This window comes from Azolla caroliniana, unplaced genomic scaffold, assembly GCF_043228905.1.
Source record: "Azolla caroliniana isolate FFs.n. ecotype wild unplaced genomic scaffold, voAzoCaro1.0.p SCAF_14, whole genome shotgun sequence".
Taxonomy (NCBI): Eukaryota; Viridiplantae; Streptophyta; class Polypodiopsida; order Salviniales; family Salviniaceae; genus Azolla; species Azolla caroliniana.
In genome coordinates this window covers 8554706-8626794 of record NW_028230449.1, presented here as the reverse complement: position 1 = coordinate 8626794, position 72089 = coordinate 8554706, and the positions used below count along the sequence as shown (strand labels likewise).

Sequence of the window (72089 nt, the reverse complement as noted above, 5' to 3'; positions counted from 1 at the left end):
CCGGGACGAGAGGAAACGACTGGCGGTGCAGAGCCGCAATTTCTGTCTATTACGGGACACTCTCTACCACAAGGGAGCAGATGGAATATGGAGACGGGCAGTCCGAAGTGACGAGAAAGAAGTAATCTTACGGGAAGCACACTGTGGGGTTGCCGGAGGACACTATGCCGGGGAAGCGACGGCGAGGAAAGTATGGCAGAGCGGCTTGTGGTGGCCCACGACGTTAAAAGACGCCGTCAAGTATGCTAAGGAATGTGACCTATGCCAACGAATGGGCCAGCCTACGGAGCAAGCACGGATGCCACACCAACCGGTACTTCCACTAGAGCCATTCCAGAAGTGGGGATTGGATTTTGTCGGACCGTTCAAGCCACCGGCAATGAGAACGGGTAATCGTTATGTCATCGTGGCAACGGATTATTGCACGAAATGGGTGGAAGCTAAGGCCCTGAGAGACAACACCGCGTCATCCACATCAAAATTCCTGTACGAAAACATTTGGTGCCGGTATGGATGTCCGATTGAATTAATCAGCGACCAAGGAGGCCACTTCCTTGGCCAGGTAGTGGAAAGCTTAACAACGTTCTATGCCGTGGTCCATAAACGAAGCACACCGTACTACCCACAGGCGAACGGGTTAGCAGAGTCCACCAACAAAACGCTGCAGAACATTCTCCGCAAAATTGTCAATGAAAACCGGACGGACTGGGACACAAAGCTCCATAGTGCGCTATGGGCGTACCGAACGGCATACAAAACAAGTATCCGGACAACGCCGTTCCGGCTAGCATTCGGCTTAGAAGCGGTCATGCCGGTCGAGTTTCAGGTACCAAGCTTACGGATCCAACTACGGGAACGGCTGAATGAAAAGAAGTCGGAGGAAATGCGGCTAGCAGCACTATGCGAACTGGAGGAGCAACGGCTGGCCAGCATCCTCCACATGGAACTGGAGCGACGACGACGGAAAGCGTTCGTTGACCGTCACCGGAAAGGTAACGAAAAGATGTTCGAAATCGGAAAGCCGGTTCTAGTATTCCAAACGAGGATGGGCAAAATGCCGGTTAAACTCCGGTTCAGATGGACAGGCCCGTATTGGCTGACAAGGGAATACAACGGGTCCTATCAGATAGGGACACTTGCCGGTGAAGTACTAGGCAAGTGGGTAAATGGATTTCGTCTAAAACCCTATAAAGGACCGATGCCAAAGAACCCGTTTATGCAGCTCACCGGCACTACACCGGGATCGGTACGTATCGGTCCGGAAGAAAAAGACGACGGGGAACCAGTAGCAGAGGCGAAGGAAGACACGGCAACCCGTAAGGAAAACGGTAAGGGTCCGAGGGGACCTACGGATGGGTAAGGTCACACACCGTCATCAAAAAAAAAATAAAAAAATCATTAAAAATCATTAAAAATCGAGGTATGAACGGGTGTGAAAGCAAGGAGCGAAAAGGTACGTAGTGGGCATTTAAGAGACGCCACGCTACTTAATACTAAATTGGTACACGACGTGTGCATGCTCGAAAAAGGCGCCAAAACGCACAAAGAAGAAGCAGAACGCATGGAGACCTTTTCATTTCGCGAGCCAAGAAGCACAGAAGCACCAAGACAGTGGAAGCTGAGCAAACGCGAACCTGCACGCAGAGAACCCCCGCGCTCAGAACGCTCTCTCTCTCGCTCTCACTCTCATCACCACTCTACCTCGCCATCTTCCCTCGACCTTGAAGCAGACATGGAACCACAAACACTGTCGGAAGCGGCCAGGAAATGGTTCAGGCAAAACGGACTGGAGGGGTTCTTGGCCATCATGGAGGCACCGCCGCACAGAGAAGCCGACCGGGTCATCAAGGAGCTCGCCACAGAGGTCATCACCGAGGAAGCGATCCGCGCGCTAACAGGCCTTCCGGAGGGAGGAATCTTTCAGATCGATAACCCAACCTCGGAGCAACTCATCCGATATTTCGGTGAGTACTCTGTTGCCGGCAAAGGCTATCGGACGCAGGGCGGCGAAGATCCGCTATTCAGGGAGATAGCTCGAGTGCTCCATGAGTACGGTCACGTGTACCCCCGACCCCCTGTCATGCCAAAAAATCGGGCAGGGATGATCATAGCCACCTATGAAGGGATCAAGGTGGACTGGCCGGTGTTGATTGCAGACGGGTTGTGCATGGCAATCGACATGATACGAGGGAAGGACGGCAAGGAGGGCCGGAAGCTGTGGCACGCCGTAGCTCAATGGATAACATTGCTCGTGCCGCCGGTCGAGACCGTCCAGCCAAAGAAGCGGCCAAGAGTATCGGAAGGAAGCACCTCGAAGCCGGCGTCCAAACGACAGCAGCTGCTGGCGTCGAAGGCGACGAAAGGGAAGAAACGGGTCCCAGAACCGGAGGAGGTGTCACCGGTCCGACCCGTCAAGATAACCTTACGGAGACCGGGACAGAAGGAACCGGAACCCTTGACGGCACAGAAACATGCCGTGACACAGGAAGAGGAAACGGAGGAGCCAGAAGAGCACCTCCAACGACGGTCAAGAAGTAGGACCGTCGAGACAGGAGGGGAGCGGTCGTACCCGCGAGAGGCAGAAACGCCCCCAACTCAACCTGAGCAAACCACAAGGGAAGAACCGGAACCGGTGCGTAGGGAACCGGTCTTGTCGACTTCTATAGAAGAAGTCAGTCCAACGGCTCCGGAGACGGCGAGAACCGGAACACAACAGCCGGTGAGCCCAGCCAGAGCACACGGCGGCCAAGGAGTAGAACCAGAACGGCATATGCAGGCACTCAGGCCAGACAATTCCACAGGGAATGAGCCGACCCGACCAGTACAGCAACAAGGCACCAGTAGCATGTGGCTACGGTGGGTAGGCGAGCAAATCGCCGGAGCGGTCGAGTATATAGAGGCGGAAGAGAGAGCGCACCAGGAACGGTTGCTCGTCACAACCGTAGATCTAGAGACGGCCCGGTCCAGAATCCGGAGCCTTGAACAAGACTTGGACAGGGTCACAAGGGAAATGGCTCAATTCGCTTTGACAACACAAGTCCAAGCACCGGTGACTCCGGGCAATGTACAGAATAAAGTGTCAAATCAACCTGTACATAGCAATCAGACCCCGGCAACGGAAACCGTTCCGGAGAGAAATGCGGCACAAGCCCAAGAGCTTGCGGATTTAAAGGATGAGCTAGCTGCCCAAGAAGCGCTGAGGAGCCGCGAAAGAGAATTGAAGACGGCAGCGGAGGCAGAACTCAAAAAGACTGCTGAGAATCTACGGCGGGCCGAGGAGAGCTTACGAAAAGGCCACCAAGCGTACGACCGGCTCAAGGAGGAGAAGGAGAAAATGCTGCAAGAGAAGGAGAGACTCCGGAGGAACGCCGAAACAGAAGTAGAGCGCCTGAAAGAGGAACTCCGGCAGGTAAAGGACCGGGAGGACCGGAACCATCGCCAGATCAACGGCAAGCTCAAACAAAAAACGGAGGAATTTGAGCAATTGCACCGGGAGTATAAACGGTTGCAAACGGAGCACAAGGAACGGACGGATGAGCTCCGGCAAGCAGTTGATCGGACCGCAACCGCATTCGCCAAGGAACAAGCGGAAAACAGAAGACGGTTGGAAGAGGCGGAGAAGGTTCGGACAGAGCTCCTCAAGCAACAGCAGGCGGAAAAAGAAAGAGCGGCGGAGGTACTGCAGAGGCTGCAAACGACATATCAAGGGCAGCTGACGCGCTACAGAGAGCAGGCGGAGGATACGGCAAACCTCATCAAGCAGTTGAAGGAGGAGCGACAAGTGGTGGAAAGCAGAGCGCAAATGGGAGCAAGTCGCATCCAGGATATAATGCGGGCCTGGTTGAACCAGACCAAAAGCTTGATTGACAACGGTTCCGTCAAATGGTGGACCAAGTGGGCCACGAACGCGGCGGAACTCCAATTGCTCCGGGCCGACGTAGAGAACCGGCGGAAGGAGGGAGATGATTGCTATATGCTGAATTCTGAAGATTTCACCGGCATAAGAGATGAGCTGGCCGAAGACTTTCAAGCCTTGGCAGAGGACCAACTAGAGCAAGTCCGGCAACTTGTAGCTCAGCTGGACGACGACAGGCTGGAGGCGCAGATCCAGTTTGAAAGCTACGAGAGGTCCCGGATCCGGGGAGAGAAAGAACGAGAACCAGTTACGGTCAACCTCAGTAATGAGGAACCCTTACTGGAAGGAGACCGGACCGGAAGCAGTCAAACGGAGATGCCGGAGCCAGAGAGACAAACGGAGCAGCCGGAGTCAGCAAAACAAACGGAGCAGCAGCAGCAAGTAGAGCAGCCGGAGCAACCTCAGTCCCAACCGCAACCACAGCAGCAGCAGCAAGCACAGCCGCAACAACCACAACCGGAAGAACAAGTGGAAATTCTTGAACAAAGTAATTTGGACAATTTGGGTGAACAATGAAGGGGCCGAGAAGGGTTCGACGTACAAGGTACTGTCCCACGGGCGTGCCATGTGTTACCGGCCGGCAAGGAGTCCAAAATACGGAGTGAAGGAATTAATTAGATATGGTTGTAAATGAGCATAGTGTGGACGGACGGACTGGAAACGGTATGCCGTTCCAGATCCGGACGGATCCCGAATAGGTGCGAGAGGCACCGTTTTGTACTACGGGCCGGAAACCTATTTAAAGGCCCGGACCCCATTGTAATGACAGCGGATAATTAATAGAGCTTATGATGTTTATACTTCTGTCTTGATTTCCGTTCTGTAATCACTGTTATATCTTACGCGTGTAATTAACCAAAGCAATCTAATCGTGTAACCTACGTAAGTCGGTGTAATCGTTGAATCTTAATCCTATGCCGTAATCACCCTTTGGTGAAGTGTCTCCGTGACACCTTGTGTTAGGCCTTGTCCGGCTAAGCGAATAACAAGGCCTGGATCCTCAGTTGTATCAGCACCAGATACATCTGAGCAAAGACGCCAAGCCGGTAGCACAGCGTCGATACCGGATGAACCCAAACTACGCCGCCAAAGTCAAGGAGGAGATCGACAAATTGTTGAGGGTTGGCTTCATCCATCCCGTAAAGAAATCTACATGGTTGAGCCCGATCGTAGTCGTACCGAAAAAGAACGGCAAAATTAGAGTTTGTGTCGACTACCAGAAGCTCAATCTGGCAACGATAACGGATGCATTTCCACTTCCGTTTACGGATGGAGTTTTGGATGTCGTCGTCGGCCATCAAGTCTACAGTTTCTTAGACGGATTCAGCGGGTATAATCAGATCCGGATGCACCCTGAGGATCAAGAGAAAACGGCTTTCGTCACCGAATGGGGAGTGTTTGTTGTAGTGGTGATGATGTTCGAACTGAAAACGGCACCAACAACATTCCAACGGATCATCATGGAGATCTTTGGCGAATACATACCGGCTTTTATGCAGGTGTTCCTTGACGATTTCGCCGTCTATAGCAGAGAAGAAGATCATTTGCAAAATCTCAGACTATGTCTAGAGAAGTGTAGGGCTACCGGCTAAGCCTGAATCCGGCGAAGTGTGTATTTAGAGTGTCCAACGGAACGCTACTAGGGCATATAGTGAGCAAGGAAGGCATTGCCGTAGATCCAGACAAAGTGAAAGCAATCCTGGAAGCACTGGCACCGGTAACGACAAAGGCATTGAGTCGTTTCCTAGGACAAATCCGCTGGCATAGCCGTATGCTCCGATATTTGGCAGACCTGGCTACACCTCTGCATGCGGCAATACATCGAACATTGTTCCAATGGACCGACATCGAAGACAAGGCGTATCGGGCACTAAAGGTGTTATTGTCACAAGCACCGGTAGTGCAACCTCCGGATTGGAGTAAAGAGTTTCATGTGTTCGTGGACGCTTCCGATATCGCAATCGACAGCGCGCTTATGCAGCTTACCGAGCCAAGGTGGTACCGGCCAGTGTACTATGCCAGCCGGAAGCTATCTCAAGCGGAACGAAATTATTCTACCATGGAAAGGGAAGCTTTAGGAATGATCTACAGTGTAACAAAATTCAGGCATTATTTATTGGGAAGAAAGTTCTCCTTCCATGTAGATCATTCGGCACTCCTCTACCTAGTATCCAAAGCGTCACTTACCGGTAAGTTGGCCCGGTGGACTTTGTTGCAAGAGTTCGAATTCGAGATATTCCACCGACCCGGCATACAGCATGCGGTAGCAGATTATCTAAGCCGGTTAGATTCCGAGGAGACAGGTGACGGAGTACCGGACGAGTTTCCGGATGCAAAGCTTTTTCGAGTCACCACGGAAACGGCAATAGATGAAATGGTGGCACAAGAAGATAAGTGGCTAACTAATATGCACCAGTTTCTGAGTATCGGATTGCCTCCGGAGGAGATGAACCGGGACGAGAGAAAATGCCTGGCGGTACAGAGCCGACACTTCTGTTTATTACAGGACACGCTATACCACAAAGGTGCGGAAGGTATCTGGTGACGAGCGGTGCGCAACGACGAGAAGGAGGTAATACTACGGGAGGCACACTGTGGAGTCGCCGGAGGCAATTATGCTGGAGATGCGACGGCAAGGAAAGTATGGCAAAGTGGCCTATGGTGGCCGACCACATTGAAAGATGCAGTCCGGTATGCGAAGGAGTGTGATCTATGCCAACGAATGGGTCAGCCAATGGAACAAGCTTGGATGTGCCAGTCCTACCACTAGAACCATTCCAGAAATGGGGGCTGGATTTCGTCGGGCCATTTAAATCACCGGCAATGAGAACTGGCAACCGGTATGTGATCATCGCGACGGATTACTGCACTAAGTGGGTGGAAGCGAAAGCCCTACGAGACAACACCGCGGCGTCAACGGCGAAATTCTTATACGAATGCATTTAGTGCCGGTATGGATGCCCCATAGAGCTGATAAGCGACCAAGGAGGGTACTTTCTTGGACAGGTGGTAGAAAGTTTGACGACATTCTATGCGGTAGTACATAAACGAAGCACACCGTACTATCCGCAAGCAAATGGGTTAGCTGAGACGACGAACAAAACGCTCCAGAATATCCTCCGGAAGATCGTCAATGAAAATCAGACATATTGGGATACGAAGCTGCACAGTGCGCTCTGGGCTTACCGAACAACGTACAAAACAAGCATCTGAACAACACCGTTCTGGTTAGCATTCAGATTGGAGGCAGTCATGCAGGTCGAGTTCCATGTACCAAGCTTACGGATTCAGATTCGGGAACGATTGAACGAAAAGGAATCGGAGGCAATTCGGTTAAAGGCTCTGTGCGAACTAGAAGAACTCCGAAGGGCGAGCATTATGCACCTGGAATTGGAACAACGAAGACGGAAAGCATTTGTAGATCGGCACTGGAAGGGAAACGAAAAGATGTTCGGAACCGACAAGCCAGTACTCGTGTTCCAGACCCGGATGGGCAAAATGCCAGGTAAACTATGGTTTAGATGAACCGAACCGTATTGGATCACACGCGAGTTCAATGGGTCCTACCAGTTGGGGACACTTGCCGGAGAAGTGTTGGGCAAATAGGTCAACAGATTTAGACTAAAACCATACAAAGGACCTATGCCTAAGAACCCATTTGAACGAAAGGCCGCCACCGAATTAGACGCCGACAGGCCAACCATAACAGCAACCGGTGAAGACGACAGCTACCACCAAGCCAGTAAGGAGGAGCATGAGCCGGCAACCGAGGAGAGCAGAACGACGGCAAACCGTCAAGAGGCCGGCAAGTTGCACGCTTCGGGCAAGGGTCCGACAGGACCGGAGAAAAACTAACCACACAAGTAAGTTATATAAAAAAAAAAAGAAAAAAAGAAAAAGAAAAAGAGAATAAAGGAGCGAATCAAAGAAATCATGGAAAGGAGTGGTGGAAACGGCCATGCACATGAGGAGTAAAGAGGCACGTCGAAAAGGTACGAGGAGCTATGAATAGGACATTAAACCACCGCCACATGGCACGCAATGCTATTATAGTACACGACCTGCACATGCGGAGGCTCGAAGAAGGCGCCAAGATGCAAAGAGAAAAACCCCCACGCATCGAGACCTTCTCCTATCGCGAACCAAGGAGAACAGACACAGAGCGACGCGTGAAGATAAATCGTAGAGAGCTCGCACACAGAGAACCCCCTCCCTCAGAACTTTCTCTCTCACACTCTCCCCACCATCAAACCTCGCCAACGCTCTCCGACCTCGACGCAGAGATGGACTGCCAAACGTTCTCTGAAGCCGCCAAGAAATGGTTACGACAACACGGTCAGGAGGGTTTCTTAACGATCATGGAGGCAGCGCCACACAAGGAGGCCGAAAAGATTATAAAAGAAATCAACACAGAGGTGATCACAGAGGAGGCGATCCGTGCGTTAATAGGCCTTCCGGAGGGAGGTATCTACACGATCGACAATCCTACCTCCGAGCAACTCATCAAATATTTCGGTGAGTACTCTCTAGCCAGCAAGGGCTACAGGACACAGGGCAGCGAAGATATGCTATTCCGCGAAATTGCCTGTGTGCTCAACGAGTTCGGCCACGTGTACCCTCGAGCCCCCGTCATGCCTCAGAACCGAGCAGGCTTGATCATCGCAACGTACGAAGGGGTCAAGGTAGACTGGCCGGTGTTGATCGCCGACGGGCTATGTATGGCCATTGATATAGTAAGAGGAAAGGACGGCAAGGAAGGCCGAAAAATATGGCATGCGGTGACACAATGGCCCACCCTGTTGGCACCACCGGTCGAGCCCGTCCAAACCAAGAAGCGGGGAAGAGCAACGGACGGCACCCCGAAACCTGCTTCGAAACGGCAACAATTGTTGGCCTCCAAGGCCACTAAGGGGAAGACTGCCGATGCAGAGAAGGCGGCGAAGGAGCGCGCCAACCGGAAGCGGCCGACGGATGCAAGTGAGGAGACACTGGCACGGCCCCTGAAGAGCCCACTCCACCGACCGGTGCAACAAGAAACGGACACCCTAGCGGCAAGAATGAATGTCAGGACTCAGGCGGAAGAAATGGAGGAAGAACCCACGGAGCACCTCTAGCGGCGGCCGGTGAAGAGCACCGCTGAATCAGCCGGGAAGCATTCGGACCCACAAAAGGATGGAACGCCCACAACTCACGCTGAGCAACCCACGCCAAGGGAGGCACCGGAACCGGTTCGGATGGAACCGGTCACAAAAGTCCCGGCACAACTGGCAACACCGGCAAGCCCCGTCACCCAAGAGCCGGATATACAAAGGTCAACCGCCCCAGCCGGCCAAGAACAAGCAGACAAGGGTTAGTTGGCAGAACCAGAAGCACAGCTTGACGCAAAAAGGCGGGACTAGCCACCGGCGAGTGAACCCATCAGCCAACTCCCCGTGCAAGCGCAACAACAGTGCACCGGCAGCCAATGGCTCCGGTGGATAGGAGACCAAATTGCCGGAGTAGTCGGATGCATAGAGGCGGAGGAAAGAGCGCAAACGGAACGGTTGCTCGTCACAACCGATGAACTGGAGACGGCCCGGTCAAGGATCTGGTGCCTTGAACAAGCCTTGGATCGGATCACAAGAGATATGGCCAAAATGGCCTTAACCGCAACGCAGATCCAAGCACCGGTGACTCCGGTTGATGTACAAAAGAATAAGACCCCGGAGACACAAATTATCCCGGAGAAAGATGCGGCACAAGCCCAAGAGCTTGCGGAATTACGAGATGAGCTTGCCGCACAAAAAGCATTACGGAGCCGTGAACGTGACTTGAAGAAGGCGGCCGAAGAAGAATTAAGGAAGACTGCTGAGAACCTTCGCTGGGCAAAGGAAAACCTACGTAAAGGACATCATGCTTACGACCGGCTGAAGGAGGAAAAAGAGAAATTGTTGCAGGAAAAAGACAAGCTGCGACGGATGGCGGAAACGGAAATCGAGAGGCTGAAGGAAGAGCTCCGGCAACAGAAGGACCGGGAGGACCACGCGCGTCGTCAGATCAACCAAAGGCTGAAGCAGAAGACCGATGATTTCGATCATCTGCATCGGACTACAAGCAGCTGGAGACGAAGCATAAGCAACAACAAGAACGGATGGCCGAGCTCCGGCAAGAAGTTGATAGGGCCACAACGGCACTCGCCGAAGAACGAGCGGAAAGTTCCAGGCTATTGGATGAAGCGGCGAATGACCGGATGGAGCTCCACAAACAGAACCATGAAGACAAGGAAAGGGCGACAATGGTATTACAAAGGTTGCAAACAACCTATCAAAATCAATTGTCGCATTATAGGGAGCAGGAGGCGGACACGGTTCGGATCATCAAGCAATTGAAGGAAGAGCGACAAGCTACATAAAATAAATCACAGATGGGAGCCGAACGGATCCAGTGCATCCTCCGGTCATGGCTCACTAAGACCAAAAGCTTGATTGACGACAGCTCGGTGCATTGGTGGGCAAAATGGGCGCAGAATATGGCGGAACTCCATTTGCTTAGGGCGGACGTGGAAAACCGGTGAAAGGAGGGCGACGACTATTATACGATGACCTCGGAGGACTTCACCGCCATAAGGGATGAGATGGCAGAAGATTTCACAGCCCTGGCGGATGAACAATTGGTCCAGGTCCGGCAGCTCGTAGCTCAACTGGACGACGATCGGCTGGAGGCTCAAATCCAGTTCGAAAGCTATGAGCGATCCCAACTACGGGAAGAAAAAGCGCAAAAGGCGGCAACGGTCAACCTTAGTGATGAGGAACCGTCGCCGGTGCAAAGACCGAAGGGGGAACAGGCCGGGGTCAGTTGGCCACAAACAACTTCGACGGAGGAACCAACGACGGAAACGCCGGTGCCAGAGCAACAAACGGAGCCACAGCCACAAACAGAGCAGCGGCCATAGCCACAACAGCAACAACAGATTCCCGACGAGCCATTGGAAATTTTGGAGCAAAGCATTCTGGACATTTTTTACGAAGCGTAAAAGGGCCGGATAGTGGGTTCGACGTACAAGGTACTGTCCCACGGGCGTGCCATGTGTTACCGGCCGGCAAGAAGGCTTAAGGAGGTCCAAGCCAGAGTGTGAAAGGAATAGTTATTCGGGAACTGTTGTAATTAGTAGTCTTAATATATATATATAGATTATTATATAAGAAGATGTGGACGGATGGACCGGAATCGGTATGCCGATCCGGATCCGGAACGATCCTGTAAAGGTGCCGGTTGGCACCGTTTTGTATTTCGCACCGGAGACCTATATAAAGGCCCGGTTACAATGTAATCAGGAGCGGATAATTAAAAAAGCTTATTGTCTTAATCTTCCAGTGTTGATTACCGTTTTGTATTCATTGTTATATCTTACGCGTGTTAATTACGGATGGCTAAGTAATCGATTAAGGTCTAATTAAGCGTTGTGTCGTAAGTCATTCTGATGTACCACCCTTTGGTGACGTGTCTTAAGTGGACACCTTGTGTTAGGCTGTTGTCCGGCCCTAGCAATAACACACAACGGCGTATGTACGCGTATGCATCTTTGAAGAGTGTTGGCCACCATAGGACGGACTGGAGGATCTTGCGCGCAGTGGTCTCGTGATTGAAAGGACCACTTCTGCTCCCACAATGAGCTTGTTCGAGGGTGGCGACGATGTCATGGTCTGTTACACACCTCCGAAGTAGATCGTCGTTACCCCGACGGTACAAATTGCCACGGAGCATCATGAAGGGGCCACATTTCTTTAGCAAGACACGTGCATGTGTCCTTGGTAGTTGTTTTAGGAAGGACGCTCCTTCAGTTAGGACGCAAACGATGTCTGATACCCATGTTGGTACGGTGTCGATCACGAATAATGTTGCATCTGGTGTTTCATCGTCGACCCCAGTGGCTTCTTCTCCGTTGGGAATCCGGGAGAAATGATTGGCGAGTACATGGTCTTTCCCTTTTCTCACTACTACATTGAAGTCAAACTCAAGTAACGTTACGATCCATCGTGAGATGCGTCCGGTGGCATGAGTTTTGTTTACTAAGTAGAGTAGGGCTTGATGATCTCCAAAAAATGAGAACCGGGACGCCAAAAGGTAGTGGATGAATTTCTTTATGCTGTAAACCATGGTCAAAGCCTCCCGTTCCATCATGGAGTAATTTCGTTCCGCGGCATTTAGTTGGCGACTAGCGAAGGTGACCGGTAGGTCGAGTGCCCCTTCACCAGGTTGAGCTAGCACTGCACTGATCGCGAAGGCGGAAGCGTCGGTGTGAACATGGAATTCTTTGGTCCAATTGGGAGGCCGGAGGATGGGGGCCTTAGTTAGGCACTCTTTCAAGAGCTTGAAGGAGTGTGTGCATTCTTCTGTCCACACGAACTGCTTTAATAGGGTGTAGAGTGGTCTAGCCTTGTCCACGAACATCTTAATGAAGCGTCTATAGTAACCCGCGTATCCCATGAACCCTTGTAGTTGTTTCTCATTCGTGGGGGCTGGCATGTCAAGGATGAGTTTTACTTTTGCCTCATCGGTCGAGATCCTGTGGCGGGACACAACATGTCCTAATATTATTCCGTGCTTGACCCAGAACTGACACTTGAGCGGGTTGAGAGAGAGTTGATAGGTCCTGCATTTTTCGAACGTCAAACGGAGTAGCCCCAAGTGGTCATGCCATTTCGAATTGCAACATAAGTCGTCAACATAAGACTCCACCCCTTGTCGTAACCTTGCTGCAAAGATATGGTCCGTCACTCTTTGGTAGATGCTCAAGGCACTCGTGAGTCCAAAAGGCATTTGTTTATACGCGAACGTACCAAATTCCGTGGCAAAGGCTGTCTTGTGTTGATCCTCAGGGACCACCGAGATTTGGTTGTACCCGGAGAACCCGTCGATGAAGCTATAAGCTTCTGCTCCCGCGGTTCTTTCGAGTAGATGCTCGATGTAGGGTACTAGGTAATTGTCCTTGATAGTGGCTTTGTTAACTTGGCATTAGTTGACACATATGCGGATCTAGCAGTTTTTCTTTGGGACGACTACAATCGGGGAGACCCAAGTAGTTCGTTCGATTGGGTAGAGAATGCCTGCAGCCAACATTTTGTTGATTTCGGCTTTTACTTGTTGGGCGTAGTTAGGGTTCATTGGACATGGCCTTTGCCGGATTGGGCGGGTGTTGGCTCGCATGGGGATACTATGGGTGACGACCTCATCTAGGACTCCCTTCATGTCGACGTATAACCATGCAAACACGTCGCTAAATTTCGTGAGGAGGGTGATCAAGGACGTCTCCTCGTCAGGCTGGAGATCTGCGGCTATGAACACCAGTTTGCAGTCTGTCCCTTTCCCGAGGTTGATTTCTTTCACCCTTGTTGGTCCATCATAGACTTCTCCTAGGCCTTGGGGGTGCGTTGTGGTCTCTTACAAGCCACTGCCCTATTCCCTTGTTCATAGAGTTTGAAATACTCTAGGAAGTCCGCGTCCATCATAGTCTTCTGAGTGGTCATGACGTCACCTGGACGTGTGACTCGTTGTACCAGTTCTTCGTCCTTTACGTCTACTTCTTTTCGCCGGGGTCCGAGGGTGGTGACGTTGAATCACGAGATTGTTTCTCCGTCCTCTTCACAACACTTTGTACCTATAGGGTACATTGCGTCGGTCTTCAACGCATCTGCGTCGGCTACTGCTAGTCATTGCGATGCGTGGTTGGGCAGCCATGTAGTAAGAAAAGCGCAAACATCCGCTTCAACATCGGCCTCATCGTTATATTTGGAGTATGGGTACGACATTGTGTCTTCCTCTTGAATTACCGTTGTCGCGGAATTCAGCGGGCATGTGTAGGATCTTAGGCGAGACTGCGGGGGTCTTGGACTAGGGAGTAGAGGGGGAATGGGAGCTTAACCTTCGATCTTTGAGCTCAAGAGGAAAGGAGATAGAATGAGATGTTAGCATGGTAGAGAAAATAGAGACAAGATACATCAACAAACTATATTAAGAATCCACTCTATGATTACAACCATGGTCGCATAAGCCAAATCAAAACCCAAGAAGAAACCCTAACCAGATAGGTAAAGAAGAAGAAGAATGAATGAATGAAACCCTAAAACAAGATCCTAAAACCCCAAACCCTAAAACGAAATAGGGATCGTTAAAACCCTAATGGTCTACCCCGAAACAACAAAATGGCGACTCCCCAAAGAAAACCCCAAAAGTGGAAGCCCTTCCTCACTCAAAATAGGCAACCAACCACAAGAGACCCCTCATTCCCTTTTATAGTAGTAAGGGGTGAGGCACATTACAAAAGGAGAGGTCAAATACCCTTCTTTCAATGGGTAATATTTTCCTTTATCTTAAATTGGTGGGCCTTTAACTCTCTCTCCTCTCACATTCACACTCAATGCCCACTACTCCCTACACCTATTCTTCATGTACTTTTCTCTAGTCTACAAAGTGCACATCACCTTTATGCCTCTACGAACCCCATGGTGCACCTTTAGCGCCTTAGATTATTACCCTTCCCCTAACATTTTGTTATCTTATTCTCATTATACAAATTTACAAGTGCATGTGCAATGTTGCACATCCCCATTTTATTTGTCCCACCCGAGTTTCTCACCGTAGCCGGAAATCTTCACGACACCATTAACCGGTGATGTGGGCTACTGTCTCGCAGTCTATGATTTTCGGACCATTCGACCTCTAAACTATGGTTGTTGGTAGTTTCCAAACCATGAAGCACTACTAAATCGTTGTCTTGCTCCTGTTGAGGTTTTTCCGGAAGTGCCATTTCCGAAGAAATATCTTGTTCTACCCATCGGGAGTCTGACTGTGTGTGTGGTCTCCTATGACTAGGCGACATCCACCCTCCCTTTGTTTGTTGTCTCTCACAGATCAACCACGTGTGCCAAATTGTGTTACTATTCCCTAAAAACAGGCGTCAGATACTTAATCCCTAAGTACCTTGATCAAGGTTTTGTGGTTGGAGGGATGGGTAACGGGGACTAGGTTGCACTGCTCACGGTGCATTTCACATAGATGTAGGCAAAGGTAAACTCACACAGAAGATACCTTATTGCATGTTTAACACACACACACTCTATTCCCAGTCCAAGTCAGCTACAACCAATCGGCTTACACCATAGTACGTAATATACTCGAATGCATTGGCAAACATTATTTTTCACATGAATGCAAACGAATGAGTATGTTATCAAAACATTCTTATGTTTTTTTTACACTTTTTATCTTAACTTTCTTACCTTAATTTCTTTTTTGCCTTACAATAAATAATGAATACAAAAGTATGGTATTTACCATACTTCGAGGGTGTTTACCATGCTCGATTGATTTAAAACATTCTCGAATGTGAATGCACAATACACAATATGGTACGTATGGTTCATACTATGGCTTACACAATACATAGTATATGGGAAAATGAACCCAGAATATAGACACGGATATCCTTAAATTAAGATTCGTATTATCACGACTAGTCTTACGGACCGACCCATTTACAATGTTGCATGCTTGTTTTTATAGGAAGCATAAGAAAGTTACAAAAGAGCCTAAAAATGTTACTACTCTCTATCTAATAATTTACACGTGTTATTTTTCCTACTTTAACTACTGGCTGGCTTCACATTTGTCCGACTCTATTTATGTGGGTTACAACTTGTGCTTGTCATTTCAACCCTTTCACACTTCGACCGTCCTATTGGGCCAACATTCTAAAGGATCAGCCTTGGACTAGAGTCTGATTTATTTCGATATCATCTTTGCTTGTGTCGGGAAGATTCAAGCACAATACATGACCAACACTTGTTTTCTTGTGAAACTTGCCCACACCTGTACAACGAGTTTGGGAGCTGACAATACGTTGTTGTGATTATGCATTAGAATTGTTGGGACATATTTACATAATTATAGGTGGAATACAGTGAACTACATCCACACACCATTTGGAGGAGCATCTTCATCGGATGATGTCTTGCCTTGTATGGGGTCCAACCGAGGATGAGGATCCACCATTGGCTGGTCCAACCTCTCTCCACCATTAGAAATGCCGGATGTACAACTTCTACTTTGTCTTCTCACAAAAACCCTGGAACCAAAGCACCGATTAGCATACATGCATCACGATTCCTGAGCGATAGCAATAAAAAAATATTCGTGGCGTACCTCCCTTCACTGGGATATTGTCACCCTTATCACAATCAAACCACTTTTCATACTTGGACTTGACAGCCATCTGTACAATCAAGCAAAAGCAATAATAAGAAATTATCAATTTTAGTGGAAAATGTCATACATACATATTCTTGAAACTACGAAGATGGTTGTAACCATAGATTGAAATATTCGCATTCGTGGGGCCTCCCCCACGAATCCCAACGAATGCGTATACGAATATTTCTTCTAATATTCGTTAACTTTTTTTTCCCCCTTTTTTTCCCCTAATTTTTTTTTTGGAAAAAATTCAGTCGACGAGTAGCGAACAGAGACTTTCTGTTTTCTTGCCTTTCTCTCTCGCCTGCTCCCATTGAAGCTCCAATCCTCCTCTGCATCTTCCTGCGCGCAATCTCTTCTTCTTCGCAGTCTACAGAAACAACAGATTCAGGTATGCTCTTGCTTCTCCTCTGATTTTCCTGCAAGAAATATATGCTCTTTCGTGTAGTTTTGTTCTCTCACGAGAGAGAAGAGAGAGAATTTTTTGTTCTCGAATTTGGTTTTCATCGAATTTTTTGTTCTCGAATTTGTTCTAGAATTTCATTTCATAAATCATAATTCGTTCCTTGTAGTCAGATTTTGTTTATTCTGCATTATGCAACAAAATATAGAAATGAAAAAATCCATGTGCATATGTACTATGAAGAAGTTGCTCTAATAAACAATGCAACCAAAGGAATGAAGAGTCTCCTTTGCTTGTGCATGTTCCAAAGTGCAGAAAAAACCAAATCAGAGTGCAATGAAAGAACATTGCATTATGGAATAGTTCACTGTCGCCTAATTCTTTTAGTTATTCTCATAGGTTAGGGTCCAGGGAACAACAAAGGCTGAAGGTTAATTTACACAATGGTGAAACAAAAGAGCTTCGAATGGAATCATGTGGCCATTTTGAGAAAACATGATAAGGGTATGCATGTTGTTCAATGCAATCATTGTCACCATGTATTTGTTGGTGGCCCCTTTCGAATTAGAGCTCACTTGTTGGGCTTGAAAGGTTTAGGTGTTGACAAATGCCGTCAAATTGATGCTGTTATAAAAGCCGAAGTACAAAAAATGGTATCTGGTTGTGCAAATGTTGACATGAATGATGAGTCATCAATGGAATGTAATGCTGAAAATTGTAGCACAAATGTTGATGCGAATGTGGAATCAACGTCTATCAATGAAATGCCTTCATCATCGTTTGGTAATGCATCAAGTAAAAAGATGAAAGTAGACAATGTACCTTTGAAGATGTTATGGCAAAAGCAACTTGATAAAAATGTTGATGAAGCTATCAGGAGGTTTTTTTTTGTAGAGGATATACCGGATGTAAAAGTGGGAAGTACATATTTTCGTGAATTAATAAAAGTTGCGGCACTTGCTGGGCCGTCTTATGAGCCACCATCTCCTTATCAATTGCGCAAAAAGCACTTGAATGAAGAGGTGAAATATGTTGAAAATGAGATTATGCAAATTAGAGAAAAATGGAAAACTATTGGATGCACTGTTGTGAGCGATGGTTGGTCAGATACCAAGAATAGACCAATAATTAATGTGATGGCTACTTCTGCGTATGGCACTGTGTTTCTGAAATCAGTTGACACTAGTGGAGAATATAAATCGGGAGAGTATATCTTTAAGATTTTAAAGGATGTTATTCTTGATATTGGCCCATCAAATGTTGTGCAAGTTTGTATGGACAATGCAACTAATTGTGTAGTAGCTGGGAGGATGATAGAGAAAGAGTGGCCCATGATCTTTTTTACCAGATGCACATGTCATTGCATCGATTTGTTGTTTGAAGATATTGGAAAATGTGCTTGGGTTCATGATGTTTTGAAATTAGCTACAAAGGTAATCGTGTTTATTACACGAAAACAATATTCTTTGGCAATGTTTCGTAAGTTTAGTGAGAAAGAATTGTTAAAGCCTTCCACTACTAGATTTGCCTATAGTTTTATCATGTTGTCAAACTTATTGGATGACAGAGTCAAAGGTGGATTACAAAGAATGGTGGTTAGTGAACAATGGTGTCAATGGAAAGGATCAAAAACACAACTAGGAGAAGAAATAGTTTCAATTATACTTGATGTTTCTTTTTGGGCAAATATAAAGAAGATCGTAAAGATATGCAAGCCTATCCTAAAAGTTCTTAGATTGGCGGATAGAGAAGGTGCAACCATGGGTTTAATTTATGAATGTACTCATCGTATGATAGAAGAAATAAACCACATTGAAGATGTAGATCGTTTATTGCTTGATGAAATTCGGGAAATATGTATGCAAAGATGGACAATGCTACATTCACCATTGCATGCAACTGGTTTTATTTTACATCCAATTTGGAGAGAAAAAATTCAAGATATTGATGAGAAGCTGAATACAAGTTGGATGGAAACTATTATGCGGTATACTAATGGTGATATACCTTTATGTGGTGTTTTATTAGATGAATTCTATGCTTATAAAACTCAACAAAAGAGTTCATTTCAAGTTCCTATGGCAAATGATCCAACTAGAATGCATGATGCAATTAAGTGGTGGGAAACATTTGGAGCAAGCACTCCAAACTTAAAAAGGCTTGCAATTCGTGTGCTTTCTCAAGGTTCATGTGCATCTTCTTGTGAAAGAAATTGGAGTACATTCTCATCGATACATACAAAAAAAAGAAATAGATTGACTCATGCTCATGTTGAGAAATTGGTTTACATACATGCAAATCATTGTCTCATAAGAAGAATAAAGGAAAGGGGATTATGCATAATTGAAGCAACATTAGATATGATCAACAAAGAAGAAGATGATGAGAGACTTTTGAGAATGCAAAATCAAGCTATTGATGAAAATGAAGCTCATAAGGACATTATGGATGAGCTTGAAGATACGGATGATGAATGTGATAGTGCATAGAGTCTTAAGCATTTCGAAGCATTACTTAGAAGTTAGAAGTTAGAACCTAGAATTTAGAAATTACAATATAACGGCTCATAATCGCTTTAATTAAAACTTTTCTTTCTTATGTTAGTGTGATTTTGAAGACCTTCCATTTTTCTATAAATTGGTGATTTTTCCTTTTTTTTTTGAGTGAATTGAATAATTTTTATTATATAAATTTATTTTCCATAAACGAATGGTTTTATAATATTCTTGGAGCAATTTTATATTCTCGAATACTACGAATATTGCGGATGTCGAATACCACGCATATCACGCATGCTTCAATCTATGGTTGTAACAACATATCGAGTGTGTGTTAGTTAATCTATTGTTTAACATCCATCCAATCTATATTCATATAATCTTTGTCCAAAGGAGGGGCATCCATTAAAAGAAAGGGTTTTCAAGTTATTCTTTGGCTAATGATTGGGAAAACATAACACTTTGACGATGCATGCAAAGTTCCTTGATTTCAAGTTTCCTCATTTCCATTTTGTGTAGTGCAATACTTAGTTCAAATATTTTAGAAGATCAAAACTAAATGAACATTGCAACCCTAAACCCTAAACCTTACAAAACGTAGCACCCAAATTGTTTTTTTTGCCAGCATATGCAAAACAAAGTAAGAATGTTTATTCCTGTCCACATTCACGATGCACATAGTTTTTCTTTTGCACCTAAACTTGGAAGATTTTGGAATGCCACTGTCATACAAAAAAACATATTTATAATTTCGAAACCATTTTCACGAAATATATGATTTCTAGTATAAAAAATTTGCAGAACAAATAGAAACAAATAGAATACCAACATGTGAAGTAAGTAGGTGGCGATGAAGATGTTGTTCCAAATGCATGTCAACGCTTGGTTGGCTGATTTTGTTTTTCCCTCCACAATACCCTAACAGTCTCATTTAAAAAATGTGACAAAGTGACATGTTTCAGGGTTTTATACAATGTCAAGTATTAGTTGGGCGACCACATTTGGTCGGGTGACTGCACTTGCTTGGGCGACAGACCTGTGATAGTTTAGACTTGCTACAACTAGTTGGGTGATTGACCTGGGATAGTTAGGCGACTTACGAGTTGTCGGGTGACAAAGGGTGTTAGAGTTGGGTGACTACTGACAAGTTTTATATTTTGTGCGTTGTTTTTTTATCCACATTGGATGGTGCAAATCGCGCGCGCTCTCAGCTAAGTGATCTACACTTTCCATGGTCGCGATTCCCTCGCCAACACTATTTATGATTTAGGTGCAAATAGGCACATCGCTCGCTCAGTAGGAGACATAGAGACATATATGTATGTATAACATTTATTGATATAAAATTATATTGTATGTATGTATGTATGTATGTATCCCATCCCCTCCAGGCTCCTCCCCCAAAAGAAAAAGAAAAAGAGGAGGACCCAAGACTAATATATAGGGAAAAGTACCAGGATACCCCTAGAAGTTCGTCTATTTACTAGAATGCCCCTGGAAGTTCCAAATTTATCAAACTACCCCTATGTCCAAAAAAATACACTTTATAAAGTAATTATACACTCAAATCTACAAGCCTTATTTACCAGAGTACCCTTAAACCTAAACTTATTTACCATAATGCCACTATATACTTATTTTGACCAATTTATACCACTTTTATTTTTCAAAATACATCATAAATCAAACTAAATTATCAAAATTATATTATATATCAAAATTTTCAATTGAAAGATCACCTTAAAATCCAATTCTATGAATTTACACTGAGTTATATTGGCTTAATCCTATAAAACCAAAATTTGTGATTGAAGTGACGAAAACCTAATCTTAAAACCAAAAGATTTGATTGCACACCAAATTTTACCATTGGGATGCCATTTTGAAGCCAAATTCCATGAATTTGTGGATTCACAAACAATTTGTGGCCAAAATGTTAAACCAAATCTCACGAAAAACTTTGCTACCAAAATGTCATTTTAAACGAAATCTCACATAACACTTTGCTATTAAAATGCCATCTTAAACCAAATTTCATGATTTTACACTAAATTTTGTTAGCAAAATGCAATCACAACTAAATCTCCTCAATCTCATCAATTTCAAAAATACTTGCAAACCAAAATTAATTATTGAAATGTAATAATTACATGTTAATTTTGATCCGTCTACAAAAAGTGTAATTTCAAAAATATCCACAAAATCAAATATATCCATCGACTCAACAAAATATCTAATAATGTACAATATGATGAAGACGATTGATCAACCCAATGAACAAGAAAGAAAAGAAAGACTACATAGTTAGGTACAAAGGACCCAAAGAATCGCTTAAGTAAAGAAATTTGTGTTTGAAGGGTATTCTGGTAAATAGGGCTTGTAGTATAATTACTTTATAAAGTGTATTTTTTTGGATATAGGGGTAGTTTGGTAAATTTGGAACTTCCAGGGGCATTCTAGTAAATAGACGAACTTCCAGGGGGGTATCCTGGTACTTTTCCCTAATATATATAATAATGTAATATATATGTAATGAATGGATGCAACAGCAGCAGAGGAAGAGGCAGAGGAAGAGGAAGAGGAAGAGGAAGAGGAAGGAGTTATTTCTTTGGTGGGAGGAGGAGAGAGGATTTAGGTTTTTGAGAAGGGAGGGAGGGAGGGAGGGAGGAAGCGTGAAAGACAGAAAGACAGACAGATAGAAAGAAAGAAAGAAGATTTGAGGAGTTGAGTATAGTGGTTATGGAGGAGTGTGAGGATGAGGAAGGGAGCAGCAGCAGCAGGAGGAAGAGAGAGGGAGATGGAGATGGAGAGGGAGAGCGTGTGTTGGCCGCCACACGTCGCCCAGACGGCAGTATGCGAAAGCCCATCAGAATCCGCGCTGGATACACGCCCCAAGATGAGGTTGCCATCTATCAGTCCAAAGGTGCCCTTGTAAGTCCCCCCCCCTTCCCCTTCCCCTTCCCCTTCCCCTTCCCTTTCTCTTTCTCTTTTCATGTGAATTTTGTGCATAAAGCAATGGTTTACTTACATTCCCCATTTCTCTGTGAACCCTTCTTTTGTGCAGTTCAAAAAAGGGCAGCCTGAAGTTCCACCCGGATATGACCCATCTGAGGACTTGTCCCTAAAACCGAAAACAAAAGCTGCGAAGAAGAATCAAAAGAGGAAAGAAAAGAAGCACCAGGTAATTATTTTTTTGACCCTGAACAGACAACATCATACTAGAAAAAGAGTGATACATATTGGTATAAGGACTGGCAAAGCACCAACCCAATTGTTTTTCTTATTCTCAAAGCTTCTTGAGGGTGGAAATGCCAGATGCGTTTTCCCTTTGATGTTGACAATCAATCATGTTCTGAAATATGATAAGCTTGCTTCTCAAATTTTGGGAACTAATATATGTATGTTGGAATAACTGTAAGCAATGTTATGACCATACATATATTACATTATTAGAAGCTCAGTTCAGACGAGGTCTTTAGCCACTTTGGTCACCCAAATGGCAAATGGCTATGGTATGAAGCAGTGCATACGCGTGCGGTAGAGTTTATTGCTGTACATTGTATATAGAAGATACTACCCTTGTGTCACAATTTCTTATTCATTCTTCCTGATCTTCCTGTTCTCCATGAGCTTCCCCTGTATGACTGGTAGTCTATGCTTTGATCACCTTTGATGTACATATTGATCCCAAGGATCGCTCTACATGCTTCTAAGGATAGTATGGCTGCATGGAACCTGGAGGTAAGTACTACTAAATTGTAGCATTTCCATATATTTTAATTGATTAGTCATGTAATTAATTTAAGTGTATAATTTGGAGACTATGCCTTAAAAAGTAAGCATTCTCATAACAAAGATATACTCTAGAATCAGTCCTAACAGATTGGTATGGAAAGTAGAATATGAAACTGTTGGAAAAGTCTGGGGTGTTTTCCTAAGAGGAAAAAAATTCCACAGATCTATTCTTTCACTCTCATGACTGACTTCTGTAACAACCTTGAACCTGCTAAGCATTGTAATTCAAAGGCGTTGCATTTCTGCTTTCACTCATCCACTGTAACACTTACTGATAGAGGAATTCAATACGATAGAGTTAACCCACATAGCTCGTAAAATAATGCTGATGATGGCACATGTCATATTGCTAGAGAACGTGGTAATGTAAATTTTGAGATGCACGCAAAAACTACTAAAACAGTGACTAATGTGCTTCATGTTCCTGGCATGATACAGTTGGTCAAGTGGTGGAGAAAGGAATGCAATTTTATTATCACACGTGTCTAGATTGAGGTTAAATCTATTAAGATATAATTGTAGAGTATTCAAACAATCGCAAATGGATAGTACCAAATGATAAATCATTAAAATTATATAAATTATTTGTTGAGAATTTACCTCTCCGGAAATGTAATGAAAACAACTAAACTCATAATATGTTATGGAATATAGGCATTAAAAAACGTATAATAAAAATATTTTATTCTATTTTCTTGGGAGCCCTAAAAGAGTAGTAAAAATGCATTTGGGTGATGTAAAAGAAGTTGACATTAAAATCTGGTCATAAACACCATGATTTGGCATCAAGAGTGCATATTATGTCATACTCAGGGGATTTTGGAAAAAGGACTCATAGCTATCCACTGAGATTAAGAGGAGTGCGCATATCAAGGATATTTACATTGATAGCTTGATTAAGAAATATCTCATGTAACACAAGTGGTCCTTCCCACACTCTTCTTGATGAAAACAATGATAAATTATTCTCATATTGAATATGATTTACAAAGTATTCTCATCTTGCAAATCACACCATGATATCATGAGCGAAGTTGTTGTCATGCTTCAGTGAATCTTTTGGAGTCTCCTTTTTAGAATTTCCGCATATCAATATGTCCTTGAGTTCTATATTCTCCAACAAGAGATAGTGTGCATCTTTTGTCTTCTTATTTTTTCAAAATTTCTTTGTAAAATACTAAATGTAAAGATTTGTACGATATCATTATAACTCTCCTAATTAATTATCTATAACATTTGAAGATTAATTCTTTTGTCGCTGCTATGTCTTAGCTCTGATACCTTAATCTTTAGCATGCCGTTATCACTAACTCTTTTACCCTTGATCACATAACTTCAAAACTACCTACCTCACTTAAAGAGAGCGCAATGACTGTCTGTTTCCAGATTAAGTGTTAAGAATAATATGTCCACAGGAAGCAGTCTATATATCTGAACCCAAAACCCAAGAATAATATAGCTAATTGATTTTTTATTTACGACTAATAGGCTCAATATTGTGTTGAGGAATCCCCTCCAAATCAGGTGGGTGAAAGTTTCATAATAGAAGCCTTTTTAGTTGTTTCTTCATTGAAAATAGCAGAAAACTTAAAACCATGTTGCATTTTTTTATACATCCCTATCTATATGCTGCTTAGAAAATAAACTGAAAGCAATATCTTCACATATCTATAGATATGAAACAAAAGAATTAACGTCTCATGGAAAATGATACAATTATTTTACAATTTTAATATAGTTGTGAAAATGCTATTGTGTCATTTTGACCTTTTATAGATGATAATAATATTCTCTTTCTTGCTACGAAACTAACTGAGATCTGATAATTGTGGTCTTTATGTAAATCTAGTTTGTTTCTTCCTTCTCTAAATCTATTATACCTTCCATTTGTTAAATGGAGGTGATTGATATTTGCTGACTGAACATGAACATACATGTGGATGGGGGGAAATCATCTTAAATAACTAAAACGAATAAATAAAACGAAGAACTAAAAATAATAAATGAAGTATATTTTGATGTTCTTATTTATCTTCTAAAACTAGATAAACCTGTCAAGCAATAATAATAATCAATTTATTTATTCGTCTAAAACTGGGGCATTTATCCTTAACTTGCTGTCATGCGCTTGCATATATCTGTTGATAGGTAGAAGCAGCCTTTTCAGGAGCGAATGGAGGAAAAATTGAATCTGTAGTGTCAAATGAAACCAAGTATTCAAGCTCCAAAGAAGATATAATAGACTCTGTGACTCAACAAATTGGTGCATTATTGGTTAAGAGCAATGAGGTGACCATTGAAACTGATGGAAACCCTAAAGGTGCCGATATGGAGAAACGAATAAGAGCCCTGAGAAAAAAGGTTTGTCTTATCTCTCTCTCTCTCTCTCCCCTTGTCATCATCGTAGTAGTAGTGAAAAATTGGTTTTCTCTTTTCCTTTTATTTTGTTAGATGAAAGAAGGTTAGGAATTTTTTGTATTTGTTAAAGGAGAAAATGGTTTTCTTTTATCTTTTGGTAGAGAAAACGGCAGATTTTAATTGCTAAAAGAAAACATCATCTTCTTTAATTAGAAAAGATCTGAAGCGTTGTAGTTCTGATGAATTAGACAGGTAAATTGGTAGTTTATGGAAACCAAGGGGAGGGGTTTTTGGATAAATTTTTGGAATCCAAGGGGAGTAGTATTCTGGGAAATATCAAAAAATGTTAGGAGTGTACTGTGGTGTATTTCCCATCTTAATGTTTTTTAAGAGCTTTTCAAAATCAACCTCTAGATAGTAAAATATATACTATACGTATTTATAATGTTTTGATATGCATATATATGTAGATTCGTGAAACCGAAACACTAAAGAACTCTTTAGAAAGCAAAGGGTCTCTGAATGCTGAGCAAGCAATGAAGCTTTCGAGATTAGATATCTGGCGAAAAGAGCTGGATGAGATGGAAAAACAACTATGATCTTTTGAACCAATGGCTGTAAGTTTATAAACATTCTTTTCTTTTTATTATAACACTGCCAAATCAGCAAAACTTCGACTTTGTTCAAACTTGACATGTAAAGATTTGTTGTTTGATGAAGTATATTGATGAATTGTTCTGGTGTTTTGTTGTATATTCTATTGCTTTATATAGTTTTAAGATACGAAAGCCAGATGATTTTTATTTGTTATCATTCTGTCTCTGTTTGTGTGATTGTCTTTTTACATTTTTTGTCAAACTTAATGATCTCTTACGACTTTTTGTAGAGTTAAGATACCAATTGGACAAGTTTGTCAGACTCAATGATGTCTTACAACATTTGTTTGAGTTAACATACCAATTGGACAATTTGGTTTGTTTTGTCTCCATTCATGTGATTTATTTTGTCAGGGAAAATTAAGTTTTCCCAACCTCACAAATACTAATTAAAAGGTTGGACAGCTATAAAATGGTTCTTGAGTAAGTTGTGTGCTTATGAAGAATGAATGAACAAACCGCTAAATTTGGGCAATGAAATAATTGTGTTCCACCTAGATATTTACGGAAATAGGCAGAACATTGAGATATGCTAGAGGCTAAATGAAGTGAAATGGCTTTTGGTCAAGTTGTGTGCATATATAACAATGATTTGACCTCAAAATTCAGTGAAATAATTGAGCTCTACTTGGATTTTTATGGAAACAGGCAGAAACATCATCACAAGCATTTGAAAACTTGATAGAACTTATTTTGATACAAGGAAAGGAAATAGTGACACATTTTGCTTGGGTGGAGATTACATGGAGAATTCCTGCTCTCTAGTTGTTTGCTTCGTTATGTACTTTTTTTGTTTCTCTCTTTCTCTCTCTCATGTTAATATAGATTATGTGTATATAGTAGTTGATTCAAACCTTTTATGTAATGCATATTGACTAGTACCCTGCAGGAAATTATCATTCAATACATTTAGCAAGGATTAATTTTCATTTCACACACCTAGAGGGTTGAGAACACTAGCATTGTGTTCCTAAGGCCACGCTAGGAGAAAATCCTAGGGTAAGTATCAATTACATTGTTAATTGCACAAAACCTAATGAGCTAAGGGAGGGAGGGACATGTAAAGATGGTAGTAAATGCATGCATTTACTTCAAGGTCAAAGGAAGCATGTCTCTAAACTTAGTCTCCTAAGTGTAGTCAAACTTCAAAGATTGTAAATAGATTTAAGGGAAACACATGTGTTTTATATGTTATTATAACTGCTCGCGTATGTGTTGTAATTGAAAGCATTCATAATTCTAAAGAAGACAAGAATAAGTTCCATGATTGAAACATTCAAAAATGTTGGAAGTTGTTTCTAAAAGAAAGTTATAGATGAGTAGTTTTGCGGTTGACTTATTGACAACATATTCGACAAACTTGACTTTGATGAGCTAAAAATATATGATCAATCAAACTTGAGGAAATGCGTTGTTGAAAAGTTGGTGATCATATTTTGATATTGACCAACCATTGTGCAACTTGAATATCTTGGGATTGTGTGATGATTGTCTTAAACGTCTCAAACCTAAATGATTGCATGATGACAAGCTATTGAATCCAATTATGGTTCAAGTTGCAACGCATAACTCATGATGATGTTATGTGAACCAAAGTGGGAATCAATGTTTGGTCATTCAAATTGTATGGCAAAGAGTGCACAATATTGTCATGAGCAATATAGTAGTAAATCCTACGATTGTGAAAAAACTTGCTCGCTTTTACATTATGGTCATTTTTCTTTCATTGCACTTAATTCAAAGAGTTCTTGTCTTAGCAATGTAGACCAATTGTAGGGAAAATATTCTACTCTAAAAGTATAGAATCCAACCACAAGAAACCTTGAACCATATTACTACAACCATGTGGATAAAAATTCAAGTAAATTGTTTAAGGGAAATTCAATAATGATCGAGCTGCACCAAGAAGAAATCATGCTCAAACAACATAGGAAATGAACTGGGATCCTTGAGAAGAAATCATACTCGAGCAACATAGGAAATCAAATCAGAATCCTTATGCGGTAGTGTGCTAGCAACAATTACATAACAAATGTCAATACTTGAGGCCATGAAACGCTTTGCCTGAAGCAATGAGCAATATACTTGACAATTTCATAAAAAATCAGGCTATCAACCATGTGAGTTGGTCTATTTTTAAATCTATCCAAAAAAGGGGTATTGGTCGCAACAATATCTTCATTTGGGCAGAACTTTCCATTGGGTAAAGCCACAATGAATGGATTCTCTGCTCCATACATACATAATATGGTGACAGGCGGGTCTGCCATCATCATAATCCATCTCACTCACTCATTCACTTTGATTTGATAGATAGATATATACATAATAATATGTATAGATAATGAGCGACTGAGCCTCACACTCTCCCTCCCCTCCCAACGTTTCTATTTGCTACTAGATAATAATGAGGCTTGGTGAGGAAATCTCGGACACGGACGGTGCAAAACATGTTTTCAATGGCGCGTGCGATCTGCACCGTTCGATCTCTATCTATAAAAAGCACACACTTAAAACCTAACCCAGGTTTGACGAGCCCCTGTCACATCTAACCCGGGTAGTGATGATGCTATTTGATTACCTAACCCGGCCACTCATCACCTAATTCGGGCAGTGTAATTATCTAAGCCTAACCCAGAGTCTTCACCTAACCCGGGCCTTGTAATCCTATAATCCTAACCCGGCGTCCTTTCACCTAACCCAGGCCTTATAATCCTATAATCCTAACCCAGGCACAACTTCAACATTATTAAAACCCTGCATAAATTCATTTTCCCCAATTTTTCAAAATTTGAAACTTGCTACACCTGCATCTACAAGTGCATTAGAACCAAAACCTACACCCGCACATGCGCCTGCATCAAAATAGCTAATGGGTACCAGGGCCTAGTAAGTACTTTCTTCCACCACACCGTCTATATTTATCTCTCTTTTGGGATTTAAGAAACATATGTTGAGTCTCATCATGTGATTTGAGCTTTATCAATATGTTATGTATGGCTTCTCATAACCTATTCTCGGATATGAGCTTTCTAAGTTGCATGATTCTATATCTTTTGCTTCATTATGAGCTTTGTCGTTTGTGGCTTCTTGCACCGATTGTTTTAAATATAAGACATTTCATGTCGTGATTTTTCAATTGCTTTTAGAATGATCTTTCAAGTATGTTTGAAGGTTCTTCTATCGGTATCATCAATATGGTATTCGTTAATTGAAAAGCTCCTCATCATGTGATTTACAACTTGTAATACATTTGATATATTCTTTCACATCTACTATATGTGTGCTTAAGCCATAGATATTGGACTTAAAAGTAATGACCATTCCTCTTCAATGGCAAATCTAGTGTCGATACGGTGTACTAAGTCCACTACCCATTCCTCCTCAATACTTTGTAAACAATGGATGTTTTTATAACTATTGTTTTAATGAGTTGATTAGATTTGGCACGATGAACTCATTGGAACTTTCAATTGAATGGTGAAGATTCAAATAATGATGTCATGATGCATGAGATAAGTCAAAAGTGATATAACGTTACAAATATTAAATGTATAAAAAGTGTCTTAATACTTAAATTTTAGAAAGCAATTGGGGAAGCCCAACATTTGATGAAGCAATGTACTCGTTGTGCAAGAATCCAAGTGCAAAATGCAAGACTTTGCACAAAAAGGCAAATGGCCATCTATGCATATATGATAGAAAAATAGGGAAGACTACTAGTTTTTATTTAAGTTGTGAATCTAGCAAGTGAGCTAGACATAAGGGATACACTAAATCTACATTGACAGCTTGGAAAGATCTTGGTATAGCACATATATTCATGATAAGGGATATGCAATAGTTGCTATTGCCCATGAACTTTCACCGATTATTAGTTTATGGGGTACATTATATAAATAAATAGATCTATATAGAAATGATGGATCTGTTCATGAAATTTGGCATATTAGTGACTTAATAAGTGGCCATATATATGGATATTGCATAATGCTCATGGTTTCTTTTGTTCCATTCAACACTCGTACGAGACAATGTTGGGAATAGGTCCCTCTGGATGGGAAGAAAAGAGCTGAGTTGATGAGTAACTCGGCCGAGGCCGAAAGGCTGAAGCCAAAACCGAAATCGTGGATATAGCCAACTCGGGAGACTACATTTGTAAATAGTCGAAATGTGCCCCATGAGGGCTATGTATGTAAATAGCCATAAAGTTGTATAAGTATATATATAGTTAGGGCAAACCTTAGAATGTGATGTATCATTATTGTGAGATAGAGTTAGCCCAAGTCGTTGCCTATGTAACTAAGAGAAAGAGAGAGAGAGAGTATGAGCGTCAATGAGTGTGTCTCTACAACCGTCTGTTGAAGAGGAAGAACTCGAGGTTGTTGCCTCCGAGCTTCTTGTTGTACTCCTCTCATCATCATAGTGATTCTATTTTGGAGTTTGTGGACTCCACATGGTTTTCCTAGTTCGGGTTTCGACATTAAACCTCCAGTCTCTCTCTCTATATTTGTTTTCTTGTCTTCATGTTTTTCTGTCTGTGTACTAGCTCTCTCTTGTTTTCTTCACTTGAAAACGAACGAAAGACTAGTTGTGGCTGGTCGATTCATAACATATGGATATTGCATAATGCTCATGGTTTCTTTTGTTCCATACAACACTCATATGAGACAATGTGGTAAACCAAATACTCACCTACACGAGGTCAATAAAAGTGTGAAAGTAAACGTGCGGAAGCGTTCGACAAAACCAGCTCCGCCGGATAACAATAGAAAAAGAGAGGAGGTTTAATGGAAACCTTAACACAGAGAATATGCATGGGAGAGATAGAGAGAGCAGAACATAAACTCCATTAAAAAAATAACAATACTCTGTTACTCTCTGTACATACAATGTGCTTGACATCACTATTTATACAAGTCCTTGGAGGATTGACAGAAGTACCATGTACTTCAATGCTCATACGAGCGATTGATACTAACTACGAGGACTCTGACTACCTAGTAGTCTAGACGCGTATAGGCTACTACTAGCCTTCCGGTTCACATTTGAATCCGGCTCCCCGATCTGGGTGCTGTTTCCGGATACCGATCCAGCTCATCCTTCCTGTTAGAGTTATGATCTAAAGTAAGCATATGATAAGGATAAAACATAGATAGATAGAAAGGAGAGAGAGAAAGAAGGGTGCTGATCCACCCGACCACCCCCGAGCGAAGGGATCGAGACGGACTTGAGCCTCGATCGGCGTCCCATACCACCGCCGTGGCGTCGAGTCGTACCTGGTGCTGGTGCGCTCGCTACAAGAGTTGACCCACCACGAAACAGAGTCTCGATGTAGTCAAGATATGATGAAATGAGGATAGCTAGGCCTCATACGCGTATCATTTACATAGAAATCGAGATATTGACCTCATACGCAAACGTAACATATGTATGTGAACGTATTACGCAATTGAGGTATTAACCTCGTACACATACGACACTAATCACATATTAAACATATGTCAAATGAGGTATTGACCTCATACACATATGTACATGTTTTATACAACCAATTAATTACCACTACAACATCATTGAATCAATGAAAAAAAAATCATATTGACCATATACACAATTAGATGGGAGAAGAAAAAATACAAAAAAAAAACAAAAAAGAGTTACCAAAGTTCCTTTGTTGATTGTCATCTGGATCAAGGTCGACCGCACGTCGATCGATCACCATCCATCAAGAAGACAAAAACAACCAAAGGAAACATTAGAAACATAAGCTCTGATACCAATTGTTAGAGTTATGATCTAAAGTAAGCATATGAAAGGATAAAAGATAGATAGATAGATAGAAAGGAGAGAGAGAAAGAAGGGTGCCGATCCACCCGACCACCCCTGAGCGAAGGGAGCGAGACGGACTCGAGCCTCGATCAATGTCCCATACCACCGCCGTGGCGTCGAGTCATGGCTGGTACTGGCGCGCTCGCTACAAGAGTTGACCCACCACGAAATAGAGTCTCGACGTAGTCAAGATATGATGAAATGAGGGTAGTTAGGCCTCATATTTATAGCGATACCCAAGGCCCCCATGCAAGTTCACACTTGGCCTAATGGGTTGTCTCAATCCTCCCCTTCTTTACACTCTCGTTTAACCCTCACACTTATCCACGTGTATAGAATACTATGGTAAATTCTCACCACAGGATATTATATGGTCATGCCCGTAACACTTCCGGATATGATCCGGCTCAGGCTTATTCAGCCGATTTGGATCCGTTTGAGCTTGCCCGCTCAACACTCCCCCTCAAGCTCATCTTGAGGTCGGATCGTGGTGTCAGTGTCTGCAATAGCTGGTTCTCCTCTCCAGCTCCTCTCGCTCGCTCGCCTCGCTCACGCACCTTGTCCGGTTCGGTTCCGCTTCTTGCAATCTGTCCGGTTCCGCGCACCTAGACCTCCTTGGTTGGCTTGTCTGCTCAGTAGGCCCATGTCAGCTTCTTCGCTGCCGCAACTATGGTGCTTGTCGACCCGTCGGTTCCTTCGTGTTGGCGTCGACTTCCACTGCCTCTTAGTACGCATGGCCTTTAATTGATCTGACTCTTCCAAATCCAACTGTTGAACCAAATCGGGTGTCTCCGATTCGTTCCAGCTCTTGTGCGAATCGGTTGCTTCTGATTCGTTCCGGCTCTTGTCTAAGTTGGTGTTCTCCAACTCGTCTCCAGTTTTCAGGCCCTTCACCATATCAGACCATGTCCGGGTCTTGGCCTTCTTCTTATGGTCGGCTCTGTCCTTCTTGACTCTGCCGCCTCTGCCGCTTGCTCCGACTTGTTCGGATGTGTCGACTCCTTTGGTCGGCTCGGCTTCCTTTTTTTACTTATCTTCCCCCTTGGTTCTTTCTTCCTCTTCGGCTCCTTGTCCGATGCCACTCATTCCCGTTCCCGTTCCCGTTCCTGTTCTCCCCCTCAAGTGTGGCACGTCGAGATGTTGAATGCCTAGCATCTCTGAAAAGTGTTGCAACTTGTCCGATCTGAGCGGCTTGGTGAAGATGTCGGAAACTTGCCGATTCGTGTGAACATAACGAAGTTCAACGTCACCGCTCAGGATCCATTCACGAACAAAGCAATAATGCACTTCTATGTGCTTTGTTCGAGCATGGAATACAAGATTCTTGGCGAGCTGGATGTTGCTTATGTTGTCACAGTAGATTAGGATCGGGGTCGGCACCTTGATCCGGAGGTCTCGCAGCAGTTGTTGAAGCTAGATGGCTTCACAGGTGGAAATGGTAGCGCCCCGGTATTCAGCCTCAGTGCTTGACAGAGGCACTGTTGGTTGCTTTTTGTTGCTCCAAGCAACAACTGCACTACCAAGAGAAAAGATGAAGCTGGAGGTGGATCAACAGACCAATGCATCACCAGCCCAATCGACATTTGTGTATCCGACTAGCTCTACAGCTATACCGTGTTGGTATAACAGTCCCCGGTCCTTAGTGTTGCTCATGTATCGGAATAGGCGATGCGTGCACTTAAGGTGCACCACGGTTGGTTTCTGCATAAACTGGCTGATAACCCCAACTGGATAACTGATGTCAGGTCGGGTGATCGTCAAGTATACAAGACTTCTGACAATTTGTCAGAACCATTTCTCATTGCAGGCCGAACCGGAGTCGGGACGTAGCTTCAGGTTCCGGTCTAGGGGTGTAGAGATCGGGCGGCATTCAGTCATGCCGAACTTGTACAACATATTCAACACATAATGTCGTTGTGAGAGAAATATGTTGCCGGGGGTCTAGATCACCTCGATCCTAAGAAAGAAATGAAGTTCCCCTAGGTCCTTCATTTCAAATGCGCCTGATAGCTAGGACTTCACTTGGCCAATTCCATCGAGTCCGGGTCCGGTGATGACTAAATCATCTACATAAAGCAAAATGCAAATCGGACTATCCAGACCGTTCCGGATGAACAATGAAGAGTCAGACTTTGAGGCCGCAAACCTCATCTTCCGGAATTGGGACAGAGTTGGAAGTTGGAGTCGGTAGAGAGTACCATGATGCTGACACATCAAACTCGACATCTCAGCTTACTCGGACCTGCTTAGTCTGGGGGTTATATCACTTATACCCCTTCTGCTCATGTGAGTAACCAACTAGGATGCACTTCTCTGACTTCGGATCTAGCTTCCTCCGCTTCTCATCTAGTACATGCATATATGCTATGCTACCAAATATCCGAAGGTGTCTCAAATTTGGTTTTTGCCCGAAATACAACTCATGTGCTAACACCTTGTCACCGATCCGGTTTTGGATGTAGACGACCGTCTGAACCACCTCAACCCAGTAGAACTTGGGCATGCTCTTCTCCTCTAGCATTGCCATTGTTGCGTCGACAATGAACTGGTTCTTTATCTCGGCCACAACGTTTTGTTCCAGTGTGTATCGACAATTGAATTCTCTCCGAATTCCATTCTGTTGCAAATAACTGTTGAATTGGCTGGAAAAGTATTCTTTTCCCCCATCCGACCACAGGCACTTTATCTTCCTCTCCGTTTCCCTTTCGACAGTCGAAGACTTCACTTTTCTTCTCGATGAGGTAGATCCACGTGTGCCAGCTATAATCATCGATGAAGGAGACGAAATACCGACTCCCCCCAAGACTAACATTTTGTGCCGGTCCCCATACATCCGAATGGATTAAGTCGAGCTTGTTACGGCTCCGGTTTCGTTCGGTGGGGGAATGGAAGCCGATGTTGCTTCCCGAGTTGGCAGGCTTCACATATTTGGGCCTTCCGGCCACTAAACTTCGCAATCTGAACACAAGTTGTTTCGACTGTAGATCTTGAAGCCTCCCGTAGTTGACGTGGCCGATCTGCTTATGCAAGAGATCGATGTCCGATTCAATCTTCTGTCCTTCGGCAAACATGGCGGTGTCGACATCATTAGTGTTGAGGATGAACATCCTCCCTTCTCTGCGCCCTCGCGCAATTATCCGGCCTTCTTCCTCGATGAAGCACCCGAGGTGCGTAAACCGCACATGCATTCCCTGGTTGACGATTTGTTTGACCGATACCAGGTTCTTTGTGAATGTTAGAACGTGTAATACGTTCATTAGCTTTCCCTTTTGTCTGTCATGGCTTAAAGGGACTTCTTCGACATGCATAATTGGGTGAGGGTTGTCGTCTCCGGTGTCGTAGTGTATTTTGTACACTACGTGAAAAACGTATATAGTATTAGATTCAATAAAAAATGAAGAAATAGAAGAAAATAGCAAAATAAATGGAACATGCATAGGGCAAGATTCGAACCTTGCACCTCCATGTTAATAATGTAATGTCTTACCATTACACTAGCATTTCATTAGTGTTAAAGCATAGATGTCCCACATAGAAAGGTAAATTCACGCTAGGATAAACATTAGAAAAACGCATAACAAAAGAAAAAGCTACACATACACATCTAGCGTGCATGATAAAAAACGCACAAGTTAGAAAAAAGCATGATCACTTTAGATAAAGCATATAGTCTATCTATAGGAAAAGCATGGGGTCTATAGTTAGAGAAAAAGCATGGATTACTAAGACTTCCTCATCACTACATAAGGATGGGAAGCACAATGTAATTGTGTGTGAAAAATATTTGGAAACTGGATATGTTTCTAAAAAACACCAATTAATAAACTATACTCGTGGGATTCACGAGAATTCTATATCATTCTCTTTCAACCGAAGTTTATATTCTTATATTCATATTGATTAATCTAATACAATACACTTGTGGGATTCACGAGTTTGCTATAACTCTTTCTTACAACATATTTATATTCTTATTAGCCTTAAAACTCTCCTCTTCCTAGTCCAAAACCCCAGCGGTTCCCACCCGACTCACGCAACGATCCGGAGCCGAAAGGCACGACACCGGTCTCGACAATCCCCGGTTGTTCTGGTTTCTCCAAAAAGTAGAACCACTCTTCATGGCTTGTCATATGGTTAGACGCCCCGGAATCAACGTACCATACTTCCTCCGATTTGGAAGTATTCTTCCTCATCGAATTAGCCTTGTGCTTCATCACGAAGGCTGGCCCTTTACTGGTCTTCCCGGTTCTGGATCCTTCCGATCCTTCGGCGTAGTGCGAGCTTTGTCGGTTCCCTTGTCTGGGATTTATCTGAGTCGGCGCGCTTCTTCCAGCACTCGCTTTCTCTGTGGCCCTTTCTACCACAATACTAGCATTCCGTGTCGGCTTTTCCTTGCTGGTTTCCGACGCTGCTTTGACTCCCCCTGCTTGTGGAGGGTTCGGAACTGCTGTCAGCACTATCCTTGTGCCTTCGGTCCTGCTCTTGGCGGCCGCCTCCATTGTGTACCGACACACCATGTCCACCACGCCCATGGGGCCGATCCGCCTCTGTGTATAACATCCGGTTGTCCGATTGAGTGGGATTGGACCCACTTGCGTGGTTTTCTTCGACCATCAGCATCGATTGCAAGTCGAAGAAGGATAGTGGCTTCTCCTGAGTGAGGATAGCTGTCTGGATAGGCCCATACCTTTGAGCCAGACCACCGAAGCAGATTTGCACCATTTCTTCCTCATCTACTGTGACCTGAATGGACCCTAATGTGTCACAAATCTCCTTTATCTTCGCGGTGTAGTTTGTAACTGAAGTATCCCTTTGTTGGATATTGTTCAGTTCCTGCCAAAGCTGAAGCTTCCAGGGTAGAGGTACTTGTTGCGAAAATCTTCTTCAGATTCTCCCAGGCCTATTTCAGCGTCTTAACATCTTTGATGTAGCCGATCATCTAGTCGTGCACACAAGAGACGAGGCAATACAGTACACAGCTCGTTCCTTGCTCCCATGCCGGGAAGTCCTTGTGTGCCGGCTCCGACGCTACCTCGTTGGTTCCTTCCATGTAGCTCCAAAATACATGCCCCAGCAGGTACTGGTGCATTTTATATGACCAAGACGCATAGTTGCTCCGGTCGAGCTTCTATGTGGGAAGTGAACTCGTCATACCTCTGTCCATATCTTTCTTTATCTATCCTTACTGGGAATTAGGGTTTGTCTTCGAAGGTGTCTGTCGTCTATAAAGGTTCTCAACCCTCGCGCTCTGATACCATGTGAAAGTAAACATGCGGAAGCGTTTGACAAAACCGGCTCCGTCGGATAACAACAGAAAAAGAGAGGAGGTTTAATGGAAACCTTAACACAGAGAATATCTGTGGGAGAGACAAAGAGAGCAGAACATAAACTCTATTAAAAAAGTAACAATACTCTGTTACTCTTTGTACATACAACGTGCTTGACATCACTATTTATACAAGTCCTTGGAGGATTGACAGAAGTACCATGTACTTCAATGCTCATACGAGCGACTGATACTAACTATGAGGACTCTGACTACCTAGTAGTCTAGACGCGTATAGGCTACTACTAGCTTTCCGGTTCACATTTGAATCCGGCTCATCCTTCCGGATACGATCCGACTCAAGCTTATTCAGCCGATCCGGATCCGGTTGAGCTTGCCCGCCCCACAAAATGTAAATAAAACTTGAGTATATGGGTGTCTATGCATAAGGTGCATTTCAAGACAAATGCTTAAACAATTGCCAAGCACAAGCACAAGCACACTATGGAAACGAAGATTGGGTCATTGTATAGGGAGGTAGATCCTTACTTCTCAATGTTGGGAGAGCCCAACTCATCAGTTAAAAAATCGCAAGACAAGAAGGTAAGTGTGGGAGCCATTCAATCACCTTAAGACCACACATGGTTTATATCATCACTCGATTAATATGTTTGTATGTTGGAAGGTTCTTCCATCGGTACCATCAATATGATATTTGTTAATTGAAAAGATCCTCATCATGTGATTTACAACTAAATCTTTATCAATATGTTGTGTAGGGCTTCTCATAACCTATTCTTTGATATGAGCTCTTTCTAAGTTGAATGATTCTATATCTTTTGCTTCATTATGAGCTTTGTTGTTTGTGGCTTCTTGCACTGATTGTTTTAAATATAAGACATTTCATGTCGCGATTCTTTAATTGCTTTCAGAATGAGCTTTCAAGTATGTTTGAAGGTTCTTCTATCGATATCATCAATATGGTATTCGTTAATTGAAAAGTTCTTCATCATGTGATTTACAACTTTATCTTTATCAATATGTTGTGTATGGCTTCTTATAACCTATTCTCTGATATGAGCTTTCTAAGTTGCATGATTCTATAGCTTTTGCTTCATTATGAGCTTTGTTGTTTGTGGCTTCTTGCACTGATTGTTTTAAATATAAGACATTTCATGTCACGATTCTTCAATTGCTTTCAGAATGAGCTTTTTAGCTTTCAAATATATAACATTGTCAGATTGATGGCTGCTCAATCCTTATAATTACTTCACATGGATGGATTTTGGGGTGAAAGAAAAATCAGTGAGGAGAGGTATTATTCAGATTCATTCATAAAATATGTTATAGTCATCGAAGGTTTTAATGAAGATGTTCTATTCAGCAATGGCAACAAGGTTTATGTACGAAGGAGGAAAAAAACCCACAATTCAAGATGGATGGAGACCCAAGACAATATGGAAGGGGCAAGGGCTTTAGAAAGTGTAGACATCGCGAGCCAACAGACCCACTGTGAGCCAACAAATGCGATAGATGTTGATGTAACTCCAACAGGTAAGGGTTTAGATAAGGCTAATTGATACAAAATGTTTTTTTGTAATGCATCTTGTACATTGGAGTCATTGTGAATTTAGGTGGAGTTGACACCCACCCAATGTTCAATTATGTTCGAGATCCGATGGGGATCAAATGTTCATAATAAATTGGATCTAGAGGCACATTTATTGAAGGAACACATCATTAGGAACGTGCTTCCAAGAGGGTTGAAGATAGTGGAAGAGGAGGAAGCATTGGAAGGTAGTCCTAGATACTTTAGCAACTACGAACGAGAGAGATCAATCAAGCGCTTTTTTAATGTTGATAAAAAATATAATAGAGCTTGTCTGTCCCACTTAAGAACAATAAATCAAAAAGCACTTGAGGAATACAATGCATCCCTAATGATGTCCGATCCTGCATAGAGGCTGAATTTGTACAAAACCTTACACGCCACGAGATCGAGAAATACAATTCTACAAAAGAGAAGTGGATAGAGAAGATTAAGGCCAAGATTGCAAAAGGTTACGATATTTATGTAAGTATTGTATTTTGGGTTTATGTATTTTTAATAATACTCATCGAACTAATAATATGTTGCCAATTTGATACCTTACAATGTAGGGCTTAGAAGGTGCAAATGGACAAAGAAGATGGGAACATCTCAACTTCTAGTGGGCATAAGACACAATTTAACTTGGAAGCATACCCGCCGAGTAGACCCAAAATCCCAGTGAGACGGCCAAAGTTAGACGCGACCTTATGGGTACGGATTCCATCTGAGTCAGAGGAGGATTATGAAGATGCCGCCTACATTTAGATCACATACAGGGAAGTCATCAAATCCTTATCCATGACAATTGGAAAGGCATTCACCAGGTATTCTGGTTGTACATTCTGGTTTAGTGTCCTAGCAATCAAGATTCAAAGGGTATTCTCATGTTGTAATATTATGATGCAAAACAAATTCCAACTTTTTTGTAGAAGGTTGAATTTGTCCATTTACATTGGGGAAGGCGAATTGCAATCAATGTGCACCCACAGAGAGATGGCATCGACATGGCCCATGAATGTCTTCCATACGTGGATGGAATACACCCAACCACAACACATATCCGACCGATATTGGATAGTCTATCCACTTTGGGTCCAACTATACAAGCAAACCAATAAGGCCAACGACATCCTTGGACAAGTGTGCAAATGCGATTTTGTATTCATACCCATAGTGCATGAAGGGCATTGGGTCCTCTGGGTAACGATGCAACATGCTCCAACTAGTTTACATGCAGACAAGGTAATAAGTCCAGTTGTATTTATTGACCCAATGAATAATCTTGCTACTAGGGAATTGAAGAGTTTGGCAAAAATGGTTATAACCAAAGTCACAAGCACCGTCGCAGACCATAACATCATACCTGAGAACCGATATACTGAAATCCATATCCCAACTCAAGCCAACGGAACAGATTGTGGATATTATGTAATGCAAACAGTTCGTATGTTTGTCGAAGAGTTTGCTTATGGCCTCAAATCACCGAACTTTATAAGTATCTTATAATTTCCATTTTCTATAGTCATCCTCGATTATTGGTTCTTATACATCCTATCTGGGAGGGGTCTGAGCATTGGTATGGTGATGATGACATCTACCTTCTACGCGTTACATTTGCTAAGTGGGCACGATGTGTTTTTGGTTTCTGAACTTGTGACCTCATCCTGTTTTATGCCATCCTCTATATGGCTTGTACATGTTGTTAGGATACCCCTCGGTATTGTAATTGGCTTTATTGTAAAAGCCACACTTGTTTCTTGGAGACGTAATATTGGTCTATTTGTCAAAGCCATATGGCGTGTGTAAACAAACTTGTTTCGACTCTCTTGTAGGTATTGTAAATTTCGGCATGTAATTTTGCCCACAATATATTGTATTTTACACAATACAAAGCAACACTCTTTTATAAATTCTTGTGCATATTGTAGTTTTTGTTTGTGCATATTACGCCATAAACACATTGGGCCATGGATCTTCGCAATCATGGAATAGCTAGTTCATACATAAAAGCACTAATTGACCAATGTGGATGTCAGATAATACAAAAGGTGAATTCTATTGACATGTTAGGCACAAGTGTAAGTAATATATGATAAGACAACAATGCCCACAAAAGTGATAGAGGTAGAAGCTAGTAAGTTAGATGATACTTTGGTAGAGATTCAAATCAAGTATCATACATGCTTGCAGAGAGGAGTCTTGAAAGGCAAGCATGTGACTAGATATGATTGTCATCGCGCAAGTGTGCCTAGACGAGTGGTTGGATGCTCTCGCTTGCACAAGGGTTCAAAGCGTTTTGGATGTAGTTTTCATTTGAATGTAAAAGTCAATGAAGGGGATAAACATGGGATCATGAGCATTTATGTATACGAATGTCATTCAGGTCATGTCCTAGGAACGAGACTTGACATGTACCACTTGTCGGTCCATCCTAATGTAATAGAATGTTGTAAAGTTGACCTTTTTGATGTTGATTGTGCAAGGCATGTTGCACGAATGAGCATGCGAAAAGAAGCATATCACAAGTCCAACGCTACTCCATTAGAACTTGTCATTTTTAGATAATTTCTTTATGATACCAAAGGAGGTACATAACATGGCCAATACGTTAAAAATAGGTAGTGCATTGTCGGAAATTGATTGGTCTTTGATGATGCAAGATGCCTATGCACTCTGAGATCTAGGCAAAGTGGCACATGTCCAACCCTACTTGCCTGGTCCAAATGGATGTTGGAAATGTGTGAGCGATTGTCACAAAACAACTCTTGGGCAATCGACTCCACATTTAAAACTAATCAATTTCGCCTCCCATTATATGCAATTGTTGCACCAAATGCCATGGGAATAAGGATCCCATTATGGTATATGATTTGTAGTTTTGATAAGGGCTCAAATCATGAGCAAGTGGCATTAGAAACTTGCTTGAAAGTCATATTTGCTAGGATGCCTAGGGTAAGGCCAAATGCGATAGTCATTGATAAATCTTGGACATCATATATTGACATATCTAATGTAATTACTCAAGACGTTGTCGCGTTGCTACGCGCGTGCGTGGAGAACGAGGCGGGACCACCGGGGTCTTGAACCAAAGAGCAGGTGATAGAAGGGGAAAGAGAAAGAGAGAGACGCTCGGTTACGTATGAGCAAAGAAACTCAGGGACACGGCCCTGTCAACGTAGAAGACACGAATGGACACAGAGACAGAGAGACACGAATGTTTGTATATTAATGAATGACAAATAAACAACAGAGCACGGGAGCGGTTACAACCTAACAGGCCGGCGAACAGATGCCGATGCCTGCTCGTCTGTGCACGAAAGGGGATAGGATGGAGGTGCTGTCGGAAGCACACGGGCGTTCCTTGAAGCAACGCGAGCCTCCCGAAAACCTGTAGAGAAGAGCGATGGAGAACGAACAGAGGAGAAGCGTTCGGTTTCGGTCCGACAGCACTTCGTCCTCCTCAATAAAAATTAATGCCCTGTCTCCCCGCGTCTCCCTCTCTTTTATAGCTTCAAGAGGGGAGCCGTTTCCCTCATTAACTTCCTACCTACCGAATCTAACTACTTAGGATATACCTTTGTACCCAATTCTCTATTGTATACATTAAAGGGCGCGCACGCGTGAAGAGCCAGTTCATGCGCGCTATGCACCGATTACGCTAAGGGACGGTTTTCTTCACGACATCCGCCCCCACCTAACCGCGCATCCACCGGTATGCGCCAAAATTGGGTTCTGGTTGGAGAAAACCGGTCCGGGTTCCGGTTCCTCGTCCATCGGTTCGTCCTCCGTTTCGGACTGTTCGTCGTCGTTGTCCAGGCCTCTTAGATCCGGTTCGCCGTCGTGGCGCTTCTTGCACGCTTTGATCCGCTTCCTTGCTACCGGTATCACCATCCTCGTACCGTCGAGTTCCGCCAGGTGATACGTCCCGTTGTCGTTGGCGCTAGTTACCACGTAAGGCCCGAACCACCGCTTTGCTCACTTCCGTGTTGCCCGGTGCTGGTTGTCGAGGCTGTTGTCGTAGACTAGCACCCAGTCGCCTTCCTCGATTTTCTTTGGTCGGAGCCGGTGCGTTCGGTCGAACTGGGCTTTGTTCCTCATCCTCGCCGTCCGAAGTCTCTCCGCCGCTCGTTCCACGTCCTCTGGCCTCCGCTCGAGCTGCCGTATACGCGCCGTTAGCAGTTCTTCCCGGCTCATCTCGTCTCTCCAGTCCACTGTCGCCCAAGAGGAGATCGTCCGTTCCATCGGCATGATCGGCTTCTGTCCGAACATGAGCTCTGACGGCATGAACCCGATTACCGAACTGTGCGTTGTCCAGTCCGCCCACAAGGCATAAGGTAACAGTCATGGCCAGTTCCCGACCTGGCCTCCGCACGCCTGGACTAGCGCTTTGACGATCGGTCCGTGTCCGCGCTCCACCTTCCCGTTCGCCTCCGGATTGTACGCTGTGGTGAGCGAGAGCTTGACCCCTAACCGGTCGAACAGCTCCTCGGCCTCTTCGGCGTCCAACTCCCCGCGGTCAGCCACGATCTTCCTGACGCACCCGTACCGGCATATCACGTCCTCGATCAAGAACCGACACACGGCCGCGGTCGTTTTGTTCTACAAGGCTCGGCCTTCCACCTGGTTCGTCAGGTCCTCCCGGGCCAGTACCAGATATCGCATCTGCCCTACGCCCATCGGCATCGTCACCAAATCTACCATCCATTTGAAGTGGATGGCCGGAGGGTATGTAGGGTGAAGCTCGTCCCGATGTCGGACTATGGAGTGTATCTGACAGCTCTCACAAGTTGTCACGAACCGATGCACGTCCTGGTACAGTCCCGGCCACCAGTACTTCCCCTTTAGCTTCTCGAACGTGGCCCACGTCCCACGGTGTCCAGCCCAGGGGCTGTCGTGGTAGGTCTTCAACAACTCCTCCTGTTCCTCCTCCATCGCCACTACTCAGAGCGGGATGTCGTTTCTCTTCTTCGGGTGCTTCCACAAGTATCCGTCCCGGAGAAAGAATCAGTATGCTTTCCTTCGGATCCGGTTGGCCTCGTTCTTTGTCCATGACGCGTCCGGCGTCATCGTCCTCAAGAATCCCCCAATCTGCAGCCACTCCCCATCATACTTGCTCTCGTTGAAATCGTTAAGCGCCGGAGTGCTCCCCCCTTTGGTTGTTACGTAAGCCGCCTCGAAGAAGTCCACGCCGACTTCCTCGTCCTCCGAAACCATGCCGCCCTCGTCGTCGAATCGCGCCCTCAAAAGCATGTCAGCCATGGCATTGTCTCTCCCGGAAATGTGTCGTATTTCCGGATCCAGGGACTTGATGTACGCTATCCACCTGAGCATTGCCAGGTCCGGGGTTGCGCATCCGGAAACCATGCCGAGAATCGGCAGGCAGTCCATCTCGATAATCACCTCTGTCCCGATCAGATAGTCTTTATCGGCCTTCACCGCCGAAACGATACCCCAGAGTTCGCATTTAACCTGGGCATATCCTCGATGTCGCTCGCTGAGGACCTTCGCACCGAACCGGATTGGGAACCGAATGCCGTCCTTATCTTCTTGGTTCTTTGCCGCCTTGTTCACGTCGGGTTCACCAAAGATGTCGCGTTACTACGCGCGTGCGTGGAGAACGAGGCGGGACCACCAGGGTCTTGAACCAAAGAGCAGGTGATAGAAGGGGAAAGAGAAAGAGAGAGACGCTCGGTTACGTATGAGCAAAGAAACTCAGGGACACGGCCCTGTCAACGCAGAAGACACGGATGGACACAAAGACAGAGAGACACGAATGTTTGTATATTAATGAATGACAAATAAACAACAAAGCACGCGAGCGGTTACAACCGAACAGGCCGGCGAACAGATGTTGATGCCTGCTCGTCTGCGCACGAAAGGGGATAGGATGGAGGTGTTGCCGGAAGCACACGGGCGTTCCTCGAAGCAACGCGAGCCTCCCGAAAACCTGTAGAGAAGAGCGATGGAGAACGAACAGAGGAGAAGCGTTCGGTTTCGGTCCGACAACACTTCGTCCTCCTCAATAAAAATTAATGCCCTGTCTCCCCGCATCTCTCTCTCTTTTATAGCTTCAAGAGGGGAGCCGTTTCCCTCATTAACTTCCTACCTACCGAATCTAACTACCTAGGATATACCTTTGTACCCAATTCTCTATTGTATACATTAAAGGGCGCGCACGCGTGAAGAGCCGGTTCACGCGCGCTATGCACCAATTACGCTAAGGGACGGTTTTCTTCACGACAACGTGAACCTTGGATTGTCACAAATGGTGAACTATTGAGATACAAGCTCAACATTGTCCGGATCGGCTGTGCAAGCCGAGAACCGGATCGGTTGGGGCCGATCGGTTAGGCCGGACCGATGCGTAAACCGGTACGCAAACCGGTGCATAAAGAAAAGCCGTAGCGGTGCGTAAACCGCGAGGCCGTTGGAAAGATATTCCACGTAGGAATATATTTTGGGAGTTAGTGTAGAGCTCAGTTATGAGCATTGAAGTACGTGTCAGTACTTCTGTCAATCCGTATGGACTTGTATAAAAGTGCTCACCGAGCACATTCTATGTACAGATTGAGTATTATTTTGAATTGAGTTTCTGTGTGTTCTCTCTCTCTCTCTCTCTGTGTCTCTCTCCTGCGTACTGTGTATATTCAAGCTCTCCATTAAACCTGCGTATTTTCTGTGTTCGGTTTTCTATTGCTTTCGCACATAATCTTTTTCATGGTATCATAGCGTGAGGGTTGGCAGAACGCCGACATCTTCACCAAGCCTCTTGGTCTGGACAAGTTGCAGCAATTCTTGGGTGCGCTTGGGTTGCGTCACCTCGACGTGCCGAACTTGAGGGAGCAGGAAAGGAGCGGAAAAGACCGTGACGTCGAGTCGGATGACGAATTCGATTTCGGATCGGCTGAAGAAGTCGAGGGCGGATCGGCGGAAGATTCCGAAAGCGGATATAAGGGGAGCAGACAAAAGAAAGAGCCGAAGCCAACCAAGCGTGGGAGAGACAAAGCCATCAAGGGCGAGAAGACCGAAGACGAGTTGGAGACAGCCAACTCGGACGAGAGCGAAAACCGATCGGAGGAAGCCGAGTCGGTTCAGATGTTTGATTTGGATACGCTGAATCAACCAAGAGCCAAGCGGAAGAGAAGGCAACGGAAGAGGCGCCAACACCGCAACAACAAAGAAGCTGAGAAGGGTCGTGTGAGCAGACAAGCCGACCGGAAGGGTCGAGGCACGCGGAATTGAACAGGTCGAGGAGCGCGAGCAAGGCGTGAAACCAGAAGGAACCGGAGCGCAGATCCGAAAGAGCAGATGGAACCTCAAGTTGAGCTTGAGGAGGAGTGTTGAGATACAAGCTCAACATTGTCCGGATTGGTTGTGCAAGCCGAGAACCGGATCGGTTGGGGCTGATCGGTTAGGCCGGACCGGTGCGTAAACCGGTACGCAAACCGGTGCGTAACGAGAAGCCGTAGCAGTGCGTAAACTGCGAGGCCGTTGGAAAGATATTCCATGTAGGAATATATTTTGGGAGTTAGTGTAGAGCTTAGTTATGAGCATTGAAGTATGTGCCAGTACTATTGTCAGTCCGTATGGACTTGTATAAAAGTGCTCATTGGGCACATTCTATGTACAGATTGAGTATTATTTTGAATTGAGTTTCTGTGTGTTCTCTCTCTCTCTCTCTCTCTCTCTCTCTTTGTCTCTCCTGCGTACTGTGTATATTCAAGCTCTCCATTAAACCTGCTTATTTTCTGTGTTCGGTTTTCTATTGCTTCCGCACTTAACCTTTTCCATGAACGCTCACAAACACGTTGTTGTCTTTTATTGTGACAGTTCCATGCAAACAAATCATGGGTTGACAACTTGTTGCCCAAAGTGAGTGCTGCTGAAAGAAACCCCCTCTATCAAAGGATGTGTCAACTCATGCATTGCATTAGCAGATCATCCTTCAATGCTATGTGTGAGGAGGTAAGACAATAATACTCAGACAAACCTAGAGTTTGGCGATATATCGAAGGTGGATGGTGTGGACAAACTTGTGTTTGGGGCAGTCTATGGCCCAAGTTTGGTAGACTATTCAATTATGGACATGTTGACACTACCAATCTTATGGAGAGACATTGGCAATTTCTCAAGTACATTGCCTTGAGAGGAAGAATAAACCGTTATATTATTGATCTTGTGCATGTTTTAATTGGGGACAATGTCTCTGGCACTTGCATCAGCGAGACCGTGGTAGAATGGTACATGCAACGACAAGAGATATGTGAGCGTGGTAGATTCCAACCCCGTGCAAATTGTAAGGATCAAAGGTCAAGACTTAAAGAGGCTGAGAGGATACTAGAAAGATATGTGACCAATAGCAATTCAGTGCATATTGTGGACAAGGCCCGATATTGGTTTCGAATATTACGCATGACCATTCCCACTATATGGTACAATGTCTAACTCCAATGTTCATATTGTGATTGTCAAAACTTTGCAAATAAATGTAAGCATTTGCTTGCCATTCGGATGATCGTTGAGAGACATATGCCATCACTATGTGGATCATTACCATTTATAGATCATGCAACCCAAATGCGAATGGATGATGCCGCAATGGATAGAGAACTAGAGTCAACACAAGAAGCAGAAGTCGAGATGAATGTAGAAGTTGACGAAAGGGAAGAAATAAAGTTAGAAGCACATCAAACTATGGAAGCACTTCAACTTCTCGAGTAAGGATGGGGAGCAATGAATAATGTTGCTCTTGAGTGTTGTCGACAACTCATGGTAGATTTTTTAAAGGAATTGCTCTTATCTATGGGTGCATCGGCAACAACCAATATGGCATCGGGAGGTTCAATAAGTTGGAAGTAACAAATTGGTGCGAAAACAAGAGCCATGCGCAACATTTCAAAAGAACTTATTGCCAGCTCCCCAAACACGACTAGAACACACACTAGCAGACTACAAAGAGATGCTCGTCGTGCTAAGAGGCGGTTGCCAATATGTGACACTGAGAAGGTTCGGTGTTTGCATTGTGATGGTTTGACATTACCTTCAAGAGACTCCAGTGCAAATTGCTGCAAAAATTGTGGGTGTATCTTGCCATGCTTTGAACAAGAGCCTTGATCTCATAGTTTTTTATTACATTACATCATGTGATTTTTATATGTAAAATCATGCAATTTTGTATTTTAATTTTTTTTTGATATTTTTGAGTAATCTTACATATGTTTTTAATCGGGTACTCGGGTTAGGTGTTACAGAATAGCTTGTCAGACCTAGGCTAGGTGAGATAGAGGCTTGTCAAACCTGGGTTAGATGTGACAGAGGCTTGTTAGACCCGGGTTTAATGTGATAGATCCGATTGTCAGACCCAGGTTAGATGTGACAAAGGCTCGTCAGACGCGGGTTAGGTTTAGGCACACGTTTTTTGTGGATAGAGATTGAATGTTGCAGATCACACACGCCACGTGTCCTACACCGTCCGTGTCTGCGGTTTCCTCACCAGGCCTAATTATGATTTGGTTGCAAATAGAAACGAGCCTCCCCTCCCCGTCCTCTCTACACACATTATACATTATATGTACATTATATACACATACATAATATACATATGCACAAACATACATACATAATTAACCTTGTCCGCTGATGAGTGTGCGGAACTAATCAATCAAACAAGAAGAAGTATTAGAGAACACAATCAACAATCTCTGTTTATTTTTTTATCATACTTAGCTTACCCTAGTGGTAAGTTGTTACAACTTACACTACAAGCATTATTGCAGTCTTGGGTTCACCCCGGTCCTCTCGAGTCTCTATTATATATATACTTCATACATATTCTCTTAATCAACAATCTCTCTCTCTCTCTCTCTCTCTCCGAGAAAGGGCGTGGAAGTGGAATGATAAGGGTCGCTTGAAAATGGCCATGCCGATGATGATCATGCCCATCTCTTCTTCTTCTCCTCCTCCATATCTATCACTCCCTCTCTCTTCTTCTTCTTGTTTTCCTGCGCTTCAGAGCTCTCCTCCTCCTCTTCTTCTTCGTCACTCCAGAATCAGCCGGAAGAACGGATTCCTCTCATCTTCCTTCTTATCTGTGCGTGCTGCTAATTCTGCAACATCAGACAATAATAATGGCCCAGTAAATAACAACAGCGACAAGAAGGTGGAGGTGTGCACATCTCTCTCTCTCTCTCTCTCTCTCTTTGTATTATTAATTATCTTCCCTCTTTTTTCATTTATTCATCTTTTACCGTGTTATGGAGACGATCATCGTCTTCTTCCATCTTTAGATTTCAGACTTTCATGTTACAACTTTCTTTTTCATCATCGTCTTCTTCCATTATCAATCTTCAGCTTTCGTCTTTTGTCTCCGAGCTTTTCTTCTTCACTCATCTTGTTTTTTCATCTTCCACTTCATCTTCCTCCTCCTCATCATTACTCTCTTCTACTTCCCATCCATCTTTGTTTTTTCAGATCGTTTATGATCCAAAGTCAAGATTTGATGAACTAAGCAGCAAGTTCACTGGTTCCCTCCGTAACTTAACACTATTCTCTCCTTGTAAGGTATATTCTCTCTCTCTCTCTCTCTCTCTCTCTCTCTCTCTCTCTCTCTGATTGTCACAATTAGAAAATGTTTGTTGTTATGAGGCTAGACCTGGCTCCCTTTTCGCGAGCCAGGTATGATTTCTCTGTATCTCTCTAGATCTCACACCTTATTAGAACGGATTAAAACAAGAGGAAACTCTTGATAATATCTGCCTCGAAATTTAGACAGAAATTCTGTTGCTTTAAATCCTGTATTATGTCCTCCATAGCTCCGTCTGAACATTTGGACAGACTAATAGGAAACAGGAATTCAGCTTCTCCGAGGCTGGAATTTTAATGGCTATATTATATTTCTGGTGTAAACAAACATCATCCTTCTCATGTATGGTCAGCAGAAAGAGTGATGTTACCATTTTGTTCTAATCCTTTCCTTGATGCTTACTGCCTTTCTACAATGCTTCTTCCCTTTACTTTGCTGGAATCGATCATTGTATAAGCAGTAATCATGGCTTGAAAACCAAAATCAACCTGAACTGTAAGCGTATCACACTAGCATTCTAAATTCGACCTCATCTCCAGCAAGTCTATGCTACAGACTTTTGCTGTTCTATTTATCTTTTCTATTATAGTCAGCCAAAGCACTATTTTTGGTTTTACAAAGTGTTCTCAAAAATGAAATCTTCAAACCCCAAGGCATAAACCTTGTTTCATGTAACTATAAGTGTTTCGAACCCAATGAGTAATAAATGATTACATTGGCCACATTGGATGAAAAGTCTTATTACTTATGCACATGGTTGTTTACGTACCCATATTTAACGTTTAAATACGTATAGTACCTCATAATTTGTATAGTACATACTATACCTCAATGTTGTTTAATCAGATATCAATTACATTTGTCCAATACAATATTTAACATACATTTGAAAAAACAGGTATAATAGGTATTTATAAAAAAATGTAAGTAAAACCCCAACAAAAAGCAAAAGAAAAAAAAGATTTTAGTGAAAAAGAAACGAAAAGAAGAAAGAAATAAGAACAGAAGAGATGACGACGAAGAAGAAGATGAAGAAGAAAAAGAGAGAAAAGAAGACAGGAACCTGTCTTGACTCTAAGTGTGATAATCACAGAAGATAGAAGAAGAAGAAGATGAAGGTTTCTGTCCTGACTCTAAGTGTGATAATCACAAAAGGTAGAAGATGAAGAAGAGAGAAGAAGAGAGAAACTTATCCTGAGTGTGATAATCATAGACGATTCCTCAATCTATGAAGACATAATTATAAATAATTACAATTTGATGTAGAACATCATGATACACACTTACACTGATTTATAGAATAAGTGAATGTCGACATCTATATTATAAGTATTTTAGGATATGAAATCTTCAAATGTCTTATGCATTTTAGAATGTAGAACTATAATGTACATCACAAAATTGTGTATAACATAGATGCTTTTTACAATATTACAAATATTTTTTAGAAAGGTAAATAATTTTCAAATTCTAGAAGTATTTAACATACTATACGTAAAATACCTATTTTGTAAGTATTTAACATATTAAAAAACGTATTTTATGTATTTTTAAATTGGGAGGTACTATACGCGTATTAATACGTTATATATGTATAGTATCTGTACCGTATCTAACGTACTTAACAACCTTGCTTATGCATGGTTGGAGAAGTTCAGGAGTCTTTGTAAAAGTTACGATTTCTATCTGGGTTCTTCACATGTTCATTGTAGGCATAGACTACGTTTTTCTAGCTTCAAAACTCAAAATTGACCATTCTAACCCATGTGTACATAAAAGCATGCATCCATTTGTATATGAGCTTATTGAGGTTTTGTATGATGAGTTGGATGACGTTAGATTTACAACAGAGAACTTACTCAGTGTTGTATTGCCTTCTAGTCTATGCAACCTGGGTCCAATTTTAATGCCAGGGTAGATTTGGTGTATATTCTTTATGCTATGCTATTAACAAAGTTCTTATGTTACTTGCAGATAAATGTTTTCCTTCGAATTACAAGTAAAAGGCCAGATGGTTATCACGATTTAGCATCTCTTTTCCATGTATGCAATTTTGTTGTGGATTATGAATGTAACAGGAAAAACACCAAAATACACCAGACATGTTAGGTGTTTACCAGCAAACACGTAAATTTTCAAAAATGACAAGAATACGCCAATGCAGTATAATATTTTGCGCCTTCATAAGCGTATTCTTGTAACTTGTGAAGAATTTGGAGTTCTGGTAAACATCCAAAAATTAACGGAGGATTTGGTGCTATTTTAAATGAGCATTGTATACCCACTTTTGGAGTCCAAATTTCTGTCGTTAGCTTTACTTTTGTTGCTCTTTCAGGTGGTTAGCTTGGGTGACATTATTAAATTTTCAATCTCACCTTCAACCACAAAAGATTCATTAACAACAAATGTACCAGGGATCCCTTTGGATGAGAAAAATCTGGTATGAATTCTTTCCCCTGCCCAATATCCTGTGCACAAAAAATGAAGGATGCCAATTCAACAAGATTTTTTAAAGCCATCAGCCGTTAGAGCATAAATATAAATCCCACAATTCTTTGAATGCATGTATATAGTATTGTTGTTAGGTTTATCATTGTCATCATCCATGAGAAAATTATAATCTATAACTAATCAGGGCCAACACTTTTAACTGGTAAACGCACTGCACTGGTGAATGTCCAGATTATAAAGGCGCTGAATTTGTTCCGGAGAAAGACAGGATCCAATACATACTACTGGGTAATAGTAAACTCCCAATAATGATCTTTGAACAACTTAAATGTTCTCGTCATATAGATTTCGTTAGCCTAAACATAAATACTGTCAAGTTGTATTCTCATAGTTTGTATGTCTTATTATCATGATGATGATGGTGATAGATTCATTTGGACAAGAAAGTCCCTACTGGTGCAGGGCTTGGAGGAGGAAGTGGAAATGCAGCAACTGCTCTTTGGGCCGCAAATAAGTTAGGTGGACATCTTGTCCAAGAGAAAGAGCTCCAAACTTGGTCAGGAGAAATTGGATCTGATGTGCCTTTTTTCTTCTCCAAAGGGTCTGCCTACTGTACTGGAAGAGGAGAGGTGATTAAACAGTTGATTATCATGTTAAATCCTTAGAGATGGATTACCATTGTATCATTTTCATTTATTTGGGGCATGCAAAATTTGTTTAGGAATGAATTTTTATTCAGAAAGGAAAATGTTATTTGGACATGAATTTGATATACATTTTTTGTGTGGAGACTGAGAAGTGCTTTGTTTGCCTCAGATTGTGGAAGATGTGCCACCATTGCCTCTGAATTTACCTTTGGTTCTTGTGAAGCCTAAGGAGGAGTGCTCAACAGCAGAAGTCTACAAGGTATCCTACACTAGATATGCATTTGAAGATACAGCAGAGTTTACCTTTGGTTCTTGTGATCTGTAAATGATGCATATGATGCTGGTGTTTGTATATTCATTTGAATGCTGTGCTTGATAACTCTGATACAGATCTATATGGATGTATTATCTATGGTATGGATGTATGTATATACGTATGGATGTGTAACGCCATCCATGGTTCATTACTGAATATCTTTTGAGGTTTTTTTGAGCATTTGGTTTGCAATTTTTTACACTATTGAGAAGATTTCTTGACCATAATTCTGGTTCGTCGTACATTCTAAGTAGCAAATTGTCTGCAGCGCTTTGAGCTAAGTCAAGCTAGCTCTGCAGATCCAAGGAAGCTTCTAGAAGACATCATAAAAAATGGAATTTCACAGTCTCTTTGTATCAATGATCTTGGTAAGGTTAAGTATGATTCTTGTTTGGGTACAATTAGTATATTCGCTTATATATACAATGTTTTGTTTGACAGAGACTCCAGCATTCCAGGTTTTGCCATCATTGAAGTCCCTAAAAGAGAGGATCTTAGCTGCAAGCAGGGATAAATATCAGGCAGTCTTTATGTCTGGAAGGTAGATGTGCATAACATCTATGAAACCTGGATAATCCTGTTAAAAGACTTGAATGAATGGTCAATATGATATATCTATATAAACATCGTTGATTGTATTGAAACTTGAATGGATAGTTAACATGATATCATACAAACATGGTAAATCTGTTGAAGGCTTGAATGGATATGTAATATGATACATCGATTAAAACATGTAGTTAATTGTGTTGAAAAACTTCAATGGATAGGTAATGTTTTTGCGGATTTGTTTGATGGGCAGTGGCAGTACAATTGTAGGGGTTGGTGATAGTCAGCCACCTCAATTCATTTATGATGATGATGAATACCAGGACATTTTTGTTTCAGGTGTGTAGTTGATAATGGTACATGAAATCTTTACAATAATTTTAACTTTGTTTCGTCATTTGAATCGTTATAAGAATATAACATTTCAGTTTACTTATTATTGAAGCCTTTATGCTTTACTTTCCGTAGTGTACTGATTTTACCTGTTGAAAATATACTAATAATATATACATTTTTCTTAAATCATGAGACGTTTTTTTTTCCAGAGGCATCTTTCTTGACAAGGAGGGAAAATGAATGGTATGAACGATTTAGTACTAGTATGCAAAGTGATGTTGAAGAAAGAAGCATGATGATGCCAGAGACTTTGGAGGGGTAATGCAAAGGAAGGGCATCTTTCCTGACAAGGAGGGAAAACGAATGGTATGAACAATGTAGTACTAGTATGCAAAGTAAGTAATGTTGAAGAAAGAAGTATGAATGATGATGCTGGAGACTCTGGGAGGTAATGCAAAGGAAGGGCAATTATAATGGAAAATGATTTCTTAACTATGCCCTAGTAGTTATACGAAATAAGATAACATAAATCATACCAAGTAATAGAGCCTTTTGTTTATACTCACAAACATCTCTAGGACCTCCAGAATAGAAAAGATTATATATCACCTCTATGATTTTTTTTCATGATAGAACCAGGCACGAGTCCTCATTCTATTAATGAGAATTCTCATTAATTTATTGAAGCTGATATCTATTGAATTCCTTGCATTCTATTGTTAAAATAGACACATGACAGCGTTGTGTACAAATCAGATGCAATTTCGTGCTTTTTCAACATATTTGACACCTAAATTCTGTCTTGTTTCTGTGCCTATTGAAAAAGGTAGCAACAGATGATAACTTATTTTGAACAACATAATAAAACATGGAAAACTTTGACAACATAGTGGATAGATATCAATATCGAGGACATTATGCAATAAATAAGATGTACTATTGATCAATAATAGCCTTCACCACTGTCATTGGATTTTCATTCTGCTTTTTCCACCAATAAAAGAGACAATTCCACTCTTTTCCTAAATAAGGGAGATACTATACTGTCTGTAGGATTTCTAATTATTCTGTATTGAGTTTCTTCTCCCAAATGTTTTATGGCATTCATTGTAAGGAAAGGGTTCAAATTGAGTAGAACTGACCTGGAATGAATATTGTTTGAGTTACTATCATAAAGTAGTAAAGAGGAATGTCAAAAGCAAATAAATTTTGAGCTCAATTAGATTTGAGTATGACTGGATGCTGGTAACCTTAGGGTGTGTTGCTGTTGCTCAAGCTTCAACACCACCATTGTCCTGTGGTGGTGAAGTGGCAAAAGCTTCAAATTTGAAGGGATGTATAGAAGCATAATGTTATGATGCAAGAGAGGATGAATAAGCATTGCTATTTGATGTAGGAACATAATAGAGTGCATTTGTTGTGATATAACAGATCAAACTTAAGATTATAAGATGCATTAGGAACATGTATGGTGGAGCGGTTATTTAGCAACATACCATAATACTCTTCGGCAGCTAAATATGGCTTTCAAAGGAGTTAAGTACTCACTCTACTCACTTTCATATTTAAGATGCATAACCCACATTGACAGGATTTTTGAGCTTGCAGCTTAGACTGAATAATGTCACACTTGATACAGCCAGAGGATTAATTATCCAAAGTCTTTTTCAAAATGAATATTATGCATAGAAACATGGATGGTAGAGTGGTTATTCAGCAGCATACCACACCCATTGGCAGCTAAATATGGCTTTCAACGGAATCAAATACCTATTTATGTGCTATTACATGCTGTGGATATGTTACAGCACACTATAGCAATTTAAGACGGATAGTCCACATTGAGGGGATTTTTGAGCTTGCAGTTTATATATAGTGAACAATGTCACATTTGAGACAGCCACTATTTAAGAGATTCTTGAACTTGCACCAACACATGATGTTATAGTAGATTCTTTTCAAAATGAATATTATGCACTTCATGCTCACTACATTCCTACAAGGAATAATACTAAATAATATACACGTAATGTATAATTCTCCTTCACCAATAGAGTTGTTTTGAAGACTGTTGTGTATCGCTGAAACTTCACAAAGGCAAGTTTATAGACATTTGGGCCTGCTGTCTCAAAATTGAACAAGCCTTCCATGGGAAGAGAAATAACCTAATACCTATTATGCCATCACACCCTCCATACGATACTGTACAGAACTCTTTTCAACTCATAGAAATACAAGATTGAGGGCTAATTGCTGATTATCTTCTGAAAATATGACTCCATACTCCGTGATCCTCACAGGTCACACATATGCCAATATTTTGACGTCGATCCTTCATACATGTCCCCCTCATTGAAAGAATTTTGAATATAAAATCTGCATGATTTATGCTAATGTTCATTCCGTGAAGATCCCTTTATAGTCTTACCAGATGTCCATGTCATACCAAGTTCCTTATAAAATCTTCTACACTGCTGATGTCCCTATCACCTCTTCAATTGAAATGAACCCGCTGCTGAATTAAGGTGTCATTGGGGATGATACCCACCCACATCGGTAATAATAAGTCTAGGTGGCCGACCATCAACAGAACGAGACGGTAGATCTCGCAAGACCCAGAGTACCACTATTGAAGGTATTGACTCTCCTATATACACCAACATCTTCTGGTCATAACATCATGATGAAAGAAAAGAGAATATGATGTATTCATGCCAATTCTAAGTAATTAGATAAAATACCAATGAAATAGTATAAGAATAGAAGAGCAGGATATTGATCACGTTGAAGATGCTGAACTCGCAGTATATCGAGGGCCTGCAAATTAGTTTGAGCATATTACCAACTTAAATTCACTTGATAACAAAAACTAAACTAAAATAAACCTACTGCAACAAAATCTTACCGGTATATCAGTGAACAATACCAAAAATCCCCGTAATGAAAAACATACAACTGAAATAACTGCCAGTCCTGCAACCTGAAGAAACAACTATCAGTTCTATATTTTTGGCATGCTATCTATTCCTAGTCTTAAAAGAAGCTCCAAAACAGTGGCTAATAGTCATTCTATTCTCTTCCTTTCACATCGGAGACTTGCCCACATTGGATCAGCCCAGGTTGGAGATCTTTGAAAGGAAAAAGTGGCGGTCTATCTAAGGTCACAATGTAAAGTACTTAGCTAATGAGAATATCTGTTACCTTTGACAGTTTTACTAGCTTAGTTTTATCAAAGACAATACCACATTTTAGTTTTATTTATTTATTTTACTTTTTTCTCAAAGGTGAGACAACATTTTGTTACATTTATTTTGGTTTTTGTTTTCAAAGACCAGAGAGATAACATATTAATATCCATCTCTTGTTTGGTCTTATAGGCCAATTTGACCTTTTAAAAGACATCAATATCTATTTTTTCCTCTCTTTCTTTCTCCATAGTGACCAACATCATGTAAACTCTTATTAGTGAATTTTATCCAGAATTACCAAGCACAAATCAAGTGAGGGTTGACCTATGTACATAGAAAAGCTGAGAAAGAAACCAAACAGCGTTAAAACATAGAATGATGAATAATGAAGAGAAATTGCAAACATCCCTCAAAGGACATCTATTCATTTAAAAGAGATCTATGGATTATTCTTGCACTCATCCTACATAATTGGAAGATCAAACTCACAATGCCATTATTGCTATACAAGACACTTTGCTACCCAAGCCACAATGAATTTCAGCCTTCTGAACCAAAATTTGTTACTTAATATGTAAAAACTATGTGTGGAAACAGCCCAGAACCCTATTAGAAAAATAACCCACCTTCAGGATAAACATACAAATCAGCACCTTCTAATAAAACTAATGAATCAAATTAACATGAGTTTAAGGGAAACATCACAATAACCTGAATTATATTTTTACGCACTTGCAAGAAGATGAAACCACGTGACATTCAAGAAAACAATAAATATTCACACTATTGAGCTACCTTTAAACATCCACACATACAACTGATCTACCTTTCTTATGTCACGTGAGGCAGTGTCTGAACGAACGCGTTTCATCTTATGGTACAATATAAGGCCTGTACACACACTATGAGGGAATCAGAGGTCAGAACATGTTTCTTTATTTGACCACCAACTTATTGAAACATCATTCTGATTGTTTAATTGAGCTGACCATATACAGCAAGGCCGCCTCCCGAAATCAAGATGACAACAGCAAAGATATCTGAGTAGATCTGCTATGCCCACACATTATCATCATCATCTCTCTCTCTCATTGAACAAATTTTCTTTTGTACATTTTCACTGTAACACTCCTTTTTTAGTACTTGGTTTATTTCTAGGCTATAATTATGCTTCCTTGATAACATATCTTTGCGGATATTGTATTTTCACTTTCTTTACTAGAGTACTTTATAGTCATACATGGTACTGAGAAGATATTCCTCAACTCTCTGATGCAAAAAATAGACAATGGAAGGGCGAAAAATATAGGTCCATTGCAAATAAACTGGGTTGCATAATATATAACGATAAATTTTAGAAACATGCCATTTCACAACTTTCCGATTTCTTATTTAAGTTATTAAGGTGCATCAATATGCATGATATCTGCTGCTGTCAAAATATTAAAAGAAAATACAGAGGCTAAAAGTTTTTCATTTTCATTTGGAGATGTTTAAAGTAATCTCGAGAATCTTTTCAAGGAAAATGGGAACCTGAGCAAGTGTGGCTGAATTGATAGAGCTTCCATCTTCCATACCAATCCAGATTAAGACAGCAAAAACTACTGTCAATATGCATATAAGTATAATAACCTATCGTAAAAAAACAATTGCCAATTAGAAAACATATAGCAATAGTCTTACAAAGGATGTCAATATGAAGCTAATGTTAAGTTGTAAGAAAGTTTCAAGTAACAAGAATAGTTTTTTACAAGTACTTTCCATACATATTACATAAGCAAACATGATTTTTTTTTCTGAAACCTCATACGTTCATGGAGCTAACATAAACAGCATTGATGAAGTGCATCCCAGCCCATCTGAAACTGGAAAATGGTTCCACATTTTGACATATAATTAATGATTTTAATGTTAAAACAAAAAATGTCTCCTTTGTGACACGTTCTGCAAATCCCTGACCCATATCATATGTTTTTTCTTTCTAGATGATTGGGACTGTTTTTTCTACAACTCAATAGACACAAAAAGAAGTTGTTGGACAACAATACAACCACAATAGCTCATCAACAAAAAAACTATCTTAACTTTCTTTACCTCCATCACTCATGCTACCAGTTAATCAAGGGCTACATACGTAGGGTTTCGACAACAACATTCCAAAGGGGTTACAAAAGATCAGGCCATAGCAATTGGTCATGGGCATAGCCCACGTCCATTTGGATCATGTCTCCCTTGTACACAAATAAAGGCCATTAATGTCAGATATAATCAATGATCAACCCCAAGTTGTCAATTTATCCCCATATAGAGTGCACATTTTGTGATAGCACCCCAAATGAGAAGTAGCTATTGTGCAACTCGACCATATGGGTCGATAAGGTGTCAATCTAGGAAACCATAGATGAGTAGGACACAATGTATTTAGGAAAGAGCGAAGTAGGCTAATAGGATTGGCTAATCAAGTCAACTAGAAGAATATTTTGTGGGCAAGTTACGATGTACTTAGTCTTGAAGTATGTGCCATTGACTTTAAGATAAGTACTATCTAGAACTAGCTTGTATCTAGGGAGTTGGGTCATATTAAATGACAAGTGACTTGACAAAAAAGGAATATCTCCACTACTATCAACTGAGTTCCACATTTAATGTTACACTCAGACCAAATAAAGAATATAATCCACCCTCTTACACAATGGCTGGGTTGATCATTAGTCCCGACTCCCCACTAATTTTGTAGTGAGGTGGTCCACTTCCCATCTAAGCTCTAAGGTGTGACCACATGGGTGAACTACCATTGTGAGCTACTCTCATATGTAATAGAAGTTTTGTTTTCATATATCCATCTCTGTGATTGTAACTCTATATACCTATCTAATCGATTCTCAATATTTCTAACAATCAACACTATGTTTGCTGTTTTGTTGTTTTTAATTAGATAAACTAGAGATATCAATGCCTCTTTTCAAAGAAGGATTTGACCTACTATGCAAGGTAATTGAATGGGACTATTCTTGCTAGAACTTATGAGCTATAAAGAATAATGACAATATAACAAACAACAGTTCATCACAAAGAAACGCCACAATGTTCTCTTGCTACAAGTTAATCAAAGGCTGCACATGTAGAGTCTTGTTCCCAACTCTTGTTGTGTACATAGGCCACATCCACCATGACCATGATCCCATCATCATGGTCATTGCTAGATGAACAAATATTATATATCTTTTACTATAATCGGTAATACAATTTATTTTATCTTGTTTTCTATAATTATACCTAAATTTCAGGTTTTATTTTGCAGTCTTTTTATAGCAAAATTACCTGTTTTCCTGTTTCTTAGTCATTATCATTATGCTTGATCCTACAGATCTAGCTAATAAGATATACGTGCACACTTGTTTTCAGAAAAACCCCATCCCCAGATAATGTTTTACCCATAACACTGTATTTTATCATCTGTTCTGAGTAAGCGCACAAACGGAATCCAAACCCTGTTATAGAGTAATAAATGTATGAAGGTTCAAAATAATCAGTTTCCATTAGTGAATACTGACATAATAAAAACCTACCTAGTTGGAAGCCTAGAAAGTCATAAGATAATAATCTATTAGAATAGTGATTAGAAACACATGCAATAGCTGCACAGCAACCAAAATGGCAAACATGTACAACTCTATCCTGAATTTTAAGCTATCCATGCATGCATGAATATGTTCAATCCAAGAGCACGAATATACACGCTCAATGTGGAGAGAATAAACCTCAAAGTAGCCTGAAAGCAAAACACCTACCCCAATAACAAACTTTTGCCGGCTGCGTATCCGAGGAAATCGCCAACATGGGCAACATTTTCGACTAATAGCATTTGATTGTTTCCTAGTGTCTGGTCGGTTCAAGGCTGGAAGAAGAACATAATCACCATCATTATTATTTTCTTCTTCTTCTTCTTCTTCTTCTTCGTCCTCATATTTGTCAGTTGCTTGGTGACATAGATCCAACCTAAAACATATTTTCAAATGAAATGAATGTACAGGCATTTCCTAAAGAATAGTTTTATAAAGATAACAAAGGGAAATAGAAGTGCCAAATACTCTTTAGGAGGAAAAGAAACAAAAACTAGCAACTTACTACAAAAGGAATAATTACTGTGTGTGACTGCAAATTTAAATGAGTAGTATCAGATAGCTGTGAAGGCAAATTATAGATTATGTGCCAAAGTATATTTGTTTTAATATTGAGATGAATCCTAACTTCAACCCATGGACCCCACAATACCTAATGGATTGAGCTAGATGATACTTATTTTTATCATTATATTATTTAAACCTATATCAAAGACCAAAATTTTTTATATATATTATTATGTAGACCTAGAAGTGGTCATATTTTTTTTATATATTCATAAATTTATGACAGTGGTCATAGTTTGCATTTTGCTTTCTTTTTTTGTACAAAATCTTTCTCTTAGCTAAGCACAAATCTTCCTAGGGGCTGCATCATCCATGGACAATACAAAGGGAATCAAGTAATCTCATGAAATAAGATTCATATACATGACAGACAGGTGACCATTAATTAATGCTACTTGCATTCAAAGGTTTTTCGAAATTGATCAAAAAATCTTGTTAAAGTTGAGAAGTTTGATAATAACAGGCTGAAGCAGTACCAGAATGATAACAATAGCAGAAATGAAGCCAAAAATATTATCTGTGGAACAGCTGCAATAGTCACCGAAAATATACAATTAGAAAACATAAATTCGCAACTTATATAATACAAATAAGTCAGTCAAACCATCATTGAACATTTCCACAAATATTCCTTTCATTATTCAATTTAGGTCATTTAAATTGAGGTAAACCTTCCATTCAAATTGGTAAGAAGAAGTCTATATTCATTTGATTCATGTATTTTCATCTTGTCAACATACAATTGCGTCCATTTGCTGAACTCTTGCATGTGTGGAAACTTTCTTTTCTTGGAATTCATTTTATTTTATTATTTTCATTCTTATGTGCTTTCGAAAATAATCACCATGCATTCCTAGCACATCCTGAATAGTGACTAGCAATGGGCACGGTTTCGGCTCAAACCGAACCGAACCATTAAGCCATGGTTTAATGGTATATTGGTTCCAAAAATATTTAATGGTTTGGTTTGGTTTGGATTTTCTATAAACGGTTCGGTTTCGGTTCAGATAATCACCATGCATTCCTAGCACATCATGAATAGTGACTAGCAATGGGCACGGTTTCAGCTCAAACCGAACCGAACCATTAAGCCCTGGTTTAACGGTATATTGGTTCCAAAAATATTTAATGGTTTGGTTTGGTTTGGATTTTCGATAAACGGTTTGATTTCGGTTCAGTTCGGTTTTAAAACTCGGGTTTATAGGTTTTTGGTTAACTTTTTTTTACCTTAATAGTTTATTAATGTAATGGCTTAATTAATGGTTTTTTATTGATTCAATTAAATTTAACTTGAATGTTTATTTAATTTAATGGTTCAATTAAAGTTTATTTTATTGATTTAATAGATTTAACTTAAATGCTTATTTAATTTAATGTATTTTTATTTATTTAGATGTTAAATTAGTTTGACTTAAATGGTTAGGTTTAAATTTTTTAATAAATGGTTCGGTTTGGTTTCAACTTTTCCCTAAACAGTTTGGGTTTAAATGGTTTGGTTTACTTTTTCATAAAATGGTTTGGTTTACTTTTTCATAAAATGGTTTGGTTTAAATACTTGAGAGTTCATAAACGGTTTGGTTTGGTTTGGTTTTATATAAACGGTTCGGTTTCAGTTCGGTTCAGTTTCTTTGCCTTGAAACGGAACCAAACCGTGCCCATCGCTAATAGTGACTGCAACTCAACACCAGGATTTTTAAGAATGCTGCATCTACCCTCTGGGAATAACATTCCGTCAAGCATACGGCAAACACTAGAGATGACCATCCATCTTCTATTTCTATTTTATTTTATTACTTCCATCATGGAGTTGGTGATTTTAGACATATCTTTCCAATAATCAAAAGTGTGGTAAGTAATGGACAATTAATTTGAAAATGTTGAATTGGTCTGAGAGCTAGAAATAAAAATGAAGACAGAATCAATGACTAACCCCCAGTTATTGCAGCAATGAAGAATGGTGACCTATAAATTTCCAAAATCATAACTAAGAACACAGCAAATAAGGCCATGAAGACTCCCATTAGAGGGGTAGTTCCCAAACCAGGAACCACTTTTCCACATTCTGAGTTAAGTCACTGCAAACTTACTCTTAAAAGACTAACCCAAGGTTTACCCTTGGGGATATCATCAACAAAATTGGTAGCCATACAGCTTATCCAACCAATTCTATTCTTTAGCACAAAATTCTAGCCTGGTTTATGTGTGACAACTGGTTTGTCGTTAATCCCCACATATTGGAGTCATCTACTCACGTCACAGTGGCACATAGATAATTTATATCTCATTTCTATTTGAAATGCAAATGGGACATAGATCCAGGGAGCATCTTCCAGGTATTTAGATTGGTAGGTATGTTTAAGCGGCATAAGTCCTGCAAGAAAACTCCAACTCGAGAGTAGGTTCAAACAACTGATCGATTTAATATAATTTTAATATTCAGTTCTAAAAGGGTATCTAACAGAAAGGATTGGAGGATTACATCCCGCTCTATGTGGAGAAACAGAAAAGCACTGGATAATGTTCTTGATTTCAAGGTGTAGATACTGGCAAAAGCTTATTGAAACCCTGGCCTGGGCCCACAAGCATACGCTATTGGCAAATGTTATATGTTGGAAGGATAGACCCATTGCTTTTTCCATCATTCAAGCAAGGTTAGTACGGGTCGCCCATTTCTCAGTACATTACATATTTATCTATACAGCTTTATTAATGGCATCTACCTCAATTAAGTTTGGATAATCCATTGGTTTATAAATCTACCTCCTAATCAGAGTATTTCTGCTTTGATCTTGACCCCATCATTGTTACTCCATTGGAGGTAATCACAAGACCAGCAGGGTTACAAGATGATCCATGAAAAGAAAAAGGAAAAAATGTATGTACACATTTATTCCTTTTGATAGATATAATCAATGATCAGCCCCAAGTTGTAAATCTATCCCCATATGTGCTCTTAGAGTGCACATTTTGTGATAGCGCCCCAAATGAGGAGCGGCTAGTGTGCAACTCGACCATATGGGTCGATATGGATTAATCTAAGAAACCTTAGATGCGTAGGACACAATGTATTTACGAAAGAGAGAAATAGGTAATAGGATTGGCTAATCAAGTCAACTAGAATATTTTGTGGGCAAGTTACGATGTACTTAGTCTTGAAGTATGTGTCATTGACTTCAAGATAAGTACTGTCTAGCACTAGCCTGTACCTAGGGAGTTGGTCATATTAAATGACAAGTCAGTTGACAGAAAAGGAATATCTCCACTACTATCAACTGACTTCCACATTTAATGTTACACTCAGACCAAATAAAGAATATAATCCACTCTCTTACACAGTGGCTGGGTTGATCGTTAGTCCCCATTTTGTAGTGAGCTGGTCCATATCCTATCTAAGCTCTAAGGTGGGAGTGCATGGGAAAACTACCATTGTGAGCTACTCTCATATGTAATAGAAGTTTTGTTTTCATATATCCCATCTCTGTAGTTGTAACTCTATATACCTATCTAATCGATTCTCAATATTTCTATCTTCTTCTATCCACAGGCTGGCAGATGAAAAGAAATTCAAAAAGCAGAAAGAAAGGTTGTCTCTCATACCCATAACTGCAAATCCACATGCATATGACCAGCACGACCATCCGTAACACTTTGCAATGGGCGTTAGCACAAAATATGCAAGGTAACCTGCATAGCAAAACGGTATGCTAAGAGCTTAAAAAATATTTGAACTACTTCGTTCCTAGCATAAAAACACATGACGCACCAAGATTTGATGCTCCAATAAGACAATGGAAAACCTGAAATAATATACAACCGTTCAATTTGTATAGTTCAAATCATAGACATTGAAAATAACAAACTGGCTAAGGGTCATTCATCAAGTAATAGCACAGGATTATCCATCACATATCCCAAGTATTGATGATCTTTGTCCACACCATTACATTTCATGAGTATTTATGTGTATTGTGAAGTTCACATCAAACAATTGAAGAAGGCGCAGAATATCCTTTACGGAAGAATTTACATCATTTTTAATAAGATACACATCTCTGAGATAAAGGCTTGACAATACCAATATACATGACAATAATATTAAAATTCTTCAGTGTTGTCAATAAGCTTTAGGATTCAATACCTTTTGCCGGTTGCAAATCCTATACTGAGTTCGTAGATAAAGCCTTGATAGCTGCAATAAATGCTACAAATCAGTTTCAGATGCAGCAAGTTCACATTTATCAGTGTTTGCAATGACAAATTTCATAACTCATGAGGGCTATTTTTCTTTGATTGATTGATTTTGTCAATAATTCGTGCAATGTCAGAAGTTTGGAGCTATATATGGACAAAATATTCCCAGTTTGTTAGTATATGTATGAAAATAAGCACACGTAAAAACTAATCCCAAAGTTCTTTTCTTTCGCTTGAATCATAATAAGAAACTAATTTGAATCAAGTTTGCGCATAGTCACAAAGAAACGAACATGAAAAAAGGGGCATGGAAATAAGAATGTGAACAAGAATATCATGATCCGGAATAGAGAGGGTAGAATGAGTGGAAAGAGGTTAAGCTAATGAAGACATATACCCATAGTATGAACCAAACGTACCATACGTGCATTCACATTCACGAATGTTTCCATCATTCGAGTATGGTAAACACCCTCAAAGAATGGTAAATACCATAATTTTGGATTAACTATTTATTATGAGATAAATAAACCTAAAAAACGGAAAAAAACAAAAGAGAAACCTTAAAAAAAGGGGAAAAAAACACAAGAATGTTTGAATAACATTCGCATTCGTTTTCCAACGTAGGAAAACGAATGTTATGCTAGACGAACACGAATTTTACGTACTATGCATATACCCATCTACGTAAATCTTACATTTGATTTTTGAATGATCTACTGTATGCTTCAAAAACAATCTGTATACTACGTACATTCTTGTACAAGATGGTCTTCACACCCTGAGAATCTAAAATGATCACAAGAAGAATCTATTACCAATTACAAGAAAATAATTCTTATGCAAGAGAACCTAAGAGAAGGATGAGAACCCCTTGAATACGTGCTAGAACCCAGTCTTTCTCCCACTGATTACTGGGGTTTTTTAATCGCAGAAAGCATGTATTTAGTAATCTCCCCCATTGCTTGTCTATTTGAAGAACTAATTACAATAATCACGGGGAGGTCACAAACAAGGAGGAAAAAAGGCAAACAAAACATGCTATTTTGGATCGTTGCTCTCACGTGAGTCCTATACTAGAATAGGGTGATCCCAACATCGCAAAAGAGGTTCATGACATTCCAATGATAGATTTGGAATTTGAAGATTTGATTGACGTTATGTTCTTCCAACATACATGGTGGTTTTAGTAACGTCATGCAAGCATATGAAATAGAGTTTCCGATCAATGTGTGTGTCTCGATGCTTGCCACACACATACCCACAACAGGTCATCGATAGAGGACAATCACAACTTTCTTTAGCCACGTGACTCCTCATGCTACAAGCCAATCTAGGACTACAGAAGAGGATTCTTGACCAAGACAGCATAGCATATATGCAAAATATACATACAATTACAGACACATAGATGCGTGTGTGCATGCATCACACACATGCATCTGTATGTGCTAGTGAGGCTACAACTTAGCCTAACATCAGTTTTTCTCCATTGGGACTCAATAGAGCATTAAATTTTGATGATGTTCAATTACACATCCCAATAAGGACATCTCTGCTTGCGCTTGGTACAAAAAGCCTGGAGAAAGACCTCATTTTGTTTCATGTTTGCGTTTTTCTTTGATTTCCTCTTTGGTAGGGGGGTAGGGATGTATGAACCCTACTTACTTGCAGCTAGGTTTCATTTACGGAAAGAAAAAAAGAAAACGCATGAAAAAACAAAAGTCATTGCAACGAATTTACAGTGATGACAAAGGAAACATTCAGACAATATTAAGAGACGACATGGTAAAACAAAATTTTAACAAGCGATACAGCTACTGTACTGAGAAAAGAAAGAAACTACAAGAAACGGAGGTGAGAGAGAGAGAGAGAGACACACACACACACACAATAGTCTAATAAATAAGCATTGCAACTACTGAGATAAGAGGGAAGGAAGAGGGAAGGAAATACCTGGACGATGGCGACAGAGACGATGAAGAGATCAATGAGAGACAATGTGGCATAGACGGCGATGATTGAGATCGTGGCAAAGCCGTTACTGCAACTATCCACTCCTTGGGCAATCAGATGCGATTCTCGATCCATAAACAAACCCCCCACAACAAACATAAAACCAAACCAAACCAAATCCTTTCCCGAATTGTTTTCCTTCCTCTTATCTGATCTTCAAACTACAACTACCCTACTAAACTAGGTCACAGAAAACAGGAAGAAACACAGAATTCTCTCTCCCACAGATCTGAAGGAGGAGGAAGTAGTGAAGGTGGCCAGGCCAATACATCAAATATTTTTACTCTTTCTCTCTCCTAGTCGTAGAGTTTCTTCCATTTTTGGATGGACTTGGGGCCCATCTCTGTCTCCAGTGAGACCAACACAACGCACACACACACACAGAGACAGAGACAGAGAGAACATCACATGTGTACAGTGTTGTATATACATACATACATACATGTATATACATATTGTATGTATGTATGTATGTATGTATGTATGTATGTATGTACATATTCCCTCCCACGACAATTAGAATAAATACTCTCCTTCCTATCTATCTATCTATCTATCTAATCATCTATGTAGATTTTAGATGCTACTCAACCAAAACAAACACACACAATATTTATATGTACATTTGTATATGTTCTCACGACCACCATTGTAATTACATACCCTCAAACCCCACAAAATTGGTTGTTGTTTCTTGTTGTTGGCCCAAGCTTTTTATTCCATCCATGGCTTTTACCTTCATCAATGTTGTCTGTGCCTCCTTCTAACCGTGACCAATGTGCTACTTGCCGCTTGAAAGTTGGAAAAGGAAGACATTCAAGATCATATCAAAATGGAGGAGGAATAAAATGTTGGGTGCCTTTTAAATATGTGTTCCATACATTGGTAACCATATAAGGATTGGGGTAGGTACATACCCACTTGTGTGGAATCTAAGAAAAAACCTTGATTGGAAAGTTTGAAGGACAATCAATTGATGCCTTTTGTGCATCCTATGCTTTGCAATGTTATCACATGCTAGCTTTCCATGGACCTAGTAGGTAACATCTTATTAAAATTTGAAAAGGTTAGAGGTCATTATTAGTATGGAAGCCTCCCGATCGAAAAGGTTAGAAAGGACCAAGTCTTTGATGGAATGGAATACTTAAAAGTGTTCAAGTACCAAATTTGGTGATGGTATGGAGGGCCAAATCCATTTGGAAAGACTTTGAAAATGTTTAATTTAATTGCATTCTTTTTTATGAAGTTGCTTATGTCAAGATACAAACACCATGCATGCTCCTACTTTGTCAAGAATGGATCACTTCACATTTAGATCATGGACTTGGAGAGGGTTGTATGGGGGTACACATGCTTAACGTATTTTTAAAAAAACCTAACATCAACTTCCTCAAATAGCATGGAAAGCAAGCAAGTAAAATCAAGAAGACCCATGAAAAGCAACATAGTGAGTTTATTTTTATTTTTATAAACACAACATATGGATTCATTGTGTTTATTTAATGATTCCTAAACAAAAACTTTTGTGAGTGACGCTTTTTTGGAATGTCATTGTTTCACAACTAGAGAAATGTGGAAGTTTAGACCTCACACATATATATTGCACCAAACATTAATTCATTGTGGACGACAACGGAGAAATGGATAGGCTACAAGGAGGAGGGCTCTTTGATCCCAAGAGGTAGGGACACACCGAACAGGATCGAAGGCTCTGAATTGCAGGGCAACGAGACATCATCACAGCATAAGGCAATTCGAGTACTAGCATATACTGGGCATAAATGGATTGTAGATCCTGATCTGATCAAAGTACAACATGATTGGCACATATGTACTCATGAAAACACATGGCTACGTAAGGTCAGTTGGGACCCTTTGCAATGAACATGGTGTGATCATTACGCGGGGCAAGGAAGCAAACCTATCCCTTTCTTTCAATTCACAACTAGATTGGGTCGCCATATTATAGCCACTCAATCCGCCCAAGAGCCAGCTGCTGCAAAGGTTTGGCACACATATCATGTTCCTTACACAATTATCACCAAGCTTTAGCAAAAACTCTGGAAACAACAACACGTGAGGCAAATCACCACTTTCCAATGGCTATTAATACATAAGTCACTACCGGTTGGTGCATGGCAGTGTGGAAACCTCAACTCTCCTAATTGTGTAGCGTGTCCAACTGTATTAGAATCCATACGACGGGTTCTATGGGACTGCCCAGAGTCCCATCGAATATGGTGGGGGGTTGGCTGCTTATTGCGATTATGCCAGGTGCAAGGCTCAATCAAGAAGGGGAATGTATGTTGGCTATCATGGCAGGCCCCAATTGACAGTTATGAGCATCAGGAAGAGGGGATGACTTTGGTTATAAAAACATAAGAGATTTTTTTCTCCACCATCGGCAATATCCACTCAACTCCTATTAGTGCCAAATCTCAAGTTGTGTTGGACTTGGTCATCCCAATAACTCTTTGGATTCTATGGAAACAACGGTGTAGACAAGTCTTCTCCAACCAAAGCACGCAACCAATAATGTTAATGCAAGAGATATGGAGTGAAGCTGTAGCGACTCTAAAGAGCCAATATGATGGCCTCAAGGGCGACTCCGATAGAGTTGAAAGACAACGACTAGCCTTTATCCAACAATGGTCGTCCTCTCCCTTTCTTGAGGCAGTGGGCATCCACATAAGATGGACCTATCGTGTCTCTATAGGGATTTGTATATAATAATCTCATCTGTAAAATCTTTATAACTAATGGAAAGAGTTTTTTTTGGATAATAATAATAATAATAATAATAATAATGTTTGCCCATGACTTGTTTCTATACAACTAAACTTATGCTCTTTCCAATATGAGACAGAGCATTAATGTAGATCATGTATATTTTGTCATTGAGCAAGTTTGCTAGTTGAATATCACATTCTATGACACTGCTCCATCTTTTGATAAAAATTTGTGCTTGTTTTCCCCATATTTTCAACTTATCCATACATACATTTCTCCTTGAATGACAATGTGGCTCTCCATTGGAGGTTCATTTGCAAAAACCCTTATGAACATTAAGAATCATTCGTCGACTCCTCACATCCTAACATGAAAATGTTTCACTTTGGCCTCACAAGTAATGTTTAAATCTTGAGCAAATCCATGAATATCCTCTCTTGCATCCTTTTTATTATTCATAGCTTCACCCATGGTACTCTTGCTATTGGTTTCTGTTGAATTGTTAAAATGCTTTTGTATGTTATCTATAGTGCATGGGTTTGCTACCATAGATGCTACAAAAATTTGGGACAACACTTCAACCTCTTATTCAAAATGCTATTGCCCACTTCATTATTCCTATCTAAGAAGTACATGGCCATTTGGTAACTGTTTTTGTTTTGATGTTACGTATGTACATATAGTGCATGTTTTTTTTATCATGATGTTATACCTTTTCAAATTGCAAACCACCATAATTGATGTTCTCCGGTCTACATCAAACAACCAAACAATCGATTTACATCTCTCTCTCTAAATAAATATATGAAGTATTTTATTGATTATACAACAAGAAACTATATATATGATTGTGATTTCCAATGGTTATGATAATTTCACCTACAAGGCATCAAATGGAAATGTGACAAAAGATAGAAATGTGGCGAATCACCAACAAAAGAAAGAACCATAAAAATAAGCCTAAACATGACAATAAAATAAGATAATGTTTCGTTCTCGTTTATTTCTTGGCTTTCGATGGTCTCACCTTTTAATGGTCAAAGTATCATTTGTTCCTGCATGAATATTCTTACAACTATCGACAAGTTAAATTGTCAAGATAATGAATTCTTGCAACCTCAACTTTATTAAGTTTACTTGAACTTCAAAAGCCCATATTATTTGTTTTATCACAAGGAATTCCTCTTTTCTTTTGTCTTATTCCACTTGTTATTTCATAGAGAGGCAAAACCCTACATCAAATTCGATAATGGTCGTTGTCTACCTAGTTGATTCGTTTCTATCCTTTTGTCCACATTTTGACGCTATACTATTCATATTTTGTAAAAGATGGGGGCGACTCATTTTTATGTTTGATGTCGTACGCGTTAGTTGTACACCATAGTTTGAGTGTACACCATTCATTATTGTTGTAAAAGCTAAGGGTGCACACTTTCCTTTTTACGTGGATACTACATTAATGTTATAATTAAACACTTTAGTCTCACTCAGCCTCCCCCAAAGGAAGGAAGCTATACAAGCTCCCTTACTTTTTTTACTCATCACAATTCACCATCATTTCAAAAAATGTGCCCATTTTCTTTATATTTCCATACATCCATTAGAGTTTGAGCAGATCATTACATGGTTAATAAACCATGTGAGTTCATTACATGATGGTAAATCTAATGTTTAAGTAGATCAAGGTCGTGGATTTAAATCTAAAGCACCTTGTCTAATATAGATATGTTGACTATAGCATGCATATTAACATGGCTTTGCAATTAAGGTTTTCATGAACAAAGAGTCGAAATTGATTTCAATTCTAACAAGAAGAAATTAAACCTACTAGATCATTCAACCTATATGTAAGGCATTGAAATCATTGGATTAACAATAAATTAGAACTTGTTTTTACTTTTGTTTTCCTACTTGCAATCACTTTTTTAAATAACAAGCTCTTTAGAGTGTTCTTTGATCACATTTGAAAGATGTTAAGACCATGATAAGGATCCTATAGATTAATAATCCTTAGATTGATTTGTGATGGAACTCAAATATACACAAGTAAATTTCTTATGAGAAGCTCAATTAACATCACAAGAAATAGAAAATCAACTATGCCCACATTATTTTGGCCTTTTTACACTATTGTGGCCATTAGATCTTCTCTTTCTTTTTGCTTTTTGCTTCCTTTTCCTTGCCTCAAGACTTGTGTCCTAATGTCACATCGTTTGAAAGGAGTGGGAAGTGAAGTGGATGAGACATACTTAACATCCTTGCACCTAATGAGTGCACAATCTTTGGATGCATGTTTTTAGTCATTCTCTAGTCACTAAAGCAAGTTTTTTCTATGTTTGTGAAATTGTAA

The 72089-nt window shown here is 41.1% G+C and overlaps 4 protein-coding genes across 5 annotated transcripts; 3 read left to right on the top strand and 1 right to left on the bottom strand.

Annotated features, from left to right (window-relative positions):
• Positions 1 to 17077: 17077 nt before the first annotated feature.
• Positions 17078 to 19036, top strand: LOC147855396 (uncharacterized). Its single transcript, XM_087330068.1, has one exon. The coding sequence runs from the start codon at positions 17198 to 17200 to the stop codon at positions 19034 to 19036; it is 1839 nt and encodes a 612-aa protein (XP_087186194.1). The 5' UTR covers positions 17078 to 17197.
• A 2733-nt stretch (positions 19037 to 21769) lies between these two features.
• On the top strand, positions 21770 to 25938 carry PYM (partner of Y14-MAGO). The gene is made up of 4 exons (XM_087330791.1): positions 21770 to 21976; positions 22110 to 22226; positions 24989 to 25201; positions 25669 to 25938. The coding sequence occupies exons 1-4, from the start codon at positions 21785 to 21787 to the stop codon at positions 25795 to 25797; spliced, it is 651 nt and encodes a 216-aa protein (XP_087186917.1). The 5' UTR covers positions 21770 to 21784; the 3' UTR covers positions 25798 to 25938.
• Positions 25939 to 48410: 22472 nt separating this feature from the next.
• Positions 48411 to 53931, top strand: CDPMEK (4-(cytidine 5'-phospho)-2-C-methyl-D-erithritol kinase). Of its 2 annotated transcripts, XM_087330392.1 has the most exons (11): positions 48411 to 48708; positions 49014 to 49103; positions 51100 to 51168; positions 51461 to 51565; positions 51808 to 51864; positions 52005 to 52205; positions 52393 to 52482; positions 52808 to 52907; positions 52981 to 53080; positions 53342 to 53427; positions 53634 to 53931. In XM_087330392.1, exons 1-11 carry the CDS (start codon positions 48457 to 48459, stop codon positions 53744 to 53746), a joined length of 1263 nt encoding a protein of 420 aa, XP_087186518.1. In that variant the 5' UTR covers positions 48411 to 48456; the 3' UTR covers positions 53747 to 53931. The 2 variants fall into 2 exon arrangements, with proteins under 2 accessions (XP_087186518.1, XP_087186519.1); XM_087330393.1 differs by lacking the exon at positions 53634 to 53931 and having other exon boundaries at positions 53310 to 53429.
• Positions 53932 to 55445: 1514 nt separating this feature from the next.
• Positions 55446 to 67297, bottom strand: CAND3 (tobamovirus multiplication protein). The gene is given in 13 exon segments (XM_087330201.1): positions 55446 to 55975; positions 55977 to 56071; positions 56166 to 56241; positions 56330 to 56404; positions 57439 to 57503; positions 57602 to 57662; positions 58146 to 58244; positions 60374 to 60611; positions 61279 to 61330; positions 64400 to 64486; positions 64566 to 64599; positions 64941 to 64991; positions 66950 to 67297. Coding segments are annotated over 13 exon segments (1149 nt in total). The 5' UTR covers positions 67109 to 67297; the 3' UTR covers positions 55446 to 55918.
• Positions 67298 to 72089: the final 4792 nt, after the last annotated feature.

Coding starts and splice junctions, on each gene's coding strand:
- LOC147855396 (XM_087330068.1), top strand. CDS start 17,198: ATGGTATCTGGTTGTGCAAATGTTGACATGAATGATGAGTCATCAATG.
- PYM (XM_087330791.1), top strand. CDS start 21,785: ATGGAGGAGTGTGAGGATGAGGAAGGGAGCAGCAGCAGCAGGAGGAAG. Junction 22,227..24,988: donor GGAAAGAAAAGAAGCACCAG/GTAATTATTTTT, acceptor ATCTGTTGATAG/GTAGAAGCAGCCTTTTCAGG. Junction 25,202..25,668: donor TAAGAGCCCTGAGAAAAAAG/GTTTGTCTTATC, acceptor ATATATATGTAG/ATTCGTGAAACCGAAACACT.
- CDPMEK (XM_087330392.1), top strand. CDS start 48,457: ATGGCCATGCCGATGATGATCATGCCCATCTCTTCTTCTTCTCCTCCT. Junction 49,104..51,099: donor CACTATTCTCTCCTTGTAAG/GTATATTCTCTC, acceptor TGTTACTTGCAG/ATAAATGTTTTCCTTCGAAT. Junction 52,483..52,807: donor CAACAGCAGAAGTCTACAAG/GTATCCTACACT, acceptor AATTGTCTGCAG/CGCTTTGAGCTAAGTCAAGC.